Source organism: Manis javanica, chromosome X (genome assembly GCF_040802235.1).
Source record: "Manis javanica isolate MJ-LG chromosome X, MJ_LKY, whole genome shotgun sequence".
NCBI lineage: Eukaryota > Metazoa > Chordata > Mammalia > Pholidota > Manidae > Manis > Manis javanica.
In genome coordinates this window covers 96,951,495-97,023,583 of record NC_133174.1, presented here as the reverse complement: position 1 = coordinate 97,023,583, position 72,089 = coordinate 96,951,495, and the positions used below count along the sequence as shown (strand labels likewise).

At 36.1% G+C, this 72,089-nt stretch overlaps 1 protein-coding gene across 1 annotated transcript; it reads left to right on the top strand.

The window, feature by feature from the left end:
- The first annotated feature begins 45,252 nt into the window (after nucleotides 1-45,252).
- On the top strand, nucleotides 45,253-70,366 carry LOC140847520 (kelch-like protein 4). The gene is made up of 10 exons (XM_073228049.1): nucleotides 45,253-45,403; nucleotides 45,789-45,925; nucleotides 49,825-50,021; nucleotides 54,143-54,355; nucleotides 57,010-57,196; nucleotides 61,586-61,810; nucleotides 63,305-63,467; nucleotides 65,388-65,600; nucleotides 69,326-69,497; nucleotides 70,195-70,366. Exons 1-10 carry the CDS (start codon nucleotides 45,261-45,263, stop codon nucleotides 70,252-70,254), a joined length of 1,710 nt encoding a protein of 569 aa, XP_073084150.1. The 5' UTR covers nucleotides 45,253-45,260; the 3' UTR covers nucleotides 70,255-70,366.
- The last annotated feature ends 1,723 nt before the right edge of the window (nucleotides 70,367-72,089 follow it).

Below are 72,089 nucleotides of genomic sequence, written 5' to 3'. Positions count from 1 at the left end.
TTAGCAAATACCCTACTGTCCTGATTACTATACCTTTGTAGTATAGTTTAAAATCTAGGAGCATGGTACCTCCAGCTTTGCTTTTCTATCTCAAGAATGCTTTGGCTATTTAGGATCTTTTGTGGTTCCATACACATTTTAGAATCACTTGTTCTTGTTTTGTGGAAAATGTCACTGAAATTTTGAGGGATTGCATTGAATCTGTAGATTGCTTTGAGTAGTGTGGACATTATAACAACAGTAATTCATTTAATCCATGAGCACAGAATATCTTTCCATTTATTCATGTCTTCAGTATATTTCATCCATACCTTCCAGTTTTTGGTATACCGGTCATTCACCTCCCTGGTAAAAGTTATACTTTAGGCATTTTTATTCTTTGTGATGCAATTGTAAATGGGATTGTTTTCTTCATTTTTCTCTCTGATAGTTTGTTCTTAGGGTGTAGAAATGCAACGGATTTCTGTATACTGAGTTTGTATCTTACAGCATTACTGTATTTGTTTATGCTAACAGATTTTTCAGTGGAGACTTTTGGGTTTTCTTTATATGGGATCATGTCAGCTGCAAAGAGTGGCAGTTTTACACCTTCCTTTGTGATGTGGATGCCTTTTGTTTTATTTATTTATTTATTTTACCTTACCGCAGCAGGTAGGACTTGGAACGGTATGTTGAATAAAGTTTGTGAGTGGGCATTCTTGTCCTTTTTCTGATCTTAGAGGAAAAGCCTTGAGTTTTTTACTTTTGAGAATGTTGGCTGTGGGTTTATCAGATATGGCATCTATTATGTTCAGTTATATTCCTTCTTTACCCACTTTATTGAGAGTTTATATCATAAATAGATGTTAAATTTTGTCAAATGCTTATGCTGCATCAATTGAGATGATCATATGATCTTTAACCTTCATTTTGCTAATGTGGTTTATCATGTTGATTTATTTGTGGATGTTGAGTTATCCTTGCCTCCCTGGAATAAACCCCACTTGCCCATGGTGTATGATGCTTTAGTGCATTGTTGAATTTGGTTTTGCTAATATTTTGTTGAGGATTTTTGCATCTATGATCATCAAGGTTAACGACCTGTAATTTTCTTTTTTATGGTATCCTTGTATGGTTTTGATATCAGGGTAATGCCGACCTTGTAAAATAAGTGTCTAAGTGTTCCCTTCCACAGTTTTTTGGAAGAGCTTGAGAAGGGTATGTATTAAATATTCTTCAGATGTTTGATAGAATTTCCCGGTGATACCATCTGGTCCTGGTTTTTGTTGTTGGAGGATTTTCGATTACTGTTTCAATCTCCTTACTAGAAATTGATCTATTCAGTCTTTCTATTTCTTCATGATTCATTCTTGGTAGATTGTGTATTTCTAGGAATTTATCTACTTCTTCTAGGTTGTCCAATTTGTTGGCATGTAATTATTCATATTAGTATCTTATAATAGTTTGTATTTCTGTGGTATCAGTTATAACTTCTACTTCATTTATGATTTTATTTATTTGAACCCTCTTTTTATTTTGGTATCATTAACCTATAGTTACATAAGGAACATTATGTTTCATAGACTCCCCCCCATCATCAAGTCCCCCCCACGTACCGCATTAACGTCACTGTCCATCAGCGTAGTAAGATGCTATAGTATCACTACTTGTCTTCTCTGTGTTGTACAACCCTCCCTGTGCCCCCCCCCCACACATTATGTCTGCTAATAGTAATGTCCCTTTTTTTTCCTCCTTATCGCTCCCTTCCCACCCATCCTCCCAGGTCCCTTACCCTTTGGTAACTGTTAGTCCATTCTTGGGTTCTGTGTGTCTGCTGCTGTTTTGTTCCTTCAGTTTTTTCCATATGAGTGAAATCATGTGATACTTACCTTTCACCGCCTGGCTTATTTCACTGAGCATAGGCACATGAAAAGATGCTCCACATTGCTAATCATCAGAGAAAGGCAAATTAAAACCACAGTGAGATATCACATCACACCAGTCATTTGAGCCCTCTTTTTTTATTCGTGAGTCTAGCAAAAGGTTTTGTCTTATTGTTTCATTTAGAACATATTCTCTCTCTTCATTTTCCCTGACTCTCTGTGTTTGTTTCTATATATTAAGCAAATCAGTACCTCTTCCAGCCTTGAAGGATTGGCCTTGGGTGGGAGATGTCCCATAAAACTCAGAAGCATATGCCCACCAACCACCAGTGTCAGGCCCTTAGTGTGTGTCACCTGTGTAAGCTTTATGAGCCTGCCTGCTATAGTGGGGCCATGGCTGCAGTGTGAGGGTGAGCAGGACTCTCACCCAGCCCAGGAGCTGCCTCAGCACAGGGCTGGGTAGGGCTGTAGGGGGGTGCACCCTCCTGTGCCAACAATCTCAAAAAAGGGTTCAAAAATAGTACCTGCCAGTGTCTGCACAACCAAAGTCAGAATTAGATTGCAGAAATGGCCCCTGCCAGCGTCTTCATCCTCACAGAGAGTCCCGTGAAGTTTGTGCCTCTCTAGCAGACATTACAAGATTAGTAAGTGGGTCTCATTCATGTATGGTCTAGGTGTTTTTCAAACTGGTGTTTTGCACTGAGTCCCAGTGTGTTAGGTGTGCATGAGCCTTTTAGGAGCAGGTTCTTGGTTCCCTACAGTTCTGTGATTTTCCTGGATGTAATCCCCATTTCAAAGCCAGGCATTTTAGGAGTTTATCTCTTCTGTGCAGGATCTAGGGGTGGGGTGCCTGACTTAGAGAACAGACCTTTCCCTTCTCAGGGAAAATTCCATGTTTTTGAGATCCCTCCTGATTGTGTATCACCACACCTGGGGTGCGTTGGTTTTTTTATTGGCAAACTCTTTCTCTGCCTCTCCTCCCCATTTTGATGCTGCCTTTTTATCCTTTTTCCTGGAAGCTCTGTTCACGCAGTTTTCAGAGGAAATTAGTCCATAATGTAGTTGCAAATTTGTTGTGTCTATGGGAGAAGGTGAGTTCAGGATGATTTTATGCCATCATCTTGGACCGCTCTCTCTGCAGATGTTTTACTTGTCTGAGCAGAGGTAAGTCGCCCAATCACTCTATGCCTTAATTTATTCATCTCTGAAATGGGTAGCATCCCTTTTTTGCCTCACAAAGTTAGGTTAAGGCTTTTTAACAAATGCTTATTTGAAAGCAATTTCTAAACTGTAAATGTTAAACAGAGTCATCACATGTATTGCGTCCCCCTGTAGAAAAAATACATCTAAGAACTAAATAAAAATATTCAGTTAATTCTTACAGACTATATGAGTATAGGCCCTGGGATATGTTAGCCCCACATAAATTACTGGTTTAATTTTTACTCTTTGAGAACATTCAGTTTTTCTCTATAAATGATTTCACCCAATCAGTATGAAGAATTGCCTTTAAATTTCATGTCTGTTTGTTCCCTGACTATTAACAATACTGAAAACATATTGATATCATTGAGTTATTTGGGAGGAATCTTTAAATAAACTGAGAAGTAAATGGTCCTAATTATTTTTTAAAAAGCAAAACTTCTACAGAAATGTAACTAGAGTCCATATTATCTTCATTGATGAGCAGACGCCAAACTATTCAGTTCGTGTCCCAAGCCCCGAGTGTGCCATTTCTGTTTCAGGGTAGTTTTTCAAGAAGTTGCTTAGAAATGAAGTTGATAGTGGTTCTCCATAATTTACAAAGCTCTTTCACATTTATTTTTTTTCTTTTTTATTACTGAAATATAATTGGCATATGACATTACATTTGTTTCAGTTGTACAGCATAATGATTTGATATGTCTGTCTATTGCTAAATGATCACCACAGTAAGTCTAGTTAATATCAATCACCATACATAGCTCCTTGTGGTGAGAATTTCAAGGTTTACTCTCTTAGTAACTTCCATATATGCAATACAGTATTGACTGTACTCGCCCTACTGTAGATTACATCCCCGTTTTATAACTGGCAGTTTGTAACTCTTGACCCCCTTCACTCATTTCATCCACCTTCCATGTCCTGCTTCTGGCAATCCCCAGTCTCTTCTGTGTATCTACGAGCTTGTGTTTTTGGGTTTTTTTTCTTAGACTCCACATGGAACTGAGATCATATGGTATTTGTCTTTGTCTGTCTGACTTTTTTCACTTAGCTTAATACCCTCAAGGTGCATCCATGTTGTTGCAAAGAGCAATATTTCATTTATTTTTATAGGCTGAAGAATATTTCGTTTACATATACCACATATTCATTATCCATTAATCCATCAATGACCACTTAGGTTGTTTCCATGTCTTGGCTTTTGTAAATATGAGGCTGCATATTTCTTTTTGAATTAGTGTTTTTGTTTTCTTCAGATAAATACCCAGAAGTGAAGCTGCTGGATCAAATGGTAGTTAAATTTTTGTTTTTTGGACGTGTCTTCATGCTATTTTCCAAAGTGGCTGCACCAGTTTTCACATCCCCAACTAGAGTGTCCAAGTGTTCCGTTTTCTACATATCCTTACCAGCATTTGTTATTTGTCTTTTGATAATTCCTATTCTAAGACAGAGTTGTGAGTAGATACCTCATTGCGGTTTTGATTTTCATTTCCCTGATACTGATGTTGAGCACGTTTTCATATGCCTGTTGGCCATCTGTATGTCATCTTTGGGTAAATATTTATGAAGATCCTCTGCCCATATTTTAATTGGATTAATTTTTTACTATTGAGTTAAATGAGTTTTTACATAGTTTATATATTAACCCCTTATCAGATATATGATTTACAATTATTTTCTTCCATTCAGTAGGTTGCCTTTTCATTTTGTCAATGCTTTCCTTTGCTACACTGAAACTTTTGAGTTTGATGTAGTCCCACTTGTTTTTTATACTGCAGTTTTAATGAATGAATTAGATTTATATGTGTCACATGGTTTAACATATATTCCCAGAGATGTTTCATGATAGGTTTGGAAATTCTGTGTGTAAATAAAAAAGTCAATCATTTTGTGAATACATGTTAATTTGTGTGTGTGGTTTGATTGTGCAGTGTATTTTGAAGACTACAAAGTTTAACATCTTATCCTTTATATCTGGTTATTTAGATAAGTAGATAAGACAGGCACTGACAAGATGGTTTGTGGGATTTAAATTCTCTCAGCTCTTGCTTATCTGGAAATTGTTTAATCCCTCCTTCAAATTTAAATGATAATCTTGCCAGATAAATTATTCTTGGTTGGAGGCTATTCTGCTTCATTGCCTTAAATACATCATGCCACTCCCTTCTAGCCTGTATGGATTCCGATTAGAAGTCTGATGATAGCCTGATGGGCTTTCCTTTTTATGTGATCTTATTTCTCTCTCTGGCTGCTTTTAGTAGTCTGTCCTTGTCCTTGGTATTTGCCATTTAATTTCTCTTTGTGCTGTCTTCCTTGGGTCCCTTGTGTTGGGAGATTTGTGCCCCTGCATGGCCTGACAGACACTCTCCTTCCCCAGATTAGAGAAGTTTTCACTGATTACCTCTTCAAAGACACTTTCTCTTTTTCTCTCTCTTCTTCTTTTGGTTCCCCTATGATATGCATATTGTTCTGTTTGGATTCGTCACACAGTTCTCTCAGTATTCTTTCATTCTTAGAGATCCTTTTTTCTCTCTGTGCCTCAGCTTGTTTGTATTCCTCTTCTCTAATTAATATTTCATTTATCATCTCTTCCACTGTAAATAATCTGCTTTTAAAACCTTTGTTGTATTTTTCATTTCTGATAGTGTGTTCTGTAATGAATGGATCTCTGACCTGAAATCATTCCTGAGTTGTTGAATATTTTTCTGTACCTCTATGAGCATGTTTATGATTTTTATTTTGAAATCTCTTTCAGAAGGATTGATGAGATCAGTTTCATTTGAATGTTTCTCTGGTGTATGTAGGATTTTGCTTTGAATCAGGTTCCTTTGACATTTCATACTTGTATGTGGGGCCCTCTAGTTCCCAGAATTTTTACTCTCTGGAGCTGCTTAGTGCGTGGCGCAATGCCAGGCATCGGAGAGTAATGGCGTTGGTAACTGGGGAGAGGGAAGAACCTGTTTCCTGCTTCCAGACTGCTTTGCCTTTATCCACTGCCAGAACCAGTGGGCCAAGCACAGAGGTATAGGCCTCTGTGCTTTGCGTTTATACCTGCCATAGGTGGGGCTTCCCTCTGGCAGGCCTGCTGCTAGGACAGGGTTTGCCATTTTGCAAGCCAGGTGCAGGGTGGCCAAGAGAAAGATACAGCAGGCTCTGTGTAATAGAGGGGGCCTTTGAGCTGCGTAGCAAGCCAGGGGGCTGGAGTGCCTGAAGTTCATGAAAGTTCCCAACCTGCTGGGCAGAGTGCACGCAGACAATTTTGTCTACCTGTCCTTTCTCCTGAGCAGTAAGCTCTGTGCATTCCTTGCCCCTTTAGCAGCCCTCTTGCTGCTGGGAAGTCTCTCAGACTGCCTGCCTTTCTTTTGTCCCAGAGAGGCCGGACATGGATCCATTTTCCACAGGCGGCTGGAATCTCAGTCTCTCTAGGTCTTCTGCCTGTCTTAGCTTTCCAAAATCTCTAATCACCAGAGCACCATGCAGTGTAGGTTTGTGCTCCCAGAGAAGATCTCCATAGGTTGGTGTTCAGCAGTCCCAGACCTCCACTCCCTCTCCGCTCCGATTTTCTTCCTCCCACCAGTCAGATGGGGTTGAGAAAGGGCTAGGGTCACGCCAGGCCACAGCTTTGGTATATTACCTTGGTCCGAGAGGTCTATTCTTTTCTCCAGGTGTACGTAGTCTGGTGCATGCTTCTTTCCTGTTGTTCCTTCAGGATTAGTTGTATTATTTATATTTTTGCATTGTATGCAGTTTTAGGAGGACACCTCTGTCTCACCTCTCACGCTGCCATCTTTAACATACAACATTGTATCAGGAGTATATGCTCTTCACATGACTTACCACTGTCAGTTTTAACCTGAATTTCCTGATGGAGGTAGTATTTATCAAGTATTGCATTGTAATGTTACTCTCTCCATGCCTTGTCCGTACTGTGCTCTTAGGAAGGAATTCACCATGCACAGCTGAAACTTAAGGAGGCTGGTGCTGTGCTTTACTCCTTAAGGGCGCTGTGTCTACATAAGTTATTTACAATTCTTCCACATAGGATATTTGTCTGTTATTCCATTTATCTACCCTATCATTTGCTTATGCCAGTATAAATTAGTGAATTTATTTTATATGTAGTATTGTAATACAGTACTTTAAAAATTGGTTTTGCTTTGGACAATATCCATCATATCATGGACAGATTTTCACAAATGCCTAGGGTGCCTAAATAGTTTTCTTGGCTTCACTGGAGATGGATGGTAATTATAGATTTGCTTTGTTTATGTCACCATATTCCTATTATGTTAATATGTGAGCGCAAGTTAGTTAGTAGTTTAAAACCTATACATGCTTAAGGTACTCTACAAGAAGATATGTCAAAGAAATAATCAATCCTCCCATGTTTTCTTCCATATGCTACCTCTATAGCTTTTCTTCTTCCTTCCTAATTACAGCCCTTAAATAGAATTTGTGCCTCATATCGAATTTACCGAGTATCATACTTCCTCCACGTGGTAAAGATACCTCGAGACAAGTGCTGGGCATAGAAGCCACAGGGCATAAATCTGCAAAGAAGTAAAAAGCTAACCTTTTCAAAGAATATGGCTTCTCTCTCACTTACCAACTTTACATTTCCCTGTATGGCCCCGGAAGATGACTGGTTAGCCAGAGACGGGTAAGATTCCTCAAGGGAGGAACGACCTAAGACAGGCACAGTCGCAGGGGGGCCATCAGGTGAGAAATTGGGGATAAACAGAGGTGAGGCTCAGAACCTCACCTCCCCCCTGTTTTGAGAGAAATCTTCTGCATCCGTGGATGTTTTGCTGCCCTTGTCTAGCTTGGATTAATACTTAGTCCATAGGCACACACCTGATCATCTACATTTGCCCTCTTACAGCACTAAACTATGTTTTCTACCTTTATCTTGCATCTACCTACCACTTCAGCATTTTATTAAAAATAAAAATAATAATAATAATAAAGGGAGAAATGTGGGATCCACATATAAATCAAGTATAAAAATCAAACGAATATTCATATTTGACCTGATTGTTTATAGTTCATAATGCATGATCAAAACCGAAAATTTCTGTGATGAATGCCCTTGTACTGTTCACCATGTAAGAATTTATTCACTATGTAAGAATTTTTTCACCATGTAAGAACTTGTTCGTTATGCTTCAGAAGATTGGAGACTGACGAGAGTTAGGCTTGAGATGGATTAATGATTGTGCATTGAGCATTGACCCCCCTATACAGAATTTTATTGTTGTTAACAACCATTTGATCAATAAATATGAGAGATGCCCTTTCAAAAAAAAAATTGATTTTGCTTCTCAACTTTTTCCAGTGTTGGATATTGGGAGCACATTCAGTTGACTCCTCTGTCCGTTTGACATGACTGTTGGTTTTGTTCTTATTTCATTTTGTTTTTAGCACATCCTTACTTTTCGGCTCTTCTAGATGCTCTAGGCTCATTTTGCATACTTCCTGCCCCAATCCTATTGCCAGCTGTTTCTCTAAGAAGCCTTGTGTTAAAACTAAGATCTGTTTTGGGTGTGCTTTTTGCTACCAGGGTATCATTGCTTCCAGGCTCTACCAGTGGACAGAGGAAGGAAATATATGTATGTATACTAATTCATATATATATACTAATTCATTTATATCTATATTAATCTTGAGTTCATAATTGTGCCTCCAGTTTTCATCCATCCATCACTGTGTGGTTCATTTTAGCCTTCTCCCCTTGCTTATCTGTCCTGCTCATTGCAGGAGTGAGAAATTTGACTCTCACCATCAGCCATTCATTTACTTATTTGTTCAATCCCAATATAGAGGTGTAATTGTTTCAGAATTGTTAGCCTGTACCCCTGTGGAAAACAACTTGACCAGCTATAATGCAGTGCTTATGTACACTTCCTTTTGTCTTACTGTTTCCATACTTTTCCAAATTCATTTAAGTCAGTATTTCCTCTAATTCAATGCGGTTATGAGTGATTCTGCTTGAAAACAGCTGATTATAATGTAGGCACATTGCCACGTCAATAGTCTCCAAAACCCAATTTTAGCATGATAGTTCATCTGGTAGGTTAACTGTCACTAAATGATAATTTGCTAATCATGGAAGATTTAGATTGTTTAAAATGCTTTCGTATAATACATAACTTTGTGATGCATACTCTTAGTCATAAATGTTTGAACATAGCTCTACTACTTTTTTTTAGGGAAAATATCTAGAAAAAGATGTTATTGGGACAGCCAGAAAGGCTTTATAAAATCTCTGATGTATTTTGCCAAATTATTTTGCAGAAAACTTGTAGCAATTTATATTCCTACTAACAACAAAATACCTTTTTGATTGCATACTTCTAAAGGTAAGAATCATATTTTAAAATAATTTTCTTAGTGGAATTGCTATGCTGTTAGTGCAACTTGTATTTCTGTAACTATCAACGCCATTTTTAAAAGTTACTTTTTTCTGTATATTTGCATTTCTTCTGCTAGTTTAGTTTTACCAGTATTTTTGTATTTTTTATATATCATTTTATCATTTAAAATTATAGTTCCTTACATTCATATTTCAGATAAATATTATTTCCAGGTTGTTTTGGTGATTTTCATATTCGGTAGTAAGAAAATTTAAACAAAACTTGGAAAAAAGACAAGAGAGAGGACACTTCTTTCAATATCTAACTACAGCTTCGCTTAACAAGATTATCCAAGGAATTTTGAATTCTGGAGTAGCATACCTTTGTGTCTGATTTTTCCACTTCCTATTTTATTAGATTTAAAATACAGTGAAATTATGTGTGAAATTGTAGATTTCTGTACTGTAGATAATATAACTTTAATAGTTACTTTGTATCTTTATTATCTTTTTGGATATTACCTAACTTTGTGTCTTACATAGATTCTTATTCTTAGAATCTTTTTTTAATGCCCAAAATGCTCTGTTCCCCAAATGTTCCTGGAATCAACATCTTACTGATTTCTTCATAAATGAATTAACATATCTTTGGTATATCTTCACATTTTTTGAGTACTTTATTTTTACAATAAGGATTAGTATTTTATATTCTCAAAGATTGTTTTTCCCTTGCTCGGTGGATTGTGTGTACATGTTTTTAATGAAGGTGTGAAGTTAAGAAATCATTAAGACTTGACACTATAAAACAAATTTTAAGAGCATGAGTTTGACCTGACAGATGTTGTAGCACTATAAGTTGTATCATATTTTTCATGATTGTAATACATAAAATTAAAAATAGAATTAACATTATACTTACTGTAGCTGAACAGAAGATTACCAAGATGGAGTGTAAATGGGTCAAGTGAAAATGAAAGATAAAATGAATCAAAGGTTCTTCAACATTTGAAAAATTTGAAACACTCAACTTAACCCTCTCCACTGTCACCAACAACTTGGAAAACAAGCTAAGAATGAATTTGTATCAATGATAATTGTTTCTCTGGTAGAAATATATCTGTCATTCAAAACAAACCATCTAAAGCTCTTAGGAGACAGATACTTAAAATTATATCCATTTTAAATCGAATTAAATTCAGTATTAAATTAATACTTTTAAACAGATACCTCTTAAATAGCTTAATAACATGAAAACTAAAATTTCTCTAAAATTTTGGAATAATCTTGAGCACTTACCACCTTCTGGAGGTTTACAGGCAACTCTGAAGAAGTGTAAGTTGTGGTGGCAGTAATAAAACATAACTTATGGGTTGGAAGAAATTAATGAGACACGCTTCCTAAACATTTCCTTCTCATTTTATTTGCAAATTTGGGTTTTGATCCTACTCCATGGAGATTTTTATAGGTAAAAAAATTGTTGGTCAGTGGATCAAATTCTCACCCCACATCTTTTTAAAAACAAATTTCTGGGGATATTTGAGGAGACCAAAACTATTTTGGCAGAATTTCACCTAGTCAAGCAGTTTTGCAGTAAATTAAGAAAGACCATTAAGTCCTTAATTGTAATGTTTCTGATAAAGATCTGTCTTTAGTTTCAATTACCTTGATGGGCTATATGTGTGTAAAATGTAGTTTATCTAAGAGCTGTGGGTCACTGATCCCTACACTCTCCCAGCTGACTACTTAGGACAGGGCTACTTTATTTACCTTTTGGGAACATAGTCTGCTGAGTAAATGTAATTGCTGTTAATAGATTTTAAAAGTCCATTTAATTTCCATTAGGGGTAAATTAATACGGATTTATTGATTACTCCTTACAAATTGGGCAATGAATTGAGATACAAAGGTGTGTGAGATGCAGACTTATTCTCCCACTCTGTCTTCCCTTTCAAGGCAAAATTAATGAGAAAATAATCAAAACTGTCATTTCTACTCCTTCAAATATCATTTTTTCCTCAATCCACTTGGCCTTTTTTCTTCCCCTGTGATTCCACTAAATCTCTTCTCTTCAAAGGAAATTGTAATCTCATGTTGCTTTATATCCATATATCTTATTTGGTATATTATTAATTGAGAAATATTAATTAACAATGTGATTTATCAGGGCAAACTCTGTAGGCACGTTGTCTGGGTTGCCTGAGCTACTTAGATTATGACATAAACTTAAACACAGATATTTACCTTCCTAGGAACTCCATTTGGAGTATTTTGGAGGTTGTCACTACAGTATTCTTCCTTAGGCCTTATTTATATACTTTAGTGAATAAAATAAAAAAAATATTATGTGTGTGTGTGTGTGTGTGTGTGTGTGTGTGAGTGACCTTGTATTGAACCTAGGCACATAAACGTGCAAGCTGACTAAAAATATTTTGTTTGAAAAAGTGAATTCTAAGCTGCAGTAGTAATGCCCTTGCAATACAAATTCCATGAAAATAGAATCCTCATAGGTAGCTCACTCATCAGTACTATTTGTGGGAAATAGCCTGACTAAAGCAACAGCTCATTGCTTTGTAGTTTCGGTGCAATTCTAAGCATTGGGAAAGGTTTTCCTATTATTAGAAGGCAGCGATTTTTGTGGACTTCTCCATGGTGATTTTATCTTTTTCATCTATCAAATTCGTTCTTAGAGAATTTATGATATACCTTCCTAATTTTATTCAGATATTTTGAGGATGAAAGAGCATTCTCTAAATGATAAATTATAATCATATATAATTATAAAGTGAACATTATTTAAATATAATCATTTAAAGTACAACTCAAATGTTCTAAGTATATATAGCTAAAAACATTACACATGAATCCAATTTTTTTGTTGGTGTTTTATTGAACAACATTCCTGTTGTCAAAATATGTAGGAAAAACAGGACAACATAGCGGACTGATACTGTCATTCAAGGACATAGGCATATCCCATCCACACAACTGTGAGACTAAAACTAAGTGAAGAAATGGCCCAAATAAATAAGGAATGAAATATCTGAGACCTCCCAGTCTGCAGATATCAAAACTGGACAAACACTGCTATTAAAATCTAGATGGGGCTTTATTCTTATTAGCAGTTATCTTAGACATAAGGTGTCATTTACAAGGTCATCAGGTTTCCAAAACATTTAATATCCAAAGGCATATGTATGGAATTTATCACACTTATGCAATCAAAGGACCTTGGATTTTTCAGTGTAACTGAAAATATGTTATCAGCAGCTTTAAAAATATTTTCTCTCTCACTTTTTCTCTAGAAATCAATTAGAGCAGCAAGGGAAGGAAAGGAAACAAATATTTATTCACCTTACATTTGCAGAATACCTATGTATGTACCAGGCACTGGAGATAAAACAATGAATATAATATGGTCTTTAAACATCCTTGTGAAATAAATATTAATGCCCTATTTTTGCTAATAAGAGGTTTTCCTAAGGGAACTCAGATCCCTTGGTCTGATGCCAAATCCTTGGTTATTTGCACCAGCTGACTCCCCCTATTTAGAGGCAGCCTCAAACAGTAATATAATCAAGGATGCATCTTCAAATGTTAATGGTTTTGCAAATAAATTACATTTGAAAGACAATGTCCCAATTTCACTTTAAATCTAGTCTTCCATTACAGTCAAATGAGCTAGTCTCCAACCATCCCAACTTCTCATAATTTCCTCAAAAAATGCCCTGCTCTTTCTCACCTCTAGACTTGTACATAAGCAGTTCTCAAGACTTAGGAGTGTTAATATTGAAGTATCAACCAGAAGTGTTCGGGATCTGATGTGACTACATATAGAATCCACTGCAGTTTCGCCAATTTGAGGGCATGAATGGTTGCCATGACCTAACTATCAATTTTACTTTGGCAACTATGAGATGAATGTGAGTCGGGTGATCAGCTATCAGAAGCAGGGATTCCTGTATGTGAAGAGGGTTAAATGTTCTAAGAAAATGTGAAGGCATAGGGCAGACATTTTGATTTTTCCAATAATGTGTCACATTTCCCCTTCTCCACTGAAAGAAAATGATGACTATGAAGCCTTAACCTGTTGGTTTGCATGATTTTTCAAAAGTAGATTTGTAGTACAAGCAAAATTCTGAGAAACCATAATTACAGTATCATCCCATCATAAATATTTTAAGTATGTATTCTAAATAGATATCTGGCTATCTGTGTGTCTGCCTAAACACAAGATAGATAGAGGAGAGAGAGGAGAGAGAGAAAATATTATGAGCTATGGAAATAGTAACATAGATTTTGAATGCTTTCAGAAATCCTTACTTCTATTCAGTATATTTATTAGAGCACATGAATTATATCCATCACAGAGATCCCTTCATTATCTTTCCCCCAAACCCTGGAGATATGTTTAACAAATGAATGAGCAGATTTTTGCCTTCTGTATGTTTCTGAACAAGAATGCAACCTGGTGCCATAGCTGGTCTATTACTCCTTCAAATGAACCTTGGTAATTTGGACATTTGAAGAGGGAAACTCAATTTCTAATGCATCCATAGCATTCCCGCCCCAATGAGGACTTTTCTTTCAAGAAAGGGAATTGTTTTTGAGGGAATGATATAAAGAGGAAAGAAAGGGGTCACCTACATAGCTGACAAAGTGACATGATGCATAGAGAATACTTCTGGATCCTGGTCACCTATCCAGAAATAACCATGTCCGGAGAGAATTACATGTGCAGATACATGGAGCCATCGCAAAAGCAAAAAATCCGCTTGGAATTCTTTAAGAAGAAATGGCATCCACAACTACAAACTTGATTGAGGTCACCAAAAAACAAGAAATCCAAAACTTGTTCTTGTTTCCCCCAATTAGAGCCAGTTCTTTTTCTTGCACCTTTATTAAGTTAATGTATACAAAGTGATTAAAATAATACTTGACTTATGTCAAGAAAGATAGCATTATTTGTTTTTATTTTTTATTGTCATTGATGTTGTTATTATTATTATTAAATCTTGGGTAATAAGGTGAATTTGATTGGGTGTTTATTCACAACCACTTTCTTTTTCCTTTCTTAATTCTTTTCTTTACTGAACATATTTGACATTTAACACCGTGTAAATTTATGGTCTACGGTGAGCTACTTTGGTATATTTATATATTGTTTTCCCTTGTAGCAATAATAATCACATTAGATAAGTATAGTACATTATTATTGTCCATATTTAGTATACTGTACGTTAGAACTCTATGGCTTATTTACTACTTGTTTCCAGTTTGTAACATTAAACAACATCAGTCTTATCCTCTCTACCCCCACCCATGGTCACTACCGTTTATTTTTGCGTTTTGCATAGGCTTGACTTTTTTATATTCCACACACAAGTGAGGTCATGTTTTCAAGCGATAAGTAGTTTCTTTTTGTGACTTATTTTATTTAGCATAATGTGCTCAAGGTCCATGTATGCTGTCACAAATAACAGAATATACGCTTTTCTCATGGTTGAATAATATTCCATTGTGTATATAAACCACATCCGTTTTTATCTATTTATCCATGATAGATGCTTAGGTTGTTTCCCAAGATAAACCCAGGCTATAGTGAATAATGTTGCAGTGAACATGGGAGTGCAGCTCTATCTTCAATATCCTGATTTAATTTACTTTAAATATGTATTGAAAGTGGGATTGCTGGGTCATATCATAGTGATATATTAAAATTTTTGAGGAACCTCAAAATGTTTCCATAATGACTGCACCAATTCACATTCCCACTGACAGTGTATAAGGTTCTATTTTCTCCACATGCACACCAACATTTGTTGTCTCCTGTGTTCTGGATGTATCACTCTAACAGTTTGAAGTAATATCTCATTCTGGTTTTGATTTGCTTTTTCGTGATTAGTGATATTGAGCATATTTTCACATACCTGTTTGCCACTAGTATGTTCTCATTGGAAAGCGTCTATTCAGTTCCACCTGTTTTTTAATCAGATTGTTTTTTTTCCTATTGAATTATATGAGTTCTTCATGTTTTGGATTTAACCCATCATCCAAATATGTAATTTGCAAATATTTTCTCCCATTTTGTAGGCACCTTTCTCATTTTGTTGTTGGTTTTCTTTGCTGTGCAGAAGCCTTTTGTTTGATGTAGTCCAACTTGTTTATTTTTGCTTTTGTTGCCTTTGCTTTTTATGTCAAATCCAGAAAGTCATTTCCATGACTAATGTCAAACAACTTACACCCCATGTATTCGTGTCACCCAGAGCACTGGGCGGAGCTCTATATGGAGTCAGTAGCAATGGATTGCCCACACGTGTACTGTGAGCTAGTCAACCAGGGCCAGGTGAGAATCCTGGCCTCAGGAACTTTCATTTTATCCACAGTCACCCTAGATCAGTAACAGCAGGTGGCTGGCTTCTTCAAGAGGAGGCCCCAGCATGATCCCTTTTATATGATGTTGAAAGGAGAAAAGCAAGGGAAGGACAAGCTATAAGAAAGTAGCAAAGCTTGAGAGAAGCATAGTTTATCTTTTAAAGTCAGAATGACTAAATCAAACCTTTGACTCTCCCAAGCAAAGTTTTATTCAGATGGTTTAAAAGAGAAGGCAAACTTCTTTCCAGAGGCCATTCATGACACAGAAGCACAGACTCTGAGTGCTTAATCAACCTCCATGGCAACCATAATACAAAATCCTATTTAATTTCTAGGGTCCAGCCTTGATTCTCCAGGAGTATACACTTCTAGTTTTCCATTTATGAAGGGAAAAATGTGTCAAGGCTCAATAAATTCAGTTCATCAAAGCACACAAACATCAATTTGTGATTAATTGCATCTCATAGTGGATCTCACAGAGTTATTCCAAGGTGAATAGCTCACTCTGCTGTAATAATTAAGTTCTGATTTTCCTTCTCATAGGGTCAGGAAAACTGCATGAATAATGGACAGTGAGGAAACAATTCAATTACTATTAACAATATACAATGATATTCATAAATTATCCAGAAAAGTACCTTTGCTTTTGTTTGAGAGATTTGCTATTCCATATGAAATAGCTAGTATCAAGTCCATGAAAATGTAGACTATATATTGTTTGATATCTTGAGTACTGTGGAGTGTACCTTCGAATCATGTTGTTCATTATATACATGGTTTAAAGTCATTCTATCAGTAAACGATTGGCCTTGATGGCATCAATGTAGATGACAGCTACATGTTTTAAAAATTGCATTACACAAAGCCTATTTAGAAAGTGTCAAAGTGGAACTTTTCCACTCTTAAAGTATTATTTCTCTCTGGAAATAAGTTGCAAAGTTGAAGCATGTTTACATAGTGTTAAGAGCTGTGTTTTCTCTACCATTATGGAGGTTTTTCCTATATTTCAAATTAAAGAACTCATTTTATTATCTGTTTAACAGCTGTCTTCTTTTACTCAAAATAATTCTAAGAACAAGGCAAAAATGTAAGTTTGCGAAATATTCACCATAACATCTGAAGAGATCACCACAATCCCAAAAGTTTAGAAAAAGCTGAATAAAATTTCATTAAGAATCAAAATGATGTCACAAAGATGGCCGAGTAGGAGACCCCCAGCCTCCATCCCGCTCCCCCAAAGATCAACATTTAGACATGTATCCATGAACAAAACAAGTCTGAAAGAACTATGAAGTCCACTTATGAAACTTCAGTGATACAGTGGAACGAAAAGCCTTGAAAACAACTGTACTAAAAGGGAAGGAAGAACAGTGTTATTTTGCCTCTTCCAAGCCAGCCTTACCCTGCACTGCAAGGGAATTCTCAAACCAGGAAGTGTTACCTTCATTGGAATAGGGAGAGCAGGGAGAGTGACCACTTCTCCAGTTTTGGGGGGCACTCCACAAAGGATGTACTTTGATTTCACCTCACCCAGACACTGGCAAAGCAGAGACACAGACGGATGGCTAGGAACAAGGAAAAAAAACCAGGAACTTTCAGTACCAGCCCCCACTGGAGGTGACCAGTTCCCAGTCACGTATTATGCGGACAACCCCAGAAACTTTCACCACTGAGACCAATGGCCAGCACAGCTGCTGTGGATGCCCTGCAGATTTCATCTGTTTTTGCCCCACAGGTATTTGTGTTTGCTGATGCCAGCTGCCTGAGTTCCTGCCCACTCCCTCCCTTCCCACCCCCCACTGAAGCCCAAGGACCCTTACTGGCAGCCTGCCCAGTTCTCTGCAGCTGAGCAAGTGCAAGAGAATAGCCTAGGTCGTCACAGCTAACTCCCCCACCATGCATGCTCTCAGGGCCAGCCCTTCCAGCTGTACACTTGCATGACACCTCCTAATGCCCATCCATGTCCGTACCCGGGGCAAGATCATTCACCCAAGGATGTGTACACTGCTTGCCCAGTCTCCCACAGCTGCTGTGGGCTTGGGTTAGGGCCTGTCTCCCATCACTGGCCTGCACCACTGGACTTATGTTCAACTAATTCCCCATCTGTCCACCTGCATGCCTCCAACTTCACCCCCATCACCAGTCTGCATTGCTGTACGTATACACACCTGTGGAGAGACCTTGTAGCCACAGAACTGCATGAAAATAGCCAGGGCCCATGCAACCCCTTGTGAGCCTGATTCCAGCCCTGTCTTGGGTTACTGGTCTGCACCACTGGGCTCACCTGGAGCTGGCCCCTCCAGCGGTTCACCTGTACACTCCTGGCCTAGCTTCCAACACTGGCCTCCACTCTTGTGTGCCCACAATGACAACCAGCAAATCAGAAAGTGAGACCTCCAACTTTGTTCGGTCTACCTGGGGTCTCTTGAGATTCCATATGAATTTTAGGATGAATGTTTCTATTTCTACAAGAAAACGTCTTTGGGATTTTGATGTGGATGTATAGATTACTTTGGGTTGCACTGACATTGTAAGGAAGTCTTCCAATACATAGACAGGCATATCTTTCCATTTATTTATGTTTTGTTTGATTTCTGTCAACATTCTGTAGTTTTCAGTGTATAAATCCTTCATCTCTTTGGTTAAATTAACACTTAAGTATTTTATTATTTTTGATACTATTGTTAATGGAATTTTTTCTCAATTTCCTTTTGTAATCGTTCATTGTTAGTGTATAGACTTTGCATACTGGTTTTGAATCCTTCATCTTTGCCGAATCTGTCTTAATTCTATCAGTTTTTGTGGTATCTTTAGAGATTTCTGCATAAAAGATTATTATAACTGTGAACAAATTAATTTTATTTCTTCCTTCCCATTTTGAATGCCTTTTATTTCTTTTTCTTGAATAATTGCTCTGGTTAGAATTTCCAGTACTATGTTGAATAGAAGGGGTACACTATAATTTTTAAAGAACGTTTAAGACCAAAAATTTTAAGAGAGTTGAAGAGGAGGAGGACATGATATTAAGAATAATAGTAATTGAATGATTGTCCATCTTCCCCGTCAACCATAAGGATCTTCTCTTGTGCAAAGTTAAATATTCTTTGTTAACTTCATGGTATTAGCTCTTTCTTGTAGAATTTAACCAAAGAGTGCGGTTGAAAATGATTAATGAAATGCAAAAATTAAATAAAAAATTTTCGGTTCCCTTTATGTTGTGCATTAGCACTGATAATTTGAAAGTATCTCTGTTGCACTAAAATACTAAATACTGAATCTTCAACTGTACATTTGAGATTCTCTTCAGATCTATGAGAAAAAATATGCCTTATTGTATTGCTTGGCCCTTAAAATTTGTTTTTTGCCTTTCTCTTTCTGAAAGTAAAAATTCCCTCTCCTAACTCCATGCTTTTAGGTGTTTGTCCTAAACAGGCTTATCATGTGTAATGCCTTGCATTTGAAAGTCTCAACTATTGGTTGCTAATTTACTTATTTTGTAAGTTCTCTATGGTGAAGGTCATAGTGTGCTTTATGGAGTAAAGTTAAAAAGGAGACATTATCATAATAGTTTATTTCCATAAGTGTAGCTCCCTTTTTGATGTGTTTTTTTAAATTAGGGAACTTTTATAGTGGCCATGTTATGGGAAGTCATGCCAACTGATGGACAACACCGATACCAACAAGATCGTTTGAAAAATATAACAGCTAGCAATTTTCAGCCACAATGTATTGGATGGCTAACTGTATGCTACATGTATGCCAAAGAGTAATAGTATGGCCTGGGTGAAGTCTTGTCACAGTCCAGAGCTAAGCACAAAAATCTACTAAGACCTGTTTTTAAACATAGTATAAAAAAGGGAAAAACCACACTGGTGAGAGTACCAGCAATATTGAATGAAGACAAGGCTGATGTTTGCTTTTGTTCAACAACCTAAGTGAATATGTGTTCATTTCTTTTCAGTTTATTTCAATTTTTGTGGAATATTACCATCAAAACAGATGAGTCCATACCCAAAGCATCTTTTTACCCCTAGGAAAAAAGAAAAGATTGATGTAATGTAGATACAAATGTTTCAAAAATAATGTTTATATTTTAGGCATTGTTTGAGCTGAAATTTCTTTTCATCTGCTGGAGCTGCGACAACAAATTACCATAGACTAGGTGGCTTAAACAACATATATTTATTTCTCATAATTCTGAAAGCTGGAAAATCGACAATCAAGGTGTCAATAGATTCAGTATCTGTTAAGAACCCTCTTTCTGCTTTACAGATAGTATTCTTGTTATATCCTCACATAATGGAGAGACAGTGGGTTCTGGTGTTTTCCTCTTCTTGTAAGGCCACTAATCCCATTGTGGGGGTTCCATCCTTATGACCTCATCTAAACCTGATTGTCTCCTGAAGGTCCCACCTCTAAATGCCATTACCTTGAGGATTAGGGCTTCAACATGAATTTTGAGGGGACACACACATTCACTCCATAGCGATTAAGAGTATTACCAATGCATTAACAGAGATATAAGATACATTTATAATGAAACATTATAGTCAGATATATAGAAAAGACTAATAAAATTTAAGCAAATGAAGTGTTTAAAAAGTTTTACTATACTTAAAACTGGACAGAATAAATTCCCAAGTGTCCTAGGCACTACCTAGCAAATCCTCTGGGCATTATTTCATTTAAAAGTCTTACAGAAATAGATTCATACACATGGAGAACAGACTGTTGGGTGTCATAGGGAGGGGGATGGGGGTGGTGGGTGAAATAGGTGAAGGGGGTAAAGAGGTGCAAACTGCAAATCATAAAATAAATTATTCACATGAATGGAAGTCTATAGCACAGGGAATATAGTCATAATATTGTGATTTCTTTGTATGTTGACGGATGGGAAGTACACTTATCATGGTGAGCATTTAGTAATGTATGTAATTGTTGAATCACTAGGTTTTATGACTGAAACCAATACATACAGTGTATTACCTATATTTCAATAAAAAAATTGAAATAAAGACGAGTTTAAATTTGATGATTTTATATTCACTAGGTTATTTCCTATTTTGTAGAGGTAGAATTTACCTTGTTGTCAACTGGTAGAAATACAGATAATTTTTTATTTAAGTTGTGCAAGTGTATTCTGTCCAGTAATAGTACATTTGATTGCCACTTGGAAAAAAAAATAAGCCCACATAATACATTTCATTCTTTTACAAGATATAAACCCATTTTATATACATTGACAAATTTATGTCAGTATTTCTACCAACTCTCTTTAAGTTCTCCTTTGAACCAGTCTGAATACATTACTTGTCCTTTCATTAACGAATGTATTAAATACAATTTTTGACTAATGTTCACTTTCTATTTGTGAGTTATGTTTTTCCAATTTCTGAAAATATACTTTAGCAGATATATAAAATATAGTGAATTTAAAAGTAAAACATATACTTCATTCCGGCACTGTTCTGTATAGGGTGTTGCTTACCTGGTCTGACCATTATTTCCATCAGAATCATCAGTGTGATTGTTAGTTGTGTCCTTACAGTAGTGAAATCTATTTTAAAATGACTGATGTGATTCTTTTGCTTGTTTATATAAAATCCCAATATATTATAAAATAATATATGTGCCTGTGGCAGAGGAATAAAAAAATTTATAAAATAAACTTAACAGTTAACTTATTCATCTAACTATATACAAAACAAATTTTAAAACATATATAATTTTCAGTCTTTTACATATGGTTAAAAGAAGTGGTTTTGCACTGGTCCTCTGTGGATCCTGCTTTCATTTTGAAATTCTGACTTTGTGGTGTTCACTTGTCATCTTCTCCATCCCAATACATTCCAAGTTCCAAAATGTTAAAATGAACATGAATATGGCATCTGGATTTTATATTAATCACAGTGTGTTTTCAATATCTCTGTATGCAGTTCCTTCAAGTTCAGAATTTTTTACAGAATTGTGACTAACTGTAATTTTGACATATCTGGGTTATATTTCGGATGGAGAAAGAACAAAATATCTAAGTAAGATAATGGGCTGAAGGGGACTAAGGAAGTTTTCTTCAAACTGCATTTGGAGGGCAAACTATTTCTATTGAGATTATTTACTTAGAACAACTCTGGAAGACTGGTGGGATGAGGAGAACTCCCCAAGCCGGTCTTTGGAAATGCTACTTAGTAACGTCTACAGTGAGCCAAATTAGGCACACCTGTTAGTTTCAAGATAAAAATACTGTACCAAAAAGAGCACCTGATTTGTCCTTCTGGGGCAACCTTCAGTCTCTTAGTGTTATGACGTAGGTTAGATCAATTGACCTAATGCTTACCTTCCTGAATATGTAAAACTGGCTCAATTGCCTTTGCATCCTCCACAGCTTTGTTTTAAGATCACATATATGTGGCCACAAATCTGTCACTAAAGTTTTTCTATATAAAAGCAATTACAGTAAATAGGTAGGTCAGGTTGATAAATTATTTTAAAATAGATATGCAAATGAAGAGTTCTCTTTAACATTTACTAGAATCAAAATAAAACTTAAATTTTATTTGTGTTTACCATTTGCTAGACCCTGGGTGGATTTTGTCCTGCAATTTGGCCTTAGGATCCTTTGCCCCCCAAAATATGGGGCTTTGTCTGCGTCTTTTACCCTCCTTAAGGCCTTTGTTATTAGAAATGAAAAGAAAAATCCCTCAGTGCATTTAAAACATCTTCAGAGATATTAATTTGCTTTTCTCTATGTTTAGTGAAGGTGATTTGAATACAACGTTTAGAGCCTCTACCCCCTTTATCTCTCTGTTCTTTTTTATTCTTGCTTGTGATAAAAGCAATTGCCGGCTTGACAAGGAGGTAGCGGGAAGGGTCATTATGATAGCAGGTAAACCCACACTGAGAGAGTCACGTCCCTCTCCTGAATTATATAGGCTGCAATTATATATACTCATTAGTGAAGCACTAGGAAATTGTAAAATGAAGTATAGATTTTCATAAAGACAGATTCTGTGCAAACAGTATTGCCACAGAGTGAATAGCAAATACGTGATAAGTAAATTTGCATCTCAGAATAACAATGCATAATATTTTTAGCTTAACATATCTAAAATATTTCATGAGATGTGCTGATGACTAAAGAGTTATCCACTGTTTAAATTTAATCTCCTGCCCCGTATTTCGTGAGGTCACCCTATCTGCAGTTAGTGAAGTAATGAATTCTCCAGACTGGGAAGAGGTTAACACAGACTGGGCCATAATTGGGTCTAGCTTATGCCAATCAAATTTTATTGACCAATGAGAATAGGCTAGGACCGGAAACGAGCTGAAGGGGCATTTCTAGCCGGCTCCTAACGGCCAAAAGGCGGCTCTGTCACTGGTAAGAGGGAAAGTAAAAATATAATTTATTGGTTTAACTAAGATAAAAATCCTTCCTCTCTTGGCAATAGTTGATGATACCAGGGGGAGGGGGAGGAATGAACTGATACATAATAAAGACTTGAGCTGATTTTTACCGCTTCCTTAGTGTAAGTCCTAGTAGGTCGACGAAAGGCAGGTGCCGATCCACACTTCAGTTTCTGAGGAGATTGATGGGCGTAAATCTTTTTATAGAGGGTTAAAGGAATACACGCAAAACCTTTTTGTGACATTTGCGGTCTACGGAGGAATCCTGAAACCAAATTAAGAAAAACTTCACATAAGGTACACCAGGTCAGGACAGACACCAATGTCTGAGGAGAATTTTCCCGAAACTAAACCTACAAGATGGAGAATTCGTTACAGATAAAATTAAAACTATTTGATGCCTAAAATCTGCCTGTTCTTGGTAATTGTATCAAGCTAGAAATACGTAATTAAAGTTTAGCTATATTCCTCACAGAGAAAAATGTCATGAATGTGTGACTGGATTTTTGCTTCTTTTTGTTTACCTTTTGTTTTTCTGTGGTTTCTTAGAAAAATTCCCTCAGAAAACTACTTATCTTGGGAATTTCACAAAATCTCCTCGAAAGTTAGCTTTTAAAATGCCTGTAATAATTCCAGCAGGAAAAAATGAGAACGGGAAGAAAATTACTTTGCTCTACCCTGAATCTCTTTATATATATGATGATATTGCTATACCAAAAACTGCTTGGCCAAGATAATATTCTTAAAAATATTTTTAAACGTGGTTGCAAGTGGCGTCGGTGGATGAATGATTGCCTTTACTGTTCCCCTAAATGTAGAAAATTAAATCTACTTTAAAACTCTATTTGTATAAGATGAAATACATGGACGAGTCATATTATAAAGTTGGTAATTGTTTAGTTTGTCTAAAGGTTTCCTTAAAATCAGTTAAAATACTTATAGCTAAAATTCTCAAATGCAGATATAAGTAAGCCTCTACAGCTTGCTTGTGAGGTGTTTGTTTGGTTCTCTCTTTAACGTCTATATAGATAGGCTGTTTCTTTTTAGACCACTAGCTGTTTTGAATAACTTTCACATTTTTCCTGAGGCATTCTACTCATACCATAAGAAACAGAAGTGCTAATAATTGCTAAATTTTGTTGATACAGAGAAGTGCTAGAGAGTAGAAATTAAAACAAATGTAGCGGGCTTCAGACACCATAGGGTGAAGAAAATTTTCATCACTGTTCTCACTACAATGTGGGAAGCTTACCTACAAAGGTGAAATAGTTCCTCTTTTATTTTAGTATGTCCTGTTAAGCAAGTCTTTCTACTTAGAACACAAGTATTTTTAGTTTCTATAACAGATGCATTTAGAAATTTTAGGAGATTTGTGAAATAAAGATATCTTACAGTTCTTACGTTTCTTGAGGCAGATTTTTAATTTTCTTCTGTTGGCCTTCAAATATCATTAGAATGAGCTTCCAAAGAACTCAACCAATTACAAGGTTAAAGGTTTGAGAAGACAGGGAAGAGAAGGCTCTTCCCTTACAGATGAAGAAGAGGTACTGTGGTCTCTGGACCTAAAATATGATTTTCCTCTCCCCTTGTCCATGACACTTCAAATTACAAGTATTATAGTGTCATCTTTATTCATATTAGAAGAGTAGTATTCCTACGCTAATGGACAGTGACTGTAACGGGGTATTGTGGGGTGGACTTGGTGATGGGGGGAGTCTAGTAAACATAATGTTCCTCATACAACTGTAGATTAATGATACCAAAAAAAAAATGCAAGGAAAAAGAAAAGAGTAATATTCAGCCAGACCCAGGGAGGGTGGGAGTGGATGGGCAATGCCATATCAGAATCTGAAAGCACAGGTGAAAAAGAGAGAAGAGAGTTACATATTTATTAAAAGGGCATATAGAAAATGCCTGTGTATTGAAAGAATTGTTTGGGGATAACTGGCTAATTATTTCAGAAAATAAAAGTGGAAACTAACCTCACACCATTTATGCACTAATTGTCAGTGAATTAAAGACAACTTTAAAAATCAAATCAAATACTATAGGGACATGTAAAATCATATTTATATACTCTTTAGATAGAGGAGACCTTCTTAGGCAAGATAAGAATTGCAAAAGCCAAAAATGAAAGAAATATGATTTAAAAAATGTGTGTGTATGGCAAAAGGCAGCATCACTGAAGTCAAAAGAAAAGTGAATTTGAGAAATTGAGTGCAACAAGAAACAAAGTGTTTTCATTGTAAATAGTTATCATAATAAATATTCAAAAGGCACCTACAAATTATTATCAATAAAAAACCAATCCTATGTCAAATGGGTGGAAATATAAAAAAGCAGTTCGTAGTAGAGAGAATGAAGATAAAAAACACCAAAAACGCTAAACTCCTATAATAATAAACAGGAAAATTAAAACAACAGTAAAACAACTTTTTTCTCCATCATGTTGATAAAAAATGTCAAATAACTGGTGAAAGAAAATGGACTCAAGCAAAACTACATGAGTTTAAATAATAGCTCTGTCACTTGCTAGTTGTGTGATCTGAGGCCAGTTAAACTTATTTCTGATTCTATTTCTTCATTTATATATACGGAGAAGATAATGTTTCCACATTGCAGAACAATTTTTTAATTGATTATGCCAAACTGTGCGCCATAGTTTCTGGCATTAAAAGTCTTAAATAAATGTTAACTATTCTGATTCTTATATTGTTATAATTATTGGTAACAATGTTACTTGGACATATATTAGCCAACATTTTGGGGAAATAATCCAGCAGTGTTTCTGAAACTGTAAACTCACATCCCCTTTGAGTCTCACTCTGGAGACTTTACCTGAAGAAATAAGTTATCTCTATGAAAGAGACTTGACTTACGGCATTTATTTCCATGTAGTTCCAATAGTAAAACTTGAAGTGCCTTTGAGATCTATCAATAGGGAAATGAGGCAATAATATGGTATAGTGGCAATGGAATATGACCAAACTACTGAAAAGGATAAGGTAGATTTATATGTACATACTGGAAAGAATGTCCTCAATGTTTTGGTAAGAAGTGAATAAACCCAGTGTTAATAACATATATAGTATGATCATACATTTGCATAAAACCAAATCAAGTATCTATCTACATGTATATGCTTGTATAAGGAAAAGAAAAGGTATGAAAGCAAAGGTGTCAAGTTATTGACAATAGTTATCTTGGGGGATGGATGATAGGATGACAAGGAACCTGTTGACTTGACTTTAGGCATTTCGGGCTTTTTAGGACTTGAGCGTCAGCTCTACGAGAGCAGGACCTGATACATCTTATTCACTGCTGTATATCCAGTGCCCAGAAATAAATATTTGTAGGTGAATAAGGAAACAAAGTTTAAATTGTCATAAGGGTATACAGAACCTTTGTAATACAAATTGTATCTTAGTGTTTTATAAGACATTTAGTACCATAAAACATATGTTACTATTGTGGTCATAGCTCTGGCAATAACTTCGACCTGTTTATGACTTCTGAGCCTGTTTCTACATCTCAAACGTCCCGTCTTACCTTCTTCAGAGGTGTAAGATACCACCTGACAGGCATAGTCCTGTATACCAATCATCTGATAAATGAGCAACAATCACAGCAAGCAGATTCTAATTTTAACTTCATTCTTAATTAAAATTGAAACAGGGCAAGTGGGTCAATGACCCTTGTTTTCTTTTCCCATTTTAACAACCACCTATAGCTTATGCATTCTGTGGTAACTCTTCCTACCAATGGAAGGGCTTAGGCCATTGCATATGGGGCATTGGAGTTACCAAATGTTTTCATATTTATTTTCTCATTTGCCCCTCATACAAATTCTGTCATTTATTCCACTTTATAAAAGGAAAAAAGGAAATTCTGAAAAGTAATTTGCTCAAAGCCTCACACGTAATAGCTGTTCCTGAGAGTACTCGGAGAAGCATCTTACAAGATTATCAGTGAAACTCCTTGTGCTAAAAATCCCTGCTTAAGAAGTCTAGAAATGGTTTATGGTTTGTAGCATCATATGCCTTAATAATTCTTTTTTACTTTCTCTTTTCTTAAGCTAATGTGCTCATAAGCCACTTTGAAGGGAGTGGACATAACAGGGGATGGTGCAGATTTATTAATTCTCATTTAGAGAAAATAAAAGCTTATATATAAAAAACACATATATATTTAAAAAAACTTTAGTCCAAGAGTATGTAAAAATATCAGATTGTGACTCTTGCAGTTTTGTACAGTGGAATTACATTTAAGGGAATTAACAATATATTTTCATGAGGGAAATATTTTCCATATCAAGATATAAATTTCTATGGAACTTATTAACTCGGTTATAGATACATTTGGACAGTGAGCGGTCACCTTGTCAGAAAGGCATCGATGACAGCTCCATTTACACACATTCTTGAAGAAAACAGATAAAAAACAGTCTCTACACTGTGATTCCTATGTATTGTCAATGCTTTATTTTGTGTAGGTCATTTTTTGTACTTGTTCCTGTGGTTTGCCTTTCCTGTTTCCGACAAATGGAAGTATGAAAGAAGCTTATCTTTTCTTTACTTCCTGACAGTATAACAATACCTGAATAGTGTAGGTAGCAATTGGACACCAACTCCAAGCCTTCAGAAACTCCATTCACAACCAAAGCTACATTCTTTTTCAAGACAATGATCCTCTACATCATGGCGAAACAATGTATTTTCATAAATGCTTGTAAATGCTTAAAAATTGGCATTCAAAATGGGAATCAATAAATCAATATTAGGAACTCATGAAAACACTTGCATGTGCACACACACACACAAATGTAGAGAAAAACAGAATTTGGGAGAATTATATTTTACTATAAGGTTAGAATTTAGTGTTTTTAAATTTTTAAATTTAGCATTATGATATAGTTTAGAATCAAGAAAAAGGAAGAACTGTATGATGAATTACAAAAACAGTTAATAGTAATATTACCACAGTGAAGAGTGGTAGTTGAGGTATGTAAGTCATAGTAATTAACAGTTTAGACATTAAAATGTTTTCCCAGTGCACACATTTGTCATTATTTACATGGAAAATTTCAAGATTCACTTATTTCTTATTGACCTATGTGCGCCAAATCATGTGAGGTTTATGGAAACTGTTTTTCTTTCGTTGTTTCCCTGTCTTTCATTTTGGCATGTTATGGCATTTCTATTTAGTTGAGTTTCTCAGAAGCTTACATCTTAGCTTGATGAATGAGGGAAGGTAAAAAAATATTCAGATTAATTGAGAAAAGTCTCAAAGGCTTTAAAAGTGTTCAAGACACAAGTATGAAAATAACCATTGAGACTCTTAGAAAGATTTTTTAAGTGGTTGTGAATTTTTTTGGAACAGATTTTCAGGAGGAATATACGTCTTTAACATTTATAAAGGGTGGTGTGTGTGTGTGTGTGTGTGTGTGTGTGTGTGTGTGTGTGTAAAGGGTGCTAGGCTAAAGGTAAAGATGGTTATTCAGTTGTGATTTTTCTCTCTGTTAGAATTCAGGAGGAAAGGCGCCTGAGTTTCTGGAAGGATTGGAAAACTCAGCTACATTTGGGTATGTGAAGCCCTGAAGATCTCTATTCCCATCTAATAGGGGTTAACATCCAGACTTTATTTCCTGTTTGCCATCTCAGATCCCTTTTGGACACCATCCACTATCACCTTGATATCTTTGTTTCTGGCCTTTTTATAGCAGCCTGACCTTGAATATTGATTTTTCTTTAACAGTTAACTTTGGTGTTCTTGGTCTCAGGCCATTTCAGAAGAGCAATTAAGTCAGCCAAGTTGTTCACCTGTAAGGATCTAAGTCTCTCCATTACATTCTAATGGTTAGACTATTTAATGTAACCTCTTCTTTACTCTGAAAGGTTTAAAGAATTGTACATTGCATATATGTGTTTCCACTTCCATGGGCAGCAGATTAATACAGTAAAATGAGACCAGAGATCATGCATTCTTTGAGCAGAGGATCAAGTCATGATTTTGTGTTCTGGGATGTTATGTGACTGGGCAGGAGCTCTCTACTTCAGGGCCTACCAGAAATAATTGTAACAGTCAATTCGAGGCAGCAGGGCGTAGCTGTAAATACCATGGACTCCAAAGACAGACTTTGAAATGCTGAAAATCCTGCTTGAAATCCTGGCTCTACACTACACGTAGTGTAACTTTGGAAAACTTATTTAACTTCTTTGTCCTTCAGTTTTCCCATCTTTCTAATGGAGATTACATTTGTACCTGATAGGGAACCAGTTGTGCTGTGTCCAAGGCCTTGCTTCCCATGACACCATGCTGACCATAACTTGTGTTAAAGTTCATTGAGATGGACAAAGTAATAGGAGTTTAAAAACATGTACAGAATGAGAAAAAGTGTAGTGGTCAAAAAGAGTGAATAAATAAATCATGCTTAAAAAAACTCATCTTGCCACTTCCCTGAGGTAAACCAGCTATTTCAAAAGAGATCTTGTTTTAAACTTTGTTTAAAACAAAAAACAAAAGTGAATATCTGTCAAACCATAGCAGGCAGGAAATGCCAAAGTTGTTGACCTTTCCCTGGAAACATGTGACTTCCATTGTTGGCTGTATAAATCTGGAACTTTTCTAGGAAGGACATGAGCATATTTGAGTTATCATGAGGCTCCATAAGTATCCAGGTTTAAATCATGTGAGACTTCATAGATTATAGTCAGAGTTGCAGAGCTAGTAAATTAAAGAGAGTGTGAACCTTTGAAAAATATTTGATTTACCTACCGACTGAAACTCGTTTCTAAGGTAAGTGTTAGCACAAATAAACAACAAAAATATATGTTTATGTAACTGCAGAACATCTAAACTACTGACCTAGCCAAAGAAGAAAATAAAATGTTGATTTTTAAAATATAAAACAAATCAAAAGGTAATTTGTTACTGTTTATTACTGGTATTGCATTGATGAAACTGGTTAAGTGAATCTTCCTAATTTTTAAAACTGAGTCCTGACTGTTTATGAACATTTTGACCATAGCTTCTGGCCAATGTAATCACCCAAGTTCATCTGTTATGATAGCATGATGGGCATCTGTAGTGTTCCACCACTCGTGCTGCCATAATAGCTGTTTCCCCATTCCCTGAACTTCTTTCTCATTACAGTACATGGGCATACCACCTACTGTGTTGATCAAGACAGAAATCTAGAAGGCTTCCTTGATTACCTTGGTTCTTTATTGCCCATAATGAATTCATCACCAGTTCTGTGGATTTTACTCTGAAACATCTATCTTTACTCTGGCCACTGCTTCTCATCTCTGCTGCCACCAACATAGTCCAAGCCACTATCATCTCTAGCCTGGACTGTCCCAGTGGTCTTTTATGTGGTCTCCCTGCTTCTGTGCTTCCTTTCCCAACCTCTTCTGATCCATTGTCCAAACAGTAGAGAGATCTTTTAATCAGACCAAGTTACCACCTTGCCTATAAGTGGTTTTCCATTGCAATTAGGATAAAATCCCAAATCCTGTCTGTGGCCTGCAAAGCCATGCTTGGTGTGTCTCCCGCTTCCTTTATACCACCACACCCTTTGGTGTCTTTGCTGCAGCCGTCTTTCATTTCCTGGAACACAGCAGGCTCACTCCTGCTTAGTGCCTTTGACAGCACAGTTGCCTTTTGCTCCTTCTGCAGGTACTTCATATGGCATACCTGGCATCTTCTCTTTTGCTTCTTCGCTTAAATTTCACCTCATTGAGGCCTTTGCTAACCATCCCATTTAAAGTAACCCCTACCTATTATTTTCTGTGACAGCATCTGTTTCTTTCTTCATAGTCCTTAATACAAACTCCAATCATATTTTAAATTATTAAGTTATTTATTCTCCATGTTCTCCACTAAAAACAAGCTCATGACAGCAGGGACTATGTCTGTATTATTTACTGATGATTGCCTAGAGCTTAGCACAAAGTTTGCTATAGATAGACAACTACTAATTATTTGTTGAGTCAATGTATTATTCTATCTAATACCAGATCTTTTAATTTATCCAGTCCATTCTGCATCTTTGTAGGAGAAGATAAATTCTCTCAGGATAAAAAAGTACTTTGGAGGCAGAAATGTCTAGCTGTGTCTTACAAATGCATAAAATTGCCTCACATATGCCATTCACCAAAGGCCAAAGGAAAAGTTCTTTTCAGGGGCTTTTCATTAATTCCTACACATCCTTTGGAAATTTATGGGAGTAGATACTAAGCCTAAAATTTATTTCTCTTCTTATTGGATTATACTTACCTAAGGACATGTTTCTCTTCAGAATCGCCAGGTTAAATATTTGTGTATCACAGGTACCCCAAACTAGCAATTAACTGCCGCTCTCTAGAATTTGGCATCAGGTGCAAAACGGGGAGATGGGAAAAAGGACTAGTCAGGTTAATATTTTAGCATATTCATTAATAGAGTATGAAACTATTATTCCATTGAGAGAAAACCCTAATGGGGAATTAAAGATGGCGGCATGAGAGGTGAGACAGAGGCTTCCTCCTCAAACTGCACATACTATGAAAATATAATTAATACAACTAATCCTGAAAGAGCAACAGAAAAGAGGACTGCGCCAGACTGCATACACCTGGAGAAAAGAGCAGACCTCATGGAACAGGGTAACGTACCAACGCTGTGGCCCGGCAGGGCCCAAGCCCTTCCCCCACCCTAGTTCACATGCAGGAGAGACAAAAAGGGATAGAAAGTGTCTTTGAGGAGATAATTGCTGAAAACTTCCCCAGTCTGGGGAAGGAGATAGTCTCTCAGGCCATGGAGATACACAGATCTCCCAACACAAGGGACCCAAGGAAGATAACACCAAGACATATAGCAATTAAAACGGCAAAGATCAAGGATAAGAACAGACTACTAAAAGCAGCCAGAGACAGAAATAAGATCACATAGAAAGGAAAACCCATTAGGCTATCATCAGAGTTCTCAGCAGAAACCTTATAGGCCAGAAGGGAATGGCATGATGGATTTAATGCAATGAAGCAGATGGGCCTCAAACCAAGATTACTTTATCTGGCACAATTATCGTTTAAATTTGAGGGAGGGATTGAACAATTTCCAGATAAACAAAAGCTGAGAGAATTTACCACCCACAAACCATCTCTACAGTCTATTTTTGGAGGGACTGCAATAGATGGAAGTGTTCCTGAGGTTGAATAGCTGTCACCAGAGGTAATAAAACCACAGTAAAGAAAGTAGAACAGCTAATTACTAAGCAAATGCAAAATTAAATGAACTATCCTCAAAGTCAATCAAGGGGTAGACAAAGAGTGCAGAGAATAAGATACCTAATATATAAAGAAGGGAGGAGTAAGAAAAAGGAGGAGAAAAAGAAAAGAATCTTTAGATTGTGTTTGTAATAGCATACTAAGTGAGTTAAGTTAGACTCTTAGGTAGTAAGAAAGTTAACCTTGAACCTTTGGTAACCACGAATCTGAAGCTTGGATGGCAATAAGTACATACCTATCAATTATCACCCTTAATGTAAATGGACTGAATGAACCAATCAAAAGATATAGAGTCACCGAATGGATAAAAAGCAAGACCCATCTATATGCTGCCTTCAAGAGACTCACTTTAAACCCAAAGACATACACAGACTAAAAGTGAAGGGACAGAAATAGATATTTCATGCAACTAACAGAGAAAAGCAGGAGTTACAGTACTTGTATCAGACAAAATAGACTTCAAAACAAAGAAAGTCAGAAGAGACAAAAAGGGTATTATGTAATGATAAAGGGGTCAATCCAACAAGAAGATATTACCATTATAAATATCTATGCAACCAACACAGGAGCACCTACATATGTGAAACAAATACTAACTGAATTAAAAGGGGAAATAGAATGCAATGCATTCATTCTAGGAGACTTCAACACTCCACTCACTCTGAAGGACAGATCAACTAGACAGAAATGAAGTAAGAACACAGAGGCACTGAACAACACATTGGAACAGATGGACCTAACAGACATCTGCAGAACTCTACACTCAAAAGCAGCAGAATACGCATTCTTCTCAAGTGCACATGGAACATTTTCAAGAATAGATCATATACTAGGCCACAAAAAGAGCTTCAATAAATTCAAAAAGACTGAAATTGTACCAGCCAGTTTCTCAGACCACAGAGGTATGAAACTAGAAATAAATTATGCAAGGAAAATGAAAAAGCCCAAAAACACATGGAGGTTTCACAACATGCTCCTTTATAACCAATGGAACCGTGACCAAATAAAAACACATCAAGCAATACATGGAGAGAAATGACAACAATAATTCAACACTGCAAAATCTGTGGGATGCAGCCAAGACCGTACTAAGGGGAAAGTATATTGCACCACAGGCCTACCTCAGGAAAGAAGAACAATCCCATATAAGCAATGTAAACTCAAAATTAATGAAACTAGAAAAAGAAGAACAAATGAGGGCCCAAAGGCAGTAGAAGGAGGGACATAATAAAGATTAGAGCAGAAATAAATAAAATCGAGAAGAATGAAACAATAGAAAGAATCAATGAAAGCAAGGGCTTGTTCTTCAAGAAAAGAAACAAAATAAATAAACCCCTAGCCAGATTTATCAAGAGAAAAAGAGTCTACACACATAAACAGAATCAGAATTGAGAAAGGAAAAATCACTATGGACACCACAGAAATACAAAGAATTATTAGACAATACTATGAATAATTATAAGCTAACAAACTGGATAACCTAGAAGAAATCAACAACTTCCCAGAAAAATACAACCTTCAAAGGCTGACCAAGGAAGAAAGAGAAAATCTGAACAGACCAATTACCAACAATGAAATTGAAGTGGTAATCAAATCCTACCTAAGAACAAAACCCTGGAGCAGATGGCTTCATTGCTGAATTTCATCAAACATTTAGTGAAGACCTAACACCTAACACCCATCATCCTCAAAGTTTTCCAAAGAATAGAAGAAGAGGGCATAGTTCCAAACTCATTCTATGAGGCCACCATCACTCTAATACCAAAGCCAAGCAAAGACACCACCCACATCAACAAAAGAAGGACAAAAACCACATGATCATATCCATAGATGCTGAAAAAGCATTTGACAAAGTTCAACATCCATTCATGATAAAAACTCCCAACAATATGGGTACAGAGGGCAAGTACCTCAAAATAATAAGGGCCATATATGACAGACCCACAGCCAACATCATACTTAACAGCAGGAAACTTAAAGCTTTTCCTTTAAGATCAGGAAAAAGACAAGGATGCCCACTTTGCCCACTTCTATTCAACATAGTACTGGAGGTCCTAGCCACAGCAATCAGACAACACAGAGAAATAAAAGGCATCCAGATTGGGAAGGAAGAAGTCAAACTGTCCCTGTTTGCAGATGACATATTGTACATAGAAAACCCTAAAGAATCCACCCCTAAACTACTAGATCTAATATCTGAATTCAGCAAAGTTGCAGGATACAAAGTTAATATATAGAAATCTGTGGCATTCCTATACACTAACAATGAACTAGCAGAGAGAGAAATCAGGAAAACAATTCCACAATTGCATCAAGAAGAATAAAATACCTAGGAATAAACCTAACTAAGGAAGTGAAAGACCTATACCCTGAAAACTACAAGACACTCATGAGAGAAATTAAAGAACATATGAATAAATGGAAACACACCCCATGCTCATGGATAGGAAGAATTAATATTGTTAAAATAGCCATCCTGCCTAAAGCAATCTATAGATTCAATGCAATCCCTATCAAATTACCAACAGCATTCTTCAATGAACTGGAAAAAATCGTTCTAAAATTCATATGGAACCACAACAGACCTCGAATAGCCAAAGCAATTCCGAGAAGGAAGAATAAAGCTATGGGCATTATGTTCCCCAACTTCAAGCTCTACTACAAAGCCATAGTAATCAAGACAATTTGGTACTGGCACAAGAACAGACCTATAGATCAATGGAACAGACTAGAGAGCCCTGATATAAACCCAACCATATATGGTCAATTAATATATGATAAAGGAGCAATGGATATAGAATGGGGAAATGACAGCCTCTTCAACAGCTGGTTTTGGCAAAACTGGACAGCTACATGCAAGAGAATGAAACTGGATTATTGTTTAACCCCATACACAAAAGTAAACTCGAAATGGATCAAAGACTTGAATGTAAGTCATGAAACCATAAAACTCTTAGAAGATAACATAGGCAAACATCTCCTAAATATAAGTAGGGGCAACTTCTTCCTGAATGAAACTCCTCGAGCAAGGGAAACAAAAGCAAAAATGAACTCATGGGAGTATATCAAACTAAAAAGTTTCTGTATAGCAAAGGACACCATCAACAGAACAAAAAGGAATCCTACAGTATGGGCGAATATATTTGTAAATGACATATCTGACAAGGGGTTAACATCCAAAATAAATAAAGAACTTACACGCCTCAACACCCAAAAAGCAAATAACCCAATTAACAAATGGGCAGAAGATATGAAGAGACAGTTCTCCAAAGAAGAAATTCAGATGGCCAACAGACACATGAAAAGATGCTCATCATCACAAATCATCAGGGAATGCAAATTAAAACCACAATGAGATATCACCTCACACCAGTAAGGATGGCCAGCATCAAAAAGACTAAGAACAACAAATGCTGGCAAGGATGCAGAGAAAGCAGAACCCTCCTACACTGCTGGTGAGAATGTAAGCTAGTTCAATCATTGTGGAAAGCAATATGTAGGTTCCTCAAAAACTAAAAGTAGAAATACCATGTGACCTGGGAATCCCACTGTTTGTAATTTACCCAAAGAATACAACTTCTCAGATTCAAAAAGACATATGCACCCCTATGTTTATTGCAGCAGTATTTACAGTAGCCAAGATATGGAAGCAACCTAAGTGTCTGTCAGTAGATTAATGGATAAAGAAGACGTGGTACATATACACAATGGAATACTATTCGGCAGTAAGAAATAAACAGATTCTACCATTTGCAACCACATGGATGGAGCTGGAGGGCATTATGCTCAGTGAAATAAGCCAGGTGAAGAAAGACAAATGCCAAATGATGTCCCTCATTTGTGGACTATAACAATGAAGCAAAACTGAAGGAACAAAATAGCAGCAGACTTGGAGACTCCAAGAATGAACTATTGGTTACCAAAGTGGAGGGATGTGGGAGGGTGGGTAAGGAGGGAGGGAGAAGGGGATTTAGGGGTATAATGTTTCATTCACATGGTGTGGGGGATCACGGGGAAAACAGTGTATCACAGAGAAAGGGTATAGTGGATCTGTGGCTTCTTACTACACTAATGGACAGTGACTCCTTTAGGGTATGGGTGGGGACCTGATAATATGGGTAAATGTAACCACATTGTTCTTCATGTGACACCTTCATAAGAGTGTATATCAATCATACCTTAATAAAAATAAGTAAAAAAACTATTACAAAAGACAAAGCAGACTATACTCATAAAAGGGTTATTTATCAATAAGATATAATAATTATAAAGATAGAAGCAACAAACACCAGGTCTCCTAAATATATGAAGCAAACAGTGATGGAATTGATGGGAGAATAAGATGGAACTACAATACTATTAGAAGAGACTACAATAATATTGATACCCCAATATAAAAAATCTAAAGAACAATCAGACCTAACTTCAATAAGGAAACAGAGGACTTCAGCAATACTATAGATTAATTGGCCTAACCAGACATACAGAGAACAATCCACTAAATAATGGAAAAACATAGATTTTTCACAAGTGCATGTGGGTTGTTCTCAAGATTAGATCATATTCAGACTGCAGATCTTAATACATTAAACATTTAAATGACGCAAAATATCTTTCCTGATAGCAATGGCATGTAAACAAAAATCAATAGAAGGAAAATTAGAAATCCCCAAATATGTGGAAATTGCAATACATGCTTAAACCATTAATAGGACAAAAATGCAAATGACAGGTGTAATTAGAAAATATCTTGAATCAATGAAAATGAAGTCTCAGCAAACCAAAACATACTTGATACAGCGAAAGCAGTGCTAAGAAGATAATTTGTAGTTATAAATGCTTACATTAAAAAGGAAAAGGGATATCAAATAAAAATCTAACTTCATTCCTTATGTAACAAGATTAAATTGAAGATACTTTTGTATCCTTAACCAAATTAGGCTGAAGAACATTCAGAGAATAAAATTACTTCCTGGCAATAACTTCCCAAAACATATTTCTCCTTTAGAGTATGCCCATTCCAATACATGGTGGAGTATATGTGAGGATATCTAAGATAATTAGACATTCAGTGTTTGATTGATTCAGTGTAATCATACCATTACCTGAACAGAATAAAGATTAGGACAAGTGCGTTAACTGAAACCTGTGTGCTTTCTAGTCTGTGGTGCCAAGGGATTGTTCCTTTCCAAAACAGATGAAAACAGGCTCATTTTGTAACAGGCAATTTTAAGGATATTCATATCATTAGTAGAGTAACTTAAAGTCCCAAAGAAGATTCAGAGATTAATCATTTATTTGAACTAAACAAAGAGTAATGCTACCCTGGATCAATTATATTAAAAAACAAACATAGGCTGAATTGCGGGTGGGGGAACTTAAAATTAATCTTAACTGTGTAGTTGGAAAATGATGCCTGGAAGCAAGAAAGGTAACAAAGTTTCAGTGTGTTCATCCAACCATCAAATTTTTAAGTTTCTACTAATTATAAGCTTCTATGTGCTTGTGTTAGTATTTAAATTCTGCTGTTGTATGATGCTGAAAGGACATATAAACAGCTTTCATTATTGTAAATTCAACAGTTACTATATTTGCCTAAATAGTCAAAGGGTACAACTTCCAGATAGAAGATGAGTATGTTTTGGGGAGCTAATGTACAGCATGGTAAATATACTTAACAGTACTGTACTGGACACTTGAAAATTGCTGAAAGAGTATATCTTAAATGTTCCTACCACACACACAAAAGATGGTAACTATGTGAAGTAATGGGTGTTTTAACTAACTTATTATAATCATTTACAATATATACATTTTCAAATCACCATATTGTACACCTTAAATTATTCAATGTTGTATGTGAATTACATCCCATTAAAGCTGAGAAAAGAAATAAAAGATGGAAGCTGATGGGATCATGGGAAGATGGCAGCGTGAGTAGTTCAGAGGAAATCTCCCCAAAACATATATATTTATGAAAATACAATAAATACAACTATTCCTAAAAGAGACACCAGTGGATGCAGTACAACAGCCAGGATACATCTACATCTGCGAGAACTCAGCATCACATGAAGGGGGTAAGATACCAGCTGCGGCCAGGCGGGACCCGAATGCTCCCCCACCCCAAAACCCGGCAGGAAGAAAGTAGTTGGAACGGGGAGGGAGTGAAAGCACAGGACTGCTAAACAACCAGCTCTAGAAATACACACCCGGAACGCAGACACAAGATGCATGGGGTGCTGGCTATTAGAGAAATGGAAAAGCAAAACCTGTGGGCAGGTCCCTGCAACTGCCACCCCTGAGACAAAAGAAAAGTGAGTGCTTTCTGCAAGTCTTAAAGAGACAGGGACTCCATAGCTGGACGAAGTTGTCCCAGCAGCTGGGAATACCGGGGAAACGTAGACACCCTAAACAGAGGCAGTGCAGCTCTGAAGCCCCTCATGGCACTAAGCAGCCTGCCAGCCATTCCTCCAACTGGCGTGGACCCCGACACACGGGCACAATAGCAGGAGAGTGGCAGTGCACGCCAGGGACAGCAGCGCCGGAAGGAACCAAGAGCAGATCCGTGTGCCACAGGAGAGGCTTGTGCTAGCCCGCAGCGGTGCGACCAAACAGCCCAGGCATGGCTCGTGTGCACCGGTTGCAGTGGAGCCAGAGCCCAGTAGAAGCCTGCACGGAAGAACCCTGCGCGTACCTGTATCAGAGCCAGAGGGAGTAGGTGCGCTCCCAGCAGCCAAACGGAATCGCAGCCCAACGCACAGCCGCCCAGGCCAGACCCAAAGGCTGCTGCTACCACACAGCTGCCCGGCAGGGTCGCCGCTAGCATGGAAGAGCACACCTGGTGTGCCTGCCACTCCCCACAGGGCTCCGTGCTGCTCTGACGGACACCCCACCCACAGCAGCTTAGGGGACTAATCTGGTGGCTGCTCCTGGAGTGCAGGTAACCATCACAGGCTGTGGAGAAGGAAAAGGCATCCAGTAAGCAGGAAAAGCTTTCTTCTCTGAGCTCACACACCCGCAACCTGCCTACAGACACTGCTATCACCATGAAAAGGCAAAAAAAATCTGGTCCAGTCCAAGATAGTTACACCTGAGAAAGGATCAGCAGAGGCAGACCTAACCAGTCTCCCTGAAAAAGAATTCAAAATAAAAAATCATAAACATGCTAATGGAGCTGCTGAGAAATATGCAAGAGTTAAGGGATGAAGTCTGGAGGGCGATTACAGACGTCTGGAGGGAGACATACGGAGAGAGATTACAGAAGTGAAACAAACTCTGGAAGGATTTATAAGCAGAATGGATAAGATGCAAGAGGCCATTGATGGAATAGAAACCAGAGAACAGGAATGCATAGAAGCTGATGCAGAGAGAGATAAAAGGATCTCCAGGAATGAAACAATATTAAGAGAACTGTGTGACCAATCCAAAAGGAACAATATCTGCATTATAGGGGTACCAGAGGAAGAAGAGAGAGAAGAAATAACTGCTGAGACCTTCCCCAATAGTTGCTCAGACTACGGAGGCACACAGAAATCCCAAGAGATGGGATCCAAAGAGGACAACACCAAGACACATAATAATTAAAATGGCAAAGATTAAGGACAAAGACAGAGTATTAAAGGCAGCCAGACAGAGTAAAAATGTCACCTACAAAAGAAAACCCATCAGGCTATCATAAGACTTCTCAACAGAAACCTTACAGGCCAGAAGAGAAGGGCATGATATATTAATGCAATGAAACAGAACGGCCTTGAACCAAGGATACTGTATCCAGCACGATTATCATTTAAATATGAAGGAGAGATTAAACAATTCCCAGACAAGCAAAAGTTAAGGGAATTTGCCTCCCACAAACCACCTCTACAGGGTATCTTAGAGAGATATCTAGATGGGAGCACTCCTAAAAAGAGCACAGAACAAAACACCCAACATATGAAGAATGGAGGAGGAGGAAAAAGAAGGGAAAGAAATAATCATCAGATTGTGTTTACAACAGCTCAATAAGCGAGTGAAGTCAGACAGTAAGGTAGTAAACAAGCTAACCTTGAAACTTTGATAACCACAAATCTAAAGTCTGCAATGGCAATAAGTACATATCTTTCAATAATCAACCTAATGTAAACGGACTGAATACACCAATCAAAAGACACATAGTAACAGAATGGATAAAAAAGCAAGATCCATCTATATGCTGCTTACAAGAGACTCACCTCAAACCCAATGATATGCACAGATTAAAAGTCAAGGGATGGGAAAAGATATTTCATGCAAACAACAGAGAGAGAAAAGCAAGTGTTGCAATACTAGTATCAGACAAAATAGACTTCAAAATAAAGAAAGTAACAAGAGATAAAGAAGGACATTACATAATGATAAAGGGCTCAGTCCAACAAGAGGATATAACCATTATAAACATATATGCACCTAATACAGGAGCACCAATATATGTGAAACAAATACTATCAGAATTAAAGGAGGAAATAGAATGTAATGCATTCATTTTGGGAGACTTTAACACACCACCCACTCCAAAGGACAGATCCACCAGAAAGAAAATAAGTAAGGACAGAGAGGCACTGAACAACAAGCTAGAACAGATGGACCTAATAGACACGTATAGAACTCTACATCCAAAAACAACAGTCTGTGAGTCTGTTGCTGTTTTGTTCCTTCTTCTCAAGTGCACATGGAACATCCTCCAGAATAGACCACATACTATGTCACAAAAAGAACCTCAGTAAATTCCAAAAGATTGAAACCCTACCAACCAACATATCAGACCACAAAGGTATAAAGCTAGTAATACATTGTACAAAGAAAGCACAAAGGCTCACAAACATATGGAGGCTTAACAACATGCTCCTAAATAATCAATGGATCAATGACCAAATTAAAATGGAGATCCGGCAATATATGGAAACAAATGACAGCAATAACACAAAGCCTCAACTTCTGTGGGATGCAGCAAAAGCAGTCTTAAGAGGAAAGTATATAACAATCCAGGCATATTTAAAGAAGGAAGAACAATCCCAAATGAATAGTCTAATGTCACAATTATCGAAATTTGAAAAAGAAGAACAAATGAGGCCTAAGGTCAGCAGATGGAAGGACATAATAAAGATCAGAGAAGAAATAAATAAAATTGAGTAGAGTAAAACAATAAAAAAAATCAATGAAACCAAGAGCTGGTTCTTCGAGAAAATAAACAAAATAGGTAAACTTCTAGCCAGACTTATTTAGAGAAAAAGAGAGTTAACACACATCAACAGAATCAGAAACATGAAAGGAAAAATCATGATGGACCCCACAGAAATAAGAAGAATTATTAGAGAATACTATGAAAACCTATATGCTAACAAGCTGGAAAACCTAGGAGAAATGGACAACTTCCTAGAAAAGTACAGCCTTCTAAGACTGACCCAGAAAGAAACAGAAAATCTAAACAGACCAATTACCAGCAACGAAATTGAATTGGTAATCAAAAAACTACCCAAGAACAAAACCCCCGGGCCAGATCGATTTACCTCAGAATTTTATCAGACATACAGAGAAGACATAAAACCCATTCTCCTTAAAGTTTTCCAAAAAATAGAAGAGGAGAAAATACTCCCAAACTCATTCTATGAAGCCAACATCACCCTAATACCAAAACCAGGCAAAGACACCAGCAAAAAAGAAAATTACAGACCAATATCCCTGATGAACGTAGATGCAAAAATACTCAACAAAATATTAGCAAATCAAAAATACATCCAGAGGATCATACACCATGAACAAGTGGGATTCATCCCAGGGATGCAAGGATGGTACAACATTAGAAAATCCATCAACATCGTCCACCACATAAACAAAAAGAAGGATAAAAACCACATGATCATCTCCACAGATGCTGAAAAAGCATTCGACAAAATTCAACATCCATTCATGATAAAAACTCAACAAAATGGGCATAGAGGGCAAGTACCTCAACATAATAAAGGCCATATATGTTAAACCCACAGATAACATCATACTGAACAGCGAGAGTCTCAAACCTTTTCCTCTGAGATCGGGAACAAGAGAGGGATGGTCACTCTTCCCACTGTTATTCAACGTGGGACTGGAGGTCCTAGCCATGGCAATCAGATAAAACAAAGAAATACAAGGAATCCAGATTGGTAAAGAAGAAGTCAAAGTGTCCCTATTTGCAGATGACGTGATATTGTACATAAAAAACCCCAAAGACTCCACTCCAAAACTACTAGAACTAATATCAGAATTCAGCAAAGTAGCAGGATACAAAATTAACACACAGAAATCTGTGGCTTTCCTATATACTAACAATGAACTAATAGAAGTAGAATTCAGGAAAACAATTCCATTCACAATAGCATCCAAAAGAATAAAATACCTAGAAATAAACCTAACCAAGGAAGTGGAAGACCTATACCCTGAAAACTACATGACACTCTTATGAGAAATTAAAGAGGTCACTAACAAATGGAAACTCATCCCATGCTCGTGGCTAGGAAGAATCAATATTGTCAAAATGGCCATCCTGCCCAAAGCAATATACAGATTCGATGCTATCCTATCAAACTACCAACAGCATTCTTCAGTGAACTGGAACAAATAGTTCAAAAATTCATATGGAACCGTCAAAGACCCCGAATAGCCAAAGCAGTCCTGAGAAGAAAGAATAAAATGGTGGGGATTTTGCTCCCCAACTTGAAGCTCTACTACAAAGCCACAGTAATCTAGACAATTTGGTACTGGCACAAGAACAGAGCCACAGACCAGTGGAACGAAATAGAGACTCCAGACATTAACCGAAACATATATGGCCAATTAATATATGATAAAGGAGCCATGGACATACAATGGGGAAATGACAGTCTCTTCAACAGATGGTGCTGGCAAAACTGAACAGCTACATGTAAGAGAATGGAACTGGATCACTGTCTAACCCCATATACAAAAGTAAACACCAAATGGATCAAAGACCTGAATGTAAGTCATGAAAAAATAAAACTCTTAGAAAAAAACATAGGCAACAATCTCATGGACATAAACATGAGTGACTTCTTCATGAACATATCTCCCTGGGCAAGAGAAACAAAGGCCAAATTGAACAAGTGGGACTATATCGAGATAAAAAGCTTTTGTACAGCAAAGGTCACCATCAATAGAACAAAAAGGTATCCTACAGTATGGGAGAACATATTCATAAATGACAGATCCGATAAAGGATTGACATCCAAAATATATAAAGAGCTCCCATGCCTCAACAAACAAAAAGCAAATAATCCATTTAAAAAATGGGCAGAGGAGCTAAATAGACAGTTCTCTAAAGAAGAAAATCAGATGGCCAACAGACACATGAAAAGATGCTCCACATCGCTTGTCATCAGAGAAATGCAAATTAAAACCACAATGAGATATCACCTCACACCAGTAAGGATCGCCATCATCGAAAAGACAACAACAAATGTTGGCGAGGTTGTGGAGAAAGGGGAACCCTCCTACACTGCTGGTGGGAATGTAAACTAGTTCAACCATTGTGGAAAGCAGTATGGAGATTCCTCAAAATGCTCAAAATAGAAATACCATTTGACCCAGAAATTCCACTTCTAGGAATTCACCCTAAGAATGCAGCACTCCAGTTTGAAAAAAACACATGCACCCCTATGTTTATTGCTGCACTGTTTACAATAGCCAAGATATGGCAGCAACCTAAATGTCTGTCAGTAGATGAATGGATAAAGAAGATGTGGTACATATACACAATGGAATATTACACAGCCATAAGAAAAAAACAGATCCTATCATTTGCAACAACATGGATGGGGCTAGAGAGTATTATGCTCAGTGAAATAAGCCAGGCGGAGAAGGACAAGTACCAAATGATTTCATTCATATGTGGAGTGTAAAAACAAAGGAAAACTGAAGTAACAAAACAGCAGCAGAATCACAAAACCCAAGAATGTACTAATAATTACCAAAGGGAAAGGGACTGGAGACGATGGGTGGGAAGGGAGGGATAAGGGCTGGGAAAAAGAAAGAGGGCATTACGATTAGCATGTATAGTGCGTGGGGGGCACGGGGAGGGCTGTGCAACACAGAGAAGACAAGTAGTGATTTTACAGCATCTTACTATGCAGATGGACAGTGACTGTGAAGGGCTATGTGGGGGGGACTTGGTGAAGGGGGTAACCTAGTAAACATAATGTTCTTTCTGTTTTTGTATATTAATGATCCAAAATAAAAAAAAATAGGAAATGACCCTGACTCTAAAGCAGCCTAACAAATCTTTCCCTCCCCCCCCCAAAAAAGATAAAAGCTCTACATTGTCTTAATGGGATTGACATGTAGAGTGTAACCAAACTCTCAGGCTTGAGATGCTTTAAGAAAGATTTCGCATAAGTTATGAGTACTTTGATACCTTTCAACTTTGAAAAATATTTTAAGTCATGCCCACAATTTGATGTATATTGGCATAACTGTGATACCAATATAAATCAAAGAAAGGCTGGTATATTGAAGTTTATGATTGTTCATATGACAGTGACCAGGAGCCCTGCAGCTAGTCCATACCTACTTATGGTTCCACTCCACGTATGAATACTAACCATGACACATCACGTTGATGGAAGGTTAGGTTATAATCACAGTGAAATATTAAAAATTGTAGGACAAATTTCAATTTTACTTTAATACAATATATTTCTTGTAGTTGATGTGTCTAAATTTCCATGGGACATTTGCACTCACATATTCTCACTCTCACCCCCTTTTAGATTAGACACACAACACCCTGAAGAAATGGATGTCAGCAGAGATGAGGAGGAGTTCCGTGCTGTAAACCATGCAGAGAAAACTCTCCATAAAATAGAGAACTACTGGAAAGAGAAAAAACTGTGTGACGTGATACTCATTGCTGGAAACATGCGAATCCCAGCCCATCGGTAAGTATCCGTATGCAAACAGAACATTTGTTGAGTGTAGCCAAGTATGAATAAACAAAAGCCAGTCCATTGATTACAAATTGGAACACTAAGGAAAACAAATGTTTATCTTCCTGTATTGAAAAAGAAGTAGCATATTTGCTCCACCGCCCTGTGATACTTAGAAGAGTTAAGCTAGGGAGAAATTGATGAAGGAAAACAGCACAAACCCTCTAAAAGAAAATCAACTCAGTTTACCTTTCTAATTTCATAACACTTTAATGAACTGTGAAAGATTTTTGCTGAAAACAGACTTACCAGTGTTACAAACCTACTGTCTGCATTTCATGCTTTTCAGTGAAATTATGGACTAATTTAAGTTCCTATGAAATATTCCTATTTCCAGGTTGGTTCTTATGGCAATGTCCGATTTTTTTGCTGTGATGTTTACTATCAATATGCGTGAAGCCATTCAAGAAGAGGTCAAGGTGGAAGGAATTGATCCTAATTCACTTAATTCCTTAGTTCAGTATGCTTACACAGGTAAGTGCTTGGTATGTATTAGCTGATACAGTCCTCACAATAACCCTGCATCATATAACCCACAGTCCTATTATTTCTACTCTACCAGTGAGAAAACTGAAGGATAGACCAGTTAAGTAACTATCCTAAGGTAGTAAGGGGAAGGATCAGGATTTAAACTCAGTAGTATAAGAGAGAAAGAGGTAAATAATATGCAATAAAAACTTTTGACTGTGAGAGAATAGAGCTCTTTTAACACAGTGATACAAGAATATGTCTCTCTCATGGTGTGCGTACATTCTCATTGGTAAAACTTAGAAGGGAAGTGGAATATACCAATTCTATATTAGATTTTTAGTCAGTCTCTTTCTTGGAAATAATGATATTTACCCATATTTACCCAAACTATAAAACAAAGGTACCCAAGATGAGTTGGGAGCCAACAAGTATTTCTTTGTTCATTCAATCATGCCAATTTTATTGAGGAATATTTGACAAGTAAAATTGTACATACTTAAAAGTATAAAATGTAATGATTTGATATGCATGTACTTTGTGGAAACTTTACCAAAATTTTGAAAATTAATGGTTGGCAAATAGTTAACTCCTTTCCATGGTGATAATGATTAAGCTATACTCTCAAACAACTTTCAAATATACAATAACCAGTACCATGTTGTTATATGTAGACATCACACTGTACATTATTTTATATATATACATATATATTTTTTTTATTGAGGTATTATTGATACACACTCTTAGGAAGGTTTCACATAAGAAAACAATGTGGTTACTTTATTTAACCGTGTTACCATGTCCTCCCCCATATCCCTTTGGAGTCACTGCCCAACAGTATAGTAAGATGCCACAGAGTCACCATTTGCCTTCTCGTTGCTACACTGTCTTCCCCCTGATCCCTCCCACACCATATGTGCCACACATTATGCCCCTCAATCTCCTTCTCCCTCCTGCCCCACCCATCCTTCCCCACCCCTCTCCTTTGGTAACCGCCAGTCACTTCTTGGAGTCTGTGAGTCTGTTGCTGTTTTGTTCCTTCGGTTTTGCTTCATTTTTATACTCCACAAATGAGGGAAATCGTTTGGTATTTGTCTTTCTCCGCCTGACTTATTTCACTGAGCATAATATCCTCCAGCTCCATCCATATTGTCACAAATGGTAGGATTTGTTTCTTTCTGATGGCTGCATAGTATTCCATTGTGTATATGTACCACTTCTTCTTTAGCCATTCATCTACTGATGGACACTTAGGTTACTTCCATATCTTGGCTATTGTAAATAGTGCTGCAATAAACATAGGGGCACATATGTCTTTTTGAATCTGAGAAATTATATTCTTTGGATAAATTCCTGGGAGTCGAATTTCTGAGTCAAATGATATTTCTATTTTTAGGTTTTTGAGGACCCTCCATATTGCTTTCCACAATGGATGAACTGGCTTACATTCCCACCAGCAGTGCAGGATGGTGTCCCTTTCTCCACATCCTCGCCAGCATTTGTTGTTCTTAGTCTTTTCAATACTGGCCATTCTAACTGGTGTGAGGTGATATCTCATTGTGATTTTTATTTACATTTTCCTCATAATTAGTGATATGGAGCATCTTTCCATGTCACGATGTACATCAGATCCTCAGAACTTATTGTCCTTGTAACTGAGTTTGTACCCTTTGACCTATATATTTTTGTTTCCCCTCCCAGCCTCTGGCAACTACCAATCTACTTGTTTCTATAAAATCAGCACTTTTTAAAAGCTTCCACATATAAGTGATATCATACATGATTTGTCCAAATATTTCTGGCTTATTTTACTTAGCATAATGTTCTCCAGGTTTATCCATGTAGCCACAAATGCTAGGATTTCTATCTTTCTCATGACCGAATAATATTCTATGGTGTATGTACACATACACACACATATATATATACACATATATACACACCACAGTTTCTTTATCCATTCATCTGTCAAAGGACATTTAGCTTCCATATCTTGGCTATGGTGAGTAACACGGGAATAAACACAGAGTACAAATATCTCTTGAAGATTCTGATTTCATTTCCTTTGCATATATACCCAGGAATGGGATTGCTGGATCATGAGTTAGTTCTATTTTTTAAAATTTATTCAGGAACCTCCGTACTGTGTTCCATAATGGTTGTGCCACTTTACATTCCCACCAACTGTACAAGGGTTCCCTTTTCTCCAAAGCTTCACCAACATTGGTTATCTCTTGTCTTTTTGATAATAGCCATCGTAACAGGTGTGAGAGGATATCTCATGGGTTTGATTTGCATTTCCCTGATGATTAGTGATGCCCTGTACCTTTTCATGTACCTACTGGATCATTTGTATGTCTTCTTTGGAAAATGTCCATTCAGTTTCTTTGTCCTTTTTTTATTCAATTATTTTCTTTTCTGCTATTGAGTTGTATGAGTCCTTAATACATTTTGAATATTAACCAGTTATCAGATATATAATTTGGAAATTTTTCTCTCATTCTATAGGTCATCTTTTCAATTTATTTTTATTTCCTGTGTTGTGAAAAAGCCCTTTAGTTTAATGTCATCTCACTTGTTTATTTTACTTTTGGATGTCTGTATTTTGGTGGCTTATTCAAGAAAGCATTCCAAGATTAAGGAGTTTGTTTGTTTTTTTTGCTGTTCACTTATAGGAGTTTTATGGTTTCATTCATTAAGCAATAAATATTCTTAATAACCAGGCCAAGTCTCAATGTCAATGGCAGGTGAATCTTTAGATCTGAATCTAAGAATAGTTCATAATTCTCTGGGTCTCATAAGATATGGGCAGGGCTCTCCCTTCAAAATCCAGGACAAGAACAATACAGAAAAGTGTGCTGATGGACAGGATTTGTTTACAACATATTTTAGAGGGTGAACCAAATATAGATCAACTCGCAGTATGTATTACTCTTTTTTTATGGTTATGCAACCATACAGAATCTATATGGAGGAATTTTAAAAGGTAAATTTACAAAGGAAGAGTTTATAATTTATATAATCTAAATGAAATATCACACATTGTAACTTACCTATATTGCTTGGCCAAAACAAACAGGAATATAACTTACCAAAATAAAATAACATTTGCAATAATTCATCAATAGTGCTTGTTCCAAAAATAATATAGCATATTAATGCACAGGAAATACCTTAAATAGTTATTTAATATGTAAATAAATATGTGTTTATTGCAGTATATCAGTATACAGGAAATAGCTTAAATAGCTCTCATCTCCTTTTTAAAAGTCCTTTACAGATAGTCTTTACCTATATTATTAAACAGAACCTGCTTTTCATACCTTCAAATGTAACCATATAAGCAATTGTTTATTTGTAGACTCTGGGCAACGTTTTCTTTCTTTTGAGACAGTCTAGGTGTCAATTATGGGCAAAATATTTATGAAACATCATCCTTATCAGCTAATAAGTGGAGACTTTAAAAAACAGACATATAACCTCAATGATCTTATTTACCAAGATGTTTTTCCACACAAATGACAGCTACCTCTTTGGCCAATTGTATGATTCTTGTATAATATTATATAATGCCCCTTGAGTCATGATATAGACATGTGTTTAAATAATGTGTAGTGCAGGTTTAAGATGGTAAAGAAATAACAATTTGCTCTTTGTAATGATAGTATTCACTGTTCATTTGTTACAGTTGTTTTTGATAATCTAGACTGGCTCCCTTCATCCATCTTATTAATGTTTATACAGATTCCCTTGCACATGGTGGCTTAAAAAGTTATTTCCTGAGTGGTTGTTGTACATTACAAAAGACAGCACTGCTAATGAGAGAATTGAAAAATTTCTAGTTAGCATATTTGTGCCTTATTTCATGGGACATATAATCATTATTTTTTCAAAACATCTAGGTGTTCTCCAATTGAAAGAAGATACTATTGAAAATTTGCTGGGTGCAGCTTGTTTTCTGCAGCTGACTGAAGTCATTGAAGTCTGCTCCAATTTTCTTATAAAGCAGCTCCATCCTTCAAACTGCTTAGGGATTCTGTCATTTGGAGATGCCCAGGGCTGCACAGAGCTCCTGAGATTGGCACATAAGTACACAATGGTAAAACTAACTGCTTCAAATTAACTTATATTAACACAATACCTAACTTATTGATTTGTTTACTGGTATACATATATGTGTGTATATATGTTTATATATTTGTGTGTGTGTGTACTTGCACATCTATGAATATATATGTGTATATATATATATATAAAAGCTTTCCAAAGTAAAGATTATAATGTTGGGATAAAATAAAAAGCAGCATGAACATATAATTTGAAAATGACTTGCACCTAATGGATAGCATATAAAAGTATTTGTATGGCTGAGCTGTACTCAAACAAGTTTCTCATTTTTGAAATTAAAAAGTTTTAGTTAAATGTCAAAGCGTGGAGAAATGGAAATTCTGCCAAAAATTCTACCAAACATATTTCAAGTAGAATCCACAGTATTAGGAAAATAAAGTTTCCCTGATGTTTTTATACTATTAGGACTTATATGTATAAAATCACACAAATTATGATTTCTAATGAAAGTTAAATGTACAATAAGGGAAAACAAATATTAATGGGCCAATATTAACTGGAAGAACTTGAGAACTTAACAACATTAGTAAATCAACCAATTCTATTGAATGGACTTCTTATGTCCTAGTGAAAACATGTATTTTGGTTAAAAACAATTTTCAGTTCAAACGTCGAACTAACTTAAGATCTTTATCAATTCTATTAGTAGAATTGTAATAAATGAACATGTTTGTATGTGTTAATTCTTTGAAAGTTGCATGGAACAAGGCTACGTTTATTCAGTCAGATGGCAGTGACATGAAATACAGATTTTTGTAGGGAGGCAAGAAAAAGTAGAAAGAAGATATTAAATGACCAGTAATGCTAATTCCCTGATACAAGAAGAAAATGAATGTTTTAACTTCTGAAGGAGGGACCAACACAAGAGATGGATCTTTCTGTGCAAGCCAGTCAAAAGATAAAGATTCCAAGCTAAGAAAATTGCTAGTTATTTAAAATTCAAAAATAAAATGCAAGTATATAAAAGAAAACAATAGAAAATTACACATAAACAGAAATAAATAAAATTAACATTACAGGTTTAGGTTTGAGGTACATTTAAATTAAGATTGTTTTCTAGAGTTTTTATGAGACATCAAAATGTTTAAATTTCTAGTACTTGAGGTCTCAAAAAATTTCTTCTAAACTTTCTTCTTTCTTCTTCCCAGCCCTGGTTATTGTTCAGAATTTGAAGTTTCAAACATATTCCTGAAATGTGGAGAGCCATATTATAGTGGATTGGCATTTTTAACATCTTTTAATTATGTTATGTATATTCCTATATCCTAAATACAGATGCCATATAATCTATAGGAACACCAATTATATAATTCAAAGGTTAATCCTACACAAAAACTGAACATGAAAACGTCTCTGTTAAATTACCTAAATTCTTGAACTAAGTATTAACAGTTTCGTGTCTGGTATTTTACTCTTGCAGACAAAATATATTCTGATAAACAGCCTGAATTATTTTCGTTGCTCAAAATGAACTTGTCTTCCTTTTCGTATTATGTGACTGAAACTGAGTGTTAGTGCAGGATGTGCATCAAAACACAATACTGTGGTCTCCTTAAATACTCCTTCTTCAGTTATTTCAGTAAAATAGTTAAAGTTCTTCCTGTAATAATGCCTTTGTAATACGCTATTGACAGGATACTATGCAAATAAGTTTAATGTCTTAGAATAATGTTAAACTCCAAGAATTTATTACAGTCCCTTGATTTTGTAAAGTGAGTAAACAGATTGCCCTCCCTAATGTGAGAGAGTTTCATCCAGAAACACCCTCACAGACACACTCAAAATAATATTTCGACAAAAGTCTGGACACTCCACTGCTCAAGGTGAGACATAAAATTAAGCATCATAATCATATAATCAGTACCCGGCATCAGTGAAACCTTGAGCAAGTGTGCTATATTCATTTAATAAGTTTTACAACAGTGTCTAAGTGTGGACAAAAAAATGAATATGGAACCAAAGGCACAAAAGAAGACTCTTAGGATGGTGCACGGAGGAGAGTGTTTGCCTTGAAATTAGGAGCAAAATAATTCTAATATAAGGTGATTTAGAATTAATCTTGACTCACTAAATATTTCTCTACAGTACTGGGTATGGCAGTGCCATACATACATACTTTAGACCAACACAGTTATTTTTTATTTAGATTAATTCACTGTATTGCCAAACAATTTTCAACAGTCTCATTAGGCAAGCCTTCTGAAGCCATAATCAATTCTATCAAAAAATGTAATTTCTGGTTGTATTTCTTTAATTGTTTGTTTATTTGTCTGTTTAATTTGTCTGTTTTGTTTGTCTGTCTGTATTTGTTTAATTGTTTGTTTATTTGTCTGTTTGTTTGTCATATTAATTTGTTTAATATGACCCACATGTAAAACATTTTAATCATTTCTTAGCTTTCTCTAATGCATGGCAACATCTGACAGACTGTACTACGGTCCATACTGGCCACCTCCCTTCCTTTCTCCTTCTCTCCCTACCTCCTGCCATCGCATGTATTTTCTCTTTTCCTTTTCTTTCATTAGAGAGTGGACAGGAAGGAAAAGGAAGTATGGAGGCTTCTGTAGTATTATTAGCACTATACTATTCAGAGTGTACATATAGTACCAGTAATGGACAAGCACAAATTTTGGAGTGCTTTATCTTTTTCTTAACCCTTTCACAAAAACTATGTCACTTATGAAAAGCAGTTTCAGATTCAGACAAAATGAAGTAGACCTGAAGGCTTAGGTCTGAATCCATACTTGCCATTTGTTGCATGAGAGATCAAACAGTTCACGTAGCCTGTTTTCTCCTCAGAAAAATTCCACCTTCCTCAAGATCCCATTGCTGACGACAGTGTTCATGACAGAAACCAGTAAAGTGTGAAATACTGTACAAATGTGATGTACTACTAGTTGTAGGAACATTTCTAGTTCTACTCTTTTGCTATAGGTGAGAGGGTTTTCCTCTGGGGACATCTGCTACAGTAAGATCATCAGGTCTTTCTCAGTCATTCGCTTCAGTCACAAAAGGGCTCTTGGTTTAAACAAGCAAGTTAACTCAGGTTTTATGGTATCAGAGCTTCCTGATGCATATATCAAACTTGATGTACTTTTCTATTAGGCTAACTCAGTTGCACAGTGACTAAACTCAGAGTGGAGCTGAGGGAGTGTTTTGATTTATACAGATACTCCAGTCATTCAGACGCTGTCTTTAGCTTCTTCCAGAATATCTATTTAGTGGGCAACATAAATTGCCAACTAGACATGTTTATCTCCACTTCAGAAGTATAGTTCATTGCATTGAAAAGGAGACCCTTACTGAGGAAAACATTGGAAATGATAATCGTGTTGTCACAGAAAATGTATGGCCTTATAAATCAGAAAAAATAGAGTTTTGTTTTGAGAGGTAAAAAATGAAACACAGTTGCCTGAAATTTGGACTTTACAAAATGCAAGATAATACCATGACAGAAGGAAGAATGGAGATATAATATATAAAAATGGAGAGAGTCCCACTGTCCCCCAAAAATAATTCCACAGGAGTGCCTTTTAAATGATCCTGAATCTGGAGATTGTTGTCCATTATAAAAGAAATCTTTTGTGGTTAGTAGAAGATCGTGTTTTGCCATAAGAGAAAAGAGTTTTTCATCAATTTCTTCCTCTCATCTCAGAGGAATTCAGCATGTTCTCCCCTCAAATGAACAGCCAGAGCTACCTCTCCAAGCCCTTCAACATAATACCCACCTTGAAATTTTTCAGCCTTTCACTTAAGGTTTTTGACCATAACGAACTCAACATCAGTTCTGGAGCCATAAGCTGTTGTCACCCACAACACCTGGAAAGAAAATCAACTTGGTGACTCTCTGAGTGGCCTGTAAAACAGTTAAGGTCTTTCCTTGTATTGTGTAAATATTCCTAGTGGAAGCATTTGGATCTTCAGCCTCACAACCACCCTCCCGCCTATGCGTCCTGTCCCAGGCAGTATAAATGCATATGTCTGTCTCTCCAGCCTTTTCTGAAATTTAACAAAGTGAAATGTTTTGATATTTTCATTGTGTTAAGAAGTTTCCAAAGTACAAGGTTTCAGTAGAAGACCTTTCTTTTCTAGGAACACTTCATCGAGGTAATAAAGAATGAAGAATTCCCCCTGCTTCCAGCTAATGGGATTTCCAAACTTCTAGGCAGTGATGACGTTAATGTGCCTGATGAAGAAACCATTTTCAATGCTGTCATGCAGTGGGTGGGTTACGATGTGCAGGCGAGGAAGCAAGACCTGCCAGTGCTGCTCTCTTACATCAGACTGCCCTTACTTCCACCACAGGTAGGGACATCTACCCAGGCAGAGCAAACTCTCCTTCTCAACAACCACTATGTATTAATCCATTCCCTAGCTGCCTAGTTTTATTTTATTCAGAGGATTTCTGATAATTGGAGTGTACAGGATTTTTGAACGACACATGCAGCCTTCAATTAGCAATATATATGATGAAGGCAGAGAAAAGGAATTTTTTTGAAACCCTGCCGGTAATCCCTGAACGTCAGCTTACACATCAGTTTCCGTTTCCTCTCTCACCAAAGGGCGCTTGTAACAACCAGGGAAAATGACTACGTTAACTCTGTTTTTTTCTGCCACCTTCTAGGCAAGGCGATGACAATTGGTACAGTAGCATGTCAGAGCAGACTCTAGGAAGGAGTTAGATTCTGGATAATCACTACTGACATGGGTAATTAGCTGCTGTGGTTGAAAGCATACTATAATAGTCAGATGCACTAGGCCATCATTATAATAGCATCTTCATCAGGCCTGCTGAAGGATTATCCTAAAAATGATTCTAAAAACAAACACCCTTGCATAAGATTCAGGATTGACCCATCTCATATTGAATTTTAGTATGTGATTTTTAGGGAGGGCAGAATACAGTCGCACTACATAATTCTACCATTAGTGAAAACTACACTTTTTTCTCTGCAGCAAATTGATCAATAGTAGATATCCTTTATGTACCATATATCTGACTATATTTCACAGTTCATATAGAGCCTCTAGCTAAAGTCCTGAAACATCATCCACATTGGGAGGAGGGACCTAGTGGATCAGTGGGGTCATAGACACTAAAAAATTCATTGATTTTCAACAAGTTTACTAATTAAATGTTAATATTGAAAAACAGAATGCTAATTTGCTGATGATTTCTCTACATTTTTAAAAACATTTTAGCTGTAAGATAAATTCCATGGAACTCTAGTAAGCTTGAGAATCTATTCATATGCAATGAAAAACATTGACTGTTCTCCTTGGTTAGGCAAATTATTCAAAGGGCAAGGCAATAGTCACACCAAAAAGAGAAACATTAAAATATACATGTAATCTTAGAACCAAGATTCAACATCTATGGGAGTGTATATTGATTTTATGTGCATTAATCTCATAAGAGGGTCTATACAATGTAATAGATTTTCTAAGGCAGTGCTACTCAAAATGTCCCTGGACCAGCTGCATGCCATTTTCTGGAAGCTTGTCAGGAACTCAGTTTCTGATCCCCCCACATGCATAATGAAACAATTTCTGGGGACAGCGAGAAGGAATTTGTGTTTTAACAAGTTCTCCAGATGATTCTTAGGTATGTAAGCACTTGAGATGCACTGGTGTAAAGGATCAGACCCATTGGACTCTACACTGCTCTAAGTCAATATGACATTATTTCAGCAAAGTGCTCAGTTTGGACTTCTCTTATTTTATTAGAAGGTAGGTACATTTCCAGCCCACACAACCAGTGGTACCTTGGCCTCCCACCCCTGAGCCGGCCTTAGAGCCTGCAATGTGGACTCCTGTGGACTTTTGTTGATGATGGCAGTGGTGGGTAATGGCATACAGAATACAGACTTCCCAAAACAATTTTGAAAGTGAGCTTAAGCAAATATTCTAGAAATGAAATATATGAAGAAAATGGTACTAAACCTTTGAAGAATATTTTTGGAGGAAAAGCATTTCACAGCCCAATTTTCAAACCTATTTCAGCAGTGTATGCATTAGGAAATGCCTAGGGTCTCACCAGCCAAGTAAAAATAGTTATTCATCAAAAATTATAGGTAAGGTGAGATCAGAGGTGAGATTAACCAGTGCAGAACAGGAAACTTCAGGGAAGTTTTAGGAAGTGAAATAAGCACCTTCATTACAACAGTCTGATACTCTTCTCAAGGTCCTTGTGATACTGTGGACCCCAAACTCCAAGGACAGTCCAAGAATCTAAATGATGCTTGATAAATGCTGAAACAAACTTAATTTCTCAGTTCATCTCAGGAAAAATACTATACCTAATGTTTATCCCATTCAGTTAGGGTCTTATTGTCTGTCAGGCAGTAATGGTTTGGCCAGAAAGGACTGGCCATCTACTCTTGCTGAGGTGTTGCCTTCTTGCTAACACATGCACTTCAGTGATGTACACATGTACATGCGTACAGTTAAAAAGCACTTCCTTTCAGAATACCTTACAGAGGTGATTTGATGATAAAGATGTGACACCCTGCAGGCAACGCTGTTTTATTTTCACTGGGCATGTTTGTATTCCCTCCTCTAAATCCAGCATAAAGGTGGCTGCTTGTCCAGCTACATGCAGTAGACTGGGAGGTAGATGCTTGCTTTGTGTACATACACACTGTCCTTTGCTTTGACTGCTTTAAGAAACACATTTCATGAGTGCTTTTTCACATTCACCCCTTGAGAGTGAATGTGTATGTATTCCAAAGATAAAATAATATGTCAAATCTGCAGAGATGTTTAGCTACTACATTGAGGCCTTTAGTCACTTCAAATCATCAGTGAACACAAAGTATGTCAGTAAGCAACTCAAAATATTAAATGATAGCATTCCTACATTTGAATTAGCTCGAGTTTTCGCCACAGTTCTCTAAATGAATCTGTTCTTTCTAATGGTGGGCTCCCCATTTCGTACACCATGAATTATTACTTTTCAGTTACTGGTGGATCTTGAGGAGAGCCCCGTGTTTACTGCTGATCTACAGTGCCAGAAACTCCTGATAGAAGCTATGAAGTATCATCTCTTACCTGAGAGAAAACACATGCTGCAAAGCCCTCGGACCAAGCCTAGAATATCGACTTTGGGGGCGCTTTATGCTGTGGGATGCAAGGACACTATAAGAGGTAGCAGGAACAAGCTAATTGAAAGTATCATTTTAAAGAGAGGATATATTCTCAACACCCTCAGAATTATGAGGGTGGTATTAAAGCCATATTTAAATATTGGCATCTAAAGCTAATTTTAGGCTTCTTTATGTAATTTTGTGACGTTTTTTCTTATCTTATGGGATATAACCCTTTTATTAGTGTTGGCTAAACTCGGAACAGGTACTTTTGTGGCAGCACTTTTTAAATACGAGCATTTTCCCTGCAGTATAATATTTCTTCAAAGAAAACTTATTTAAGGCTTATCATAAATGGAAGGGACAAGGTCCTCCAAATTTGCTTTTTGTCGGAAATAGAAGAATGGCCTCTAACTCCTTGATGTCAGTTTCCTGTTAGGTACTCAAAGGCCAGGTACAAAGAATCTTGAAGTAAGGATGATAAGATCAGCAGTTTAAACCTGGAATAAAGTAATGGTTTTACATATGAATTTTATTAAAGGTAATAAGGAAATGTTTCTGAAGCCATCATCTTTACTTTGAACTCTTCTTAGAACCTATTTGTCTGTAGTTCTGCCCTTTTTACATATAAGTCAGTAGACCTGTGTTTGCCAAAACAGTGGGTTGAGGATTTTATAATTAAGAGTTGACTGTTCAGGAAATAAAATCCACCTACTTGAAACTCGCCAAATCATATTTACAAATTTCATTGGACGCCTTTCAGAAAATATTGCAAACATCAAAGTTCTGTACTACTAGAACATGATTCTTTCTTTTGATATGTCTAGTTGTAATTTTAATATGGAAATTGCAGGAAGTAATGCCAATTAATCACAAGTCTATAAAACAAGAGCTTGCAAATGTAATTATTTCCAAAGTAGTAGAGTAACCTCACAAAACTAGTATTCTTCAGAAAACAACAAATACAACGAAATCTTATAATTTATTTCACGTCTGACAACTTGTCATTTTATTGCATTTTATTGAATAGAATGAATATTAACAGCATGTTGAAAGGTGTCTTGTTTGATATTTAAATTAAAAGAGGTACTAAATAAAAAATGCAAGTACAGTCATTCTTAGTTTCTTGTTAAAAAAAGGACCTAATTTGCAACGTGAGAAGTGGAAAATGTTGTATTTGTTTGTTTGGTTTTGTGTTTGTTTTCTTTTTTTATTGTTACAGAACATGGTATTAAGTATTTACAACTCATCAGTTTCTGAAAATGAGTCAAATGTGACCTTACAGCTCCCTACTTCTATTACCACAATTTTATATGGGAGGAAGTAAGGCCATGATTTTGAGACTTTTTGCATACCGACAGCATGGAGACATAAAAGGCCCTGTGGGAAGTTGCAGACAACTAAAATAGTAAAGCTACCCTTTTTGAGTATCTGATCCTTGGCGTTTTGGAAACATCATTTCTAATCCTTACAATAAGGCTCCAAGATAGATTTATTATGTAATTTTGCAGATAAAGAAACTATAAGGTTCTTCAGTTTAGATAGCCAACCCAAGGACAAACACCTAGAAAGACTAGAAATGGAATTCTCATTCAAATCCTATGTTCCTTTTTGCTATATTGCCACTATTTTAGAAGAGAGAGAAACACCAAAAAAAAAAACTGATTCCCCTCTTTGAGGGTTTTAGAATCTGCTGAAGAACCAACACGAGCTCTTAGGAACAAAAAAGGAAAAAGACCTAAGTATAGCAAAAATATTACCGAGGTAGCATTTATTTACATAAATCAGTACTACATTTTAGAATGTACCAATTTTCACTCCTTCGTAAAACTTTAAAAAGAATTTCTGCAGATGTGCCTGTGCTTAGTGTGTTGTTTCAGTTACCTTTCTTTTTAAGATACTTTTTGAACTTTCACCTTTTGATATCTTGGGAAAGTAGCACTTCCTCAGTCTTTAATTTCCTCTCTGACTCATGCAAGTAACTTGGAATTAGTGGCTAAATATAGACATCACACAAGTGGCTGGGGCTAACTATGACCCCTACCATTTAAAGTAATCATCAGAAAACTGTAAGCATGATCATGGAGTCAAAATTTGTAAATGGTCGAATGGTAAACTTTGGGCTTTTGTACCTACCATGTAATCAGTAGCTTTTCATTTATTAAAAACAATGAACTCTCAGAGATGGTATGGCAAGGGACCAATTACTCATTTTTACATCATTTTAAAAATACAGGAAATCACTAAATCAGATATAGTCAGAACTACAGAAACTATCATGTTACCAACAATACTACAAAGTTTAGCTGGTTTTGTTCCTTCTTGAATAGGTCATTAGTGAGGGATGAGTAGGGGCTTAGAAATGAATTGAAAAACAGTTTTTGCAGTGTTTTAGGGCAGAAGGTCACTTTACACAGAAAAATTTTCAAGTGGGTGTTAAGGAGAGAAATAAGTAAAACAATCCAGTTTAACTTTCCCCATCAAATATAGAGCTGTCATAGCAAGCCAGCTAGATGATTTACATTTTGATTATTTCCAACAATAGCGGAGGTGGAAAAATGGGCTGAAAAGCATCTTCAGAATTCAACACACAGAATTACCAGTCAGATATGTTCATAGATACAAATAAAAGATGTGGAGAAAATTTATCTTCCATATTTAATCTAATGCCTGGGAAAAATTAACTTGGCATGAAACACACCTCTACATCCTTTCAAAGTGTAAATCTCCCATATGCGTTGGATTAATACAGCTTTGTACAATTTCCTAATTACTTCACCATTAATATCTGTATAATCTTAATAGTGCAGCTTAACCTTCATTTCTTAATCTAAATTGGCTGTTTGGTAAATTCCACTAATTAAAAGACTTCAAAATAAAAACTTAAAATAAGAAGGATCAAGTAGGAAGACAGATTTGGGAAGATAAGAATGTGGAAGTGAAAAGATATAAAAACAGAGAAAATTGGTTGACAGAGTGAAAGCAGAGGTGAGTTTGTTTGTAGATAGTCCAGTTTTCATGGTTATCACCCAGAGATATTTAGTTTAGAAAAGATACTGTGCTAGGTGATGGTATTTGATCTCTCAGCAGTAACTCTAGTCAATATAGCAATTGCTGATCTGTCAATCAGCCTTTAGCCAAATCCACATTATCAGTGAAAGATGCAGAGATTGAAGAGAAAGGGTTAATGAGTGCCTATATAGTCACAAGATTTTATTGTGAAAATACAACGTGTTCAGACAAATACTTCCAGTGTACTGTTCACCAGAAAAGATTAAAAAGCAAAGAAAAGAAATGTTGCCACTAATCCATTTTACACACAAAAACTTTCAGAGGCAACCATAAATGTAAAATATACCCTGCTTAAATACTGACTTGATCTGACCTCCTATCATAGCATTATAATTGGCCAGTGGAGATGCTTCACATGTTAAGTGTATTTTCATAATTACTAATAGATTATATTTTCTCCATAAATCTCCCAGTAGAAAAAACAACTGAAAACTGCTTTTGTTTATTCTTATGGTTGGCTTTGTGCGATTGGGATGAAATTCCCTAAACCTATCACAAGCTCTCTTAGGTACATTTTACATTTGAATAACAATTCTTCCATTTTCCACCTTGGTTATTAGTCAGAAACTTCCCTGTTGTACAAAATCAACTTTTATTAAAATTTAGCAGCCATTGTGAATGACTGGTAAAAAGTACTGCCTGCAAAAGCGACAACTTATTATGAAGTAATGACTATTTACTATGGCAGTGGTGACAATATACTATGGTAGTAAACTTGGTATTTCAGTAATTGAATTAAAAACAAACTATTAACGCATAAAGGAGGTAATAACTCAACGTCATATTTTAATGCCAACAATAATAATTTTATTCTTAATAATAATTCTCTGTGTCACCATCATGAAACTTTCTATGAATCAACACCAAAGACTCATTTAAAAGGAATTATCATTCCTACACATTAGGTCATTTGCATTTTAGATTAGCATACACACACCCCAAGCTGAATTTTTAAAAAGCACAATATAATATAATGAATGGTATAATAAAATGTATATTGAATGAATAAGTAATTAAAACCGTAGTGGATGTGCAAATAAGTCAGTGATAGATTCCAAGATAATTTTTTGTGTTTGCCACCTGTGTTAGAACTGCCAGTATCATAGTGTAGCCAAAGAAACCATTATGAGCATGTAAGCCATATATATAGTAAATAAACTATTTCACTCTGACTCTTGCATTTGGATCCAGGAATGATAAAATATTCCCCTTGCCTTGCCTGCCAAGTTGGAGAATCATCTGGTCTACTTACATTACTTTGAGTTGCAATCACTGATTTTATGCTATAAATAATAGGTACATAAATAAAATGTGAATGGTGCCAATTCACATTTTCATCCATGTGATTTTTAACTTTGTCCAATATCCCCTTTAACAGGTACCCATACAATTGAAAAATATGACCTCAGGACCAACAGCTGGCTACATAGTAGCACCATGAGTAGCCTTAGGTTTCAGTTCGGAGTTGCAGTTATTGGTAATAAACTCTATGTCCTCGGAGGAAGGTATGGTTCAAAAACCTTAAATACTGTGGAATGTTTTGATCCAGCTAGCAAAATCTGGACTGTGATGCCTCCCATGTCAACACCGAGACATGGCTTAGGTAAGAGCTTAGTGTTACGTAGTTTATAAAGAATGTACAGTTGTTAGTAGAGCTTTTTAAAAAGTAGTTTCTAAAGAATGTATAGTTAGTAGGGATTTTTAAAAATTAAATTCAGTTGCACATAATTGGGATTTAGCCAAACCCTTAGTCAAAATGTCTCCAACATGCTGAAAAGTTAAGCAAATGGTAAAAACCTGTCAAACACTTCTCTTGTTTCAGGTGTCGTGTTTGTCAAACCTTTCTCCCTTCTACTGGTATTTTAACAAGGCCTGCTTTAAGAAAGATAAAAACTTTTGGAAGAAATACATTGTTGAGGAATATAAAACTCCACCAGGAATTTTTTTTCTAAGCTCAGTTTAGAGGAAAGGGCACATGATGATGGAGAGACATTGCATTTCTAGATGCATGAATCATGACCCTTCCCAGAACATCAAATTGGTATTTCAGCAAAAGCCTTAGGATGCAGATCCAAGCAGGGATATTTAGGAAATTCAGAGCAGTTCTAGGTTATACTTAAGCCAGAAGTTGCCAAGAAGTTGAAGAAAGATGTAGTAAAAACGACTGAATAGTGAGGAACGTTGATTCTCCTGAATATTGGCAGAGTACATCTTTTTGCATGCTAGACTCCTTTGTTTAAAAAGAATACTTACCTTAGTAAGGCAATTAAGAACTGACTTATATACAGCTAAGAAGTGGAGACAAGGTCTGGTATTGTTTACCCCAAATTATCTAATAGATAGTCTATGCCAAATGATAGACTATATAATTATGCAGCTCAGTTGTGTCAGTGTGATTCATTGACATAGCTTAGAAAACATAACTTGTGGAGACATCAGAGCAAGTTTAAAAAATCTCATTGATATCACTTGAGAGGTAAGAGAGGTGATGAGGATATATCACTGAGAGACTAAGATGATGAAGAAGGTGGGGAAGAAAACCAATTATGTGAATTCCCAGAGCAGACAAGCAGCAGTTAGAAAGGGATTATTCATAGTATCTAAAGGAATACACTTCTGACTAAACCTCAAAAAGCCCTGTTTATTTAGTCATCCCATGGGAATCTCTTTTTTTTTAATCCCTATAATAAAGAGCAGGGTTTAAAAAGACCTACCACAGATAGCCTAAAATTCTAAAACTTAGATCGAAGATTTAGTATCATTTCTCATCTACCCTATACATTCAAAACCTAGCCTTGAAATTATGCCAGAAAAAATCAGCTTGCCTTTTCTATGATATCCCTATTAGAGTGGGTCTCACTACCTCCTTTGATTTCAGTGTTACAATAGTGATACCCTTTCACGATACAGTAACTATAGCCTGAAAGTTTCCTAGGATTAGTAGACCATATTTAGTTTCATATTAAGATCAGTAAATTATTCGTGTGTACACAAAACCATTTAAGAAACAAAAAACTAATTTTTAGCCCATCAGTTGTTTGCAGAATGAAACAGCATCCCTTATCTGTGGTGTATCATGCTATTTTTATCCTTTAAGGTGTAGCCACACTTGAAGGACTAATGTATGCTGTTGGTGGTCATGATGGGTCGAATTATCTAAATACTGTTGAAAGATGGGACTCTGAGGGATGTCAGTGGACTTATGTGGCCAGTATGTCAACTCCTAGAAGCTCAGCTGGCGTTGTTGCATTAAATGGCAAGTGAGTAAAACCAAACCTGAATGGGCTTTGCTCCCAGGTCATGTGATACAGCACTTCCTTGATGTGCTCCATCAGTGAGTAAGCATTCCCAGTGACCAGGACATCCTAGTTATCAGTCATAAAAGGCCTTTGTTGCAACCCTCCCTTCACTATGACAGAAAACATTTCTCCAAATGAGCATTTAAATTACATATTCTGTAGTCCCTTGCCACTCAAGTGGCATCCTGGGACCAGCAGCATTACCATTACCTGAGATCTATTTAGATATGCTGGTTTGATATCTTGCTCTGGGTGATGGTTACGTGAGCGTATACACGTGTCAAAGTTCATCAAGCTATACACGAAGATTTGTGCGTTTCATATTATGTTCCTCTATAAAAATTCACGAAAAAAAAGAAATGCTGAATCCTAGTTCCAACCTAAATACAACTTCTGAAACAGAATCAGTATTTTATCAATATCCTCAAGTGACTTGTGTGCGCAGTAAACTTGAAAAGCACTTTTGTAGGCAAAACAGTTTCAATTTTGCCCTCAAGAGCCTACCACTTTTTACATTATGACTTACTTTTTTAGAATCAAAACTTTGGTCTCTCTAATACAGAAGTCTTTTTGTTCTTTACTACTCACTCTCTCCTGAGAGTACAGGATTTCCAACTCTAGAATTCCATCTAGTACCGTCTTTCTGAATCTTTCCCTCTTGTGATCACTTGCCTATAAGAGAAAGCTAATATATTAAAGTCCTGTGGTGTTAGAGGTTGCAAAGAGCCTGAATGGTTACTTCTTTCAAGTAATTATGTGCTTTCTGACAAGGGACCTTTGGAGACAACGGCTAGCGTATAGGAAGCACTTGAATGATAAGAATTTCAGACACCACAATATATCAGTGACAGGAGATAGTCTTCTGTGTCCATATTTTCTATGTATAAAGCCAGGTCTTTGTCATATAAATGGTCTCAGTAGAAATTTCAACACAGATGTTTTTTAGCACCTGTGTATGAAGTAGGAAATGTCTGACCATGTCTTAGAGCTTAAAAGACTCCTACCCGTGATTATCTCTGGTCTGACCTGAATGATATCAGGGGACTCAGTAACCATCTCCTACCTATTGCAGAATAGGCTTAAAGCATTAAATTTGACTAAGTAAATGTTTTGCTCACTCACAAAACAAATGGGCTCCTAATGAGCATAAAGTATATATATATATATAGTTATAGACATATATATAAAGTATATATATATATAGTTATAGACATCTGTTTTAGTAGATGTTTATCTTCTTTATTGATGTAGGATGCAATTTAAGTCAGATTTACAATGCTGCTCAGCAAAATAATTGGCATTGTAAAGTTTATCAGAGAGATCTCCTTGACAATACATCTCCCTAGGAAAAATCCCAGTTTCTTGGTTCTATCCTATTCCCTTAGATGTTTTAGTTATTGCTTTGTTACTGACAGTTTTTTAATATTAAACAAAGCAGTTCATAAAGACAATATGGATTCCACTGCTAGGCATTTGAATCTAGCTAAAATTATAAGGTTCCTAGAGTTGGTCTTTGGCAACACCTACCTTTTTGTTATTTTCCAGCTTTATTAAACCATAATTGACAAACGCTGTCAATGCTTTTGATATGTCCCTTCTTTCTCTGTATTTCATTTCCCATGGAATCCTTTAATCTACCACATCAAAGTAACTTTCACAAAAATTATAAAGGAGAGAGGCTTGGATTAAGTTTGACCTTAGCATGTGCCTTCAAATAAGTATGCATTCACAGAGTCAGTCGATCCCAGAGAAGAATATATATTCAGAAACTTTAAATGCTTTGTGCAAGGTTCTTTCACTTTCATTCTATGCACAAATTGGAAATATAATCTCCCTCTCTGTATGTGTATATACATACACACACTTGTGTCATTTTTCTAGGCTATATGCTGTTGGTGGATGTGATGAATGTTCCTGCCTCAAATCAGTGGAATACTTTAACCCACACACTAACAAATGGACTCTGTGTGCTTCAATGTCTGAAAGACGTGGACTTGTGGGAGCTGCAACATACAATGGATTTTTATATGTTGTTGGGGGCCATGATTTCTCTACTTCTGACCAATGCACAGGCATTTCTAACCGTGTGGAATGGTAAAATGTTTCTATTTACCTATACATTTATTTATTTGTTGTTTTTCTTTTTGTCAGAAGTAGGAAAGATTTTCAGGCTACCAGAAAGATTTTTACGCTTCCAAAAAAGTGTTAATCCTTTCAGGGAACTAAACCTTTGTAAAATTGCACACCTAACTCCTGTGCTCAAAATATTTTGAAGAAATCTTCCTTAAGCCTTTCAGATCCGTCATTAAGAAATATATTAAAAGAATACACTGCTTTCTTTGATAGTCAACTTTTAAAATAATGTGACAGAAGGGATGTAATAATAAATAAATTTTACACCCAGCTGTATCACTCAAACCATTCACCAGCTCAATTAAAAATAACTATTGTTTCAAAAATCAAATCAATCTTCAAAAGATGAAGACTTACCACCACAAAATATACAGAAAGTATTCCCAAAGAGAGGTATTATGTTCTGAACTATGACTCTATTGTGTTAACTATTTCATTTTCCAAGGGTAACTTTTTTGAATGAGAAACACTTATTTGTGTGACATGTTTAAAATAAGTCAATCCTATGACTTTGCAGTTATACTATTCGTGCTCCTTTTCAAGATAGAAAAATATTCAAATATAATAGTTAAATGATATTAACAAAGAACAAATGAGAAATTTATAGTCAGTAAGGTTATCAAAATTCAATAGACAAAGATCAGTGTGGGATGGTGTCCTCATGGGAAATTCATGCAAGATGTGAAATTTGTAATTCGTATGTATACAAACAAATTGAGGGAATTTCAGGGAGAGGAAAAAGCACAATCAATACTGTGGAAGTAAAGGAGAAAGGTTTGTAGATAAGAGCAGAGATTTTAGGTTGAAATGTCATTTGGAACTTCAAGTAGGCAAACCTAGGGAGATAGATCCACACTAAGCAGTGTAATCAAACTGTTGAACATCAAAAACAGAGACAGTCTTGAAAACAGCATGAGAAAAACAATTTGTGACTGAGAAGAAGGGGTTGGTGCAGTATGAAGAAAACCAACTGATAGAGCCTGGAGAAAAGCCAATTCTTAAGAACACTAAGAAATTGTTATTTTCCAATAATGAATTATACCAATCAAGGGAAGTCTAAGTTCAAATCCCAGGACTACTGTTTACAAGATATGTGAACTTGATCCTGTTACTTTATATCTCTAGACATCAGTATCTTCATGTGAAAAATGGGAATATGTATAGTTTCAACCTCCCTGGGTACAAGATAATCAATGTTACTGTACTTAGTACATTTCCTGGCACCCATTAAGTACTCAGTAGAAGTTAGCTCATGATACTGTTTTCACATGTATTATTTTTGTAAACAGTATTATTCTTATGACTACCATTATCCCCTTATTAGCATTTTCCTTCAAAAAACCCTGACAAAATGGCTAGTGCTAAAGTATAATTTTCAAAAAGTTATGACTTTCACACAAATATAATTACACGTGTCAAGGATTTTATGTGATTAATTAAGGAAGCAAGCCCGTAAGATGCTAAAACCAGTTCAAAGAGTCTTTGAAGAAAAGGTATATAGATAATTTAGGAATTCTGAAAAAAAAATTGTTAATAGATGCAAAAGTAGGTAATATCCTATAGGGAATGAAATGTAATCTTTGAGCGTCATCATTTCTACGTGGTGGAGTTTAATTCTGTGTCTGGCAAAATTCATTTGATTGTTATGTACAAGAATCACAAGAAAACTCAGTTTTCTACAAGTTCATCTCTATATCTACAGAGTTGTAAAACAGCTTTGTCAATAGAAATTCAATCAAAGGTGCATATTCCGTGGAATCAGACAATCCTTATTTCCATGACTTAAACAATCTTTCTTTTTCTTTTTTTAATTAAGGTATTATTGATACACAATCTCCTGAAGGTTTCACATGAGCAACATTGTGGTTTCAACATTCACCCATATTTTCAAGTCCCCCCCACACCACACGGCAATCAGTTAGACAATTTTTCTAAGACTGTTCTCACTAAAAAATTGTTGGCCTACCGAGTACCTTGGGAGTCTCATCCAGTTATTTAAGATAATCATATAAATTAGATGTTTCTAAATCTATCACATAAACTTAGGTTCGTTGGCTCAGGGATTACTATTTCCGTAATGTTGATGAGAAAATTGAGGCAAAGAGGTCTAGCAAATTATCCCTAGCTATTCTTCCAAGTGGAAGAAAATGTCCAGGACTGATTCCCTTTGTTGCAGCCTCCATTTTATTTCCACTAGAATACAGATATTTTTATCCAAAGTAAGGAGAGACAGAAAGGCAAAAAAGAAACAAAAAGGGAGAGGCGTAATGCTATTTTAATTTGAAAGTGATATAGTGGCTAATTATTTTTAAATAACTGCTTCTGTGTGTCTTTACAGATGGTAACCATATTGCCAGTTTTTTCCCCCCAAAACATTCAGCATTCCCCAAAACCCTGTTGTTAGCCAAACAGTATCCAGATATTGTTAACAGCCAGAATTTTTTAGCATTATTATGCACATGTATAAATGTCTTGGGTTTGGGTGCCAGTCTTTAAGGATATCCTGTGGGCCCTGGTTCACCATTCATATATGTGTGTACTGTGTTAGCTGAGTGGAGCATCAATTAATAGCAATTGTGCTGAAGATTCAGCTTACTAAAGTATGCAGCTATGAGATTTTCCGTTTCTGGGTTTTATTGTAATATCAGAACTCCAGGTGATATCCTTTGTGACACTAAGAAGTATCTACTGGACTATTGAGGTCATGTTAATTATTGCTTATTTTCAGATATTATTAAAAATATTCCTGGATGTGTGCAGCCAAGTTCAAATGGAAAGCTAGGATCAGATACTTTATTATATGATTAAAGAGATAAAAACAGAAATAAGAGAGGTATTAGAACTATAAGGAAATTAGTAGAAGGTAACACATGAAAATCTTTTTCATAAAATAAATATTTTTCATTGGGGTTTTCAAATAGGCCAGTATAAAATCAGAGAACATTTCCATGCATGAGTTTTCTTTTAGTCACTCCTTTTAGATTTTAGTATTGCATATTTTTTGATAAGCTTCAAATTTTGAGAAATAATTCCTGGAGAAGATTTAATTAATATTAGTTACCAAACTACCTTTAATTTGCTTACAGAAGAAGCTGGGGGACAAGGACTTAACTTCAGATAAAAATAAACGGAAAATAATCGTAGGCTCCTGTGAAGATAAATAGGAACTCCCAGAGGGGAAAAACATAGGATAAGACGATAATCATTCTAACTGCAAATAGTACGAAAAAAAGGATACTACATTATATATAGCAAAATGGCCATTATATTCAGATTTACTTAAAATGTGAGCTCTTGTATGAACAGGATCGTGTATAACTTTGGTAAATAATGAATAAGATAATAGAAAAATAAAAGCTCTCCAATCAGTACACTAAGTGAGAGAGGGGGCATTTTTCATAGAGTGTTAAGATGCTAATATGTGAGATTTGCTCATAGAGAATTTGAGTACCTATTAAAGAAATGCCTAGTATTTTGGAAAGGAAATACAATTTTGATATGCTTTCAGTGACCTCTGATGGCAGAAGCGAATTTTGTCATGTGCTTATCCTTAACATTTAGTAGACTACGTTTGATATTTATAAGGTATTTTTAACTCCTTAGATAAATATGCATTTTATTAATGTCTATATATTTAATTTTAACACTATTGGACTTCTCTCTGTTGTCTTCCTAAACCTCTTAAGGTATGATCCAAAAACTGATTCATGGTCCACTGTGGCGCCTCTGAGGGTTCCTCGAGAAGGCAGTGCTCTATGTCCCCTTGGAGACAGGCTCTATGTGGTTGGAGGATATGATGGACATACTTGTTTGAATACTGTTGATTCATATGATGCACAAAAAGATGAGTGGAGAGAGGTACTCTCATTGAATATAATAAGATTGGTATATTTCAGACTTTAATAAAATATTTCAAAATATATGTTTGGAATTAATTGGATTACCTTCTTCTCTAGGGGCTATCCAGATTCTCTTAGAAAATTTTGTAGTGTGTGCTTTATCTGTGCCACAGAAAATTACTAGTTGATCTAGTTGATCATTAGCAAGATCCAATAGTACTTACAAGAAAGAGGGCAGAACATTCCTTTGACTTCATGGACTCATTCCCTTCACAGAAAAGTGAATATATTCAATAATTTAAGAGCTTTACTCTCTGGCTGACTTTCTATGTATATATTATGATTTGTGAGTCAAAGAGCAATGACCTCATCCACAAATGTCTGCTCCTCTTTTTGGCTTGTGCCCAAAAGTAAACAACAAAATGAAGGATGAGTATTATTAGCTGTAATTTCTCAAAGGAGAAAATTATCAGAGAGGTGAAACTTCTTCAATATCACCTGCTCCTCAAATTCAGGTCTGCGTCACTCCAAAGATATGTACATTCTTTCCACCACCCTGGACTGCGATCTGGCCTGTATTTCCCCTTACTTTTATGCAAGATGAAGGTTGGACCAGAATAGCTAAGGACTTTTTCAACTCCAGCATGCTGTATTATGTTAAAGACAAGAGTTCATTCAAACAGCATTTCTTTCCTTGTTTTTATTTTCTGTGTTAGGAAGCTCCTGTCAACATTGGAAGAATGGGTCCATGTGTGGTGGTGATGAAGCTACCATAAAGCAATGTTTTCAAAGGGAAAGAAAGTGGATACTTTCAAGAAATGGAGTAGAAAGAAGAGAAGAATGTTCTTTCCTTCATAAAGTAATCAAAGATGAAAATTCTTGTGTCATTTTAATATGTAGTTATAATTGCTTTCATTTGTGAAGGCAGAACAAGTTTTCAAGAATAAATTACATATAGCTGTTAAGTGTGTTAAGTGTATGTGTTGTCACACCTCATACTATAAATGGAAATCCAAGAGTCCAGGCTTAGCCTCATTACTTTAACATGTTAAAATGTTTAAGGGAAACTGGTAGTACCCAATGGATGAAATGTCATAAAATCATTGGTAATTTTTAAGTTAAGAGTCAGAAGTTAAAAAACATTTTCTATTTTAAGAAAAATGGTCCTCTAATATCTGGAAAGTAACAAATATAAAAGAGAACATCTAAAGCTGAAAATAGAAAGTCTCATTTTCAGTAAAATATCATTCTCTTACTCAAATATCACCCCAAATAGCTATATAATTCCTCACATTTAGCAAAAGGAAAGCCTTCACTGTGGTGAGGCTAAAACACAAAAACAAAAAATAGCTCACTGACGTAATTTGTTACACCGATCACAGTATGCTAAAATGTTCAAACTAACTCTTGTACAGGACCGTCTTCTAAAGCACACAGAGATTTGTTATTCCCTAACATTTTGTCATGTCACATGTTACTAGTAAAATATTATTGTAATTTCGTATATACAATCTATACAAAAAAGAGCAAATGTTTTTCACATTGATATAAACTGTGACCTCACCTTTAAGAGTGTCAGGGCCTCACTTGTATAGGAAGTAATATTCTTCTCAAACATTTCTGTGAACTCTGTGAACACCTACAATAAAGTTAAACAAGTTTCAAAAACAGTTTATAGCGTACAGTAAAATTGGCAAGATGCTCTGTAATATTAACACATGGAAAATACCAAATGTCCAATGTCCACACTTAATTCTATAATTATATTTTATGTACCAATACATGCTTTCCTGTTGTTGTAGTCATACAGAAGAAAACATTCATAAGCATGTATATCAATAATATCTTAATAAAAAATTTAAAAGCAATTACTGTAAATAGATTAGGTTGTTAAATTACTTCAAAATAGACATACAAACGGAGGATTTCTCCTCATATAATTACTAGAATCAAAATAAAGTTTAACTTTTATTTGTGGTTACTATTTGCCAGACCCTGGGTGGATTTTGTCCTGTAATTTGGCCCTAGGATCCATTACCCCCAAAATAGGGGGCTTTATCTGTGTTTCTTTTACCCTGCTTAAGGTCTTTGTTACTAGAAATGAAAAAAAAAAAAATCCCTCAATGCATTTAAAACATCTTCAGAGACGTTATTTTGCTGTTCTCTATGTTTAGTGAAGATGATTTCAATACAAGGTTTAGAGCCACATCACCCTTTATCTCTGTTATTTTTTATTCTTGCTTGTGATAAAAGTAATTGCTGGCTTGACAAGGAGGTAGCAGGAAGGGCATTATGATAGCAGGTAAACCCACAATGAGAGAGTCACGTCCCTCTTCCTGAAGTATATAGGCTGCAATTATATATACTCATTAGTGAAGCATTAGGAAATTGTAAAATGAGGTATAGATTTTCATAAAGACAGATTCTCTGCAAGCAGTATTGCCACAGAGTGAATAACAATACAACGTGCTGAGCAAATTTGAATCTCAGATAAACAATGCATGATATTTTTAGCTTAACATATCTAAAATATTTGATGAGATGTACTCATGACTAAAGAGTTATCCACTGTTTAAAGTACAAATTTAATCTCCCATCCTGTATTTCGGGC

Excerpts from the sequence above, each read along its gene's own strand:
- LOC140847520 (XM_073228049.1), top strand. The coding sequence starts at position 45,261 with ATGGATGTCAGCAGAGATGAGGAGGAGTTCCGTGCTGTAAACCATGCA. Across the intron at positions 45,404-45,788 it reads ATGCGAATCCCAGCCCATCG|GTTGGTTCTTATGGCAATGT; the intron begins GTAAGTATCCGT and ends TCCTATTTCCAG. Across the intron at positions 69,498-70,194 it reads AAAAAGATGAGTGGAGAGAG|GAAGCTCCTGTCAACATTGG; the intron begins GTACTCTCATTG and ends TTTCTGTGTTAG.